The sequence below is a fragment of the Schistocerca cancellata genome, chromosome 8 (assembly GCF_023864275.1).
Source record: "Schistocerca cancellata isolate TAMUIC-IGC-003103 chromosome 8, iqSchCanc2.1, whole genome shotgun sequence".
Taxonomy (NCBI): Eukaryota; Metazoa; Arthropoda; class Insecta; order Orthoptera; family Acrididae; genus Schistocerca; species Schistocerca cancellata.
In genome coordinates, this window is record NC_064633.1 from 271,459,558 (window position 1) to 271,520,505 (window position 60,948).

At 42.2% G+C, this 60,948-nt stretch overlaps 1 protein-coding gene and 1 pseudogene across 1 annotated transcript; one reads left to right on the plus strand and one right to left on the minus strand.

Annotated features, from left to right (window-relative positions):
- Positions 1–32,944: 32,944 nt before the first annotated feature.
- On the minus strand, positions 32,945–60,349 carry LOC126095509 (craniofacial development protein 2-like). The gene is made up of 2 exons (XM_049910295.1): positions 59,171–60,349; positions 32,945–32,956 (listed from the first exon to the last, which is right to left on the minus strand). The coding sequence occupies exons 1-2, from the start codon at positions 60,347–60,349 to the stop codon at positions 32,945–32,947; spliced, it is 1,191 nt and encodes a 396-aa protein (XP_049766252.1).
- Positions 34,028–34,145, plus strand: LOC126095877 (5S ribosomal RNA; annotated as a pseudogene).
- Positions 60,350–60,948: the final 599 nt, after the last annotated feature.

The window sequence follows — 60,948 nt, forward strand, 5'->3', positions numbered from 1 at the left end:
TAAAAGGCTGAATCTGTAAACTGTTGCACAGGTCGATTTTAAGAAACTAATAATTCGATGTTCAAGGGACCTAAAAGAAGTGCGAGTAATTTAGAAATCGATCTAACGCAAGTCTGACTGCTGAAGGTGGAATCTGGAAAAAGTCGAAATATAAATTAAAACAGTGGTACTGTAGTTTCAATAACATCCGTATTTATTTACAAGAGAAAGCAGGGAGCAACGACTAGAGCTCAAAACGAAGCAGATTTTTTACTTATGTAATTATTTTTATTTATTTTAACATTCCAAACCGACGGCACATACAGATTTACGAGAGCTCATAAGAAAACTTCAGTTTCATTTATTTCTCTGTGCTGAACAAACTTTCATCGACATTCGCATTTGCCCCATAAGTCTTCTCAAAAATGATATAACATTTTTTTACAGTTAGTGAGCCACACCTCACTAACGGCGAATTTTTCAGTGTCCAGACTAACAACCAATGACTTTTCGCCATTTTTAAGCATATAAACTCCGAAAAGTCTGCTTTGTCCACAACTTCGACAGAGCAGTTTCATTTATCAGTTCAAAATGGTTCAAATGGCTCTGAGCACTATGGGACTCAACTGCTGAGGTCAGTAGTCCCCTAGAACTTAGAACTAGTTAAACCTAACTAACCTAAGGACGTCACAAACATCCATGCCCGAGGCAGGATTCGAACCTGCGACCGTAGTGGTCTTGCGGTTCCAGACTGCAGCGCCTTTAACCGCACGGCCACTGCGGCCGGCCATTTAACAGTATTCAAGCGGCTGTAGCTCAGCTGCACAGGTGCCCTTCGCCTCCTCTTTACGGCATGTTTTCAGCAATTTTACCAGAAAATCGAACTGCTATGGATAAAAGAGCTCCAATCGTCTGCTTACACTACGAATGAGGTCAAGTCTTAAATGTTTCCCTTTAAGCATGTAAGTGAGAAAAAGTTTAGGAAAAGTTTGAAATTTTACTCAGAGTTTGTTGGAAGTCGCCAAGTGCTCTCATTATGAAACACTAGATGAATATAGCCTGGATAATTTGCACTCCATTTTAAGAAAAGCTAGTTTTACACGCATCTCAGTCCTCATGGCAGCATCTCCCCCGAACTATATGTTATACAATGATAAAATTTTGCAAAACATATAGTGATATGTTTAGATACTGTCTGCAAAGTGTGCTGCGAATAGAGTTAGTACTAAATAAGTAATAAATGAAAACAACATACGTGATGAAATTTTACTGCGCACCATCTTAAGCAAAATCAAGTTTCACACGCATCTAAATGTCAATGACGTCATATTTCCCGAAAAACGTGTTGCACAATGATATAATTTTGCATGTATATTCAGTGGTATATGTGGATACTGTGGATTTTGTAGTAAAGAAGCAGTCAATTAAAACCCCATACCTGATGCTGAAGTATTACTGCATGAACAGCGAAAATATATTAAGCGGTAAACTTTCCTTTACATTATTTTGTGAAGGTGTGCCACCGAGAAAACGTTTCGTAAAAGTTTGCAACTTGTGTAAAGTTCGTTGGAATTCGCTAAATGCTTTTATTCTCAAATACTAGATGAATATATTCCGGATATTTGGGCGCCATTAGTTACGTTGCCTCAGGACAAACACAGTTTCTAACTGTAATACTTGTCTTATTGTGTTAAACTTTTAACATAAGATTATACCTTAATGAGATTACGGCTGCATTTTAAATTGTTGAATTCGGCAAATAGCTACCCGAAATACTGAAAATTTTATGTTGTTCCCGGAAGCCGTTAGGCAGGTAACCTGCAACTGGGACCAAGTTTCGAGATTGCAATCTTACTGTTTCAGGGTTGTCGATCGCGTGGGTGGCGGAATTTCGAAAGTTTTCGCAACATTTCACGGCCGGAGTAACCTGCTTATTTTCTGCGGGAGTCAAACAGTTGTAATCACAATCCTTTGAAGTGATTTCTACAACTTACTTGTGTACTGTAGCAAGTTGCCCATAGTCGAGAACACAAAGCAGGGTCGAAAGATTTAAATGACGAAACAACCGTCTGAACATTTAGCGAAACAGTGCGAATTACCAAGTTTTACACAGCCACGTACTTCAAATTACAGAGATTTCTGCCGGGCGGTCTGGTGTAACAATCGCTTCGATTTATCGACTGTACCAAAAAACGAGTATCGTTCAATGAGTGATGTAATACTTTTTTTTTCTGAAAGCACATTGATTTTATTCAAGATTCCCACTCTTTTGACTACAAGGCCCATATTTTTCATCATAGTGTCCGTTCAATGCTGCGGCCTTACGCCACCTTACTGGGAAGGCCTATATGGCCACATGGTACCACTCGACTGGTTGACGTCGGAGCCAACGTCTTGCTGCATCAATAATCTCCACATCATACGCGTACTGCTTCCCGCAGAGTGCAATCTTCATTGGGCCAAATAGATGGAAGTGGCAAGGTGCAATATCCGGGCAGTAGCGTGGCTAAGGGAGAACAGTCCAGTGACGGTTTTTGAGATCCTCTCCGGTGCTCAGACTTGTGTGAGCGACGTTTTTGATTGTCATCGGTCGATCACCTCGAATGAGAGTGTCTGCACGTTCCAAGACCGCAGGAGTCACAGCTGTGTGCGGCCGACCGACACGTGGGAGACCGGACACGTTTGTGCGACCTTGTTGCGATGATGACTGACGCCTTGCCTAACGACTCACCGTGCTTTTGTTCAGTGCCAGGTCTCCATAAACATTCTGCCAGCCCCTTTGAATATCTGCAATGTTTGGTTTTTCGCCAAAAGAAACTCAGAGACATTTCTCTGTTTGGAACGCACCTTCAAGACAGACGCCATTTTGAAGGCGACTTGTAGCGCCACCCCCAATCGGAACTTCATGAAACTATAGGGGCTGAGACGTGAATATTCCACGATATCCAACAACAGTTCCACATTGTTTTCAACCGAAACTGACCGAGAAAAAAAATCTGTTGCATTGCTTATTGAAAGCTGCTCGTTCGTGTGATGTCTTCGAGTTATCGAGATTTTTTTGCACGGAATTAACGACTAGTACGTTTCATGGATGAATTCGGTTTATTAAGATTACAATTAGCAAGAGTCTACTTTGCCGCTTCTACTGCTAGACCAAACATCCTAAAGCAGAACCACTGTTAATCTGCAGCAGGATATGTTTTAGCAAAATTTACAACATGCGAAACAAATCCACCGTTACTCAAGAGCAAAATATTTTTTTTATTCAGAATTTGAAAATTTCAAGGAGCACTGAAGTAAAAATGTACATACAGGTTTTGTATCGAAAAGAACAACCAAACACACACACATACTAAATATTCGTGCGAGATCTGATTTCCCTTTTGTTATCATGGTGATGTTTTCTCCCTATGTAGGTCGGCGTCAAGAAAATATTTTCACTTTCGGAAGAGAAAGTTGGTGTTTGGAATTTCATGAGAAGATTCCTCCGCAACGAAAAACGCCTTTCTTTTAATGATGTCCAGTTCAAATTCTGTTTCATTCCAGTGCCACTCTCTCCCCTATTTCGCGGAAATACAAAACGCGCTGCCCTTCTTTGAACTTTTTCAATATACTCCTATGTGGTAACGATCCCAGTCCGCGCAGCAGTATTCTAAAAGAGGACGGACAAGCGTAGTGTAGGCAGTCTCCTAGTAGGTCTGCTACATTTTCTATGTGTACTGCCAATAAAATGCAGCCTTTGGTTAGCCTTCCAGACAACATTTTCTATGTGTTCTTTCCCATTTACGTTGTTCGTAATTGTAATTCCTAGGTATTTAGTTGAATTTACAGCCTTTAGACTTGACTGATTCATCGTGTAACCGAAGTTTAACGGATCATTTAGCACTCATGTGGATGACCTCACACTTTTCGCTATTTACGGTCAACTGCCAATTTTTGTACCACACAGATAGCTTTTCTAATTCGTTTTGCAATTTCTTTTGACCTCCTGTTGACTTTATTAGTCGATAAACGACAGCGTCATCTGAAAACAATCTAAGACAGCTGCTCAGATTGTCTCCCAAATCGTTTATATAGAAAAGGAACACTAGAGAGCCTGTAACACTACCTTGGGGAACGCTTCTGTTTTACTCGATGACTTTCCGTCAATTACTACGAATTGTGACCTCTCTGACTGGAAATCACGAATTCACTCACATAACTGAGACGATATTCCAGTGGTACACAACTTCACTATAAACCGCTTGTGTGGTACAGTGTGAAGAGCCTTCTTGAAATCCAGAGATACGGAAGCCTTTTGAAATCCCCTGTCAATAGAAGTCAACACCTCGTGCGAGTAAAGAGCTAGTTGAGTTTCACAAGAACGATGTTTTCCAAATCCACGTTGACTGTGCGTAAATAGACCGTTTTCTTCGAGGTAATACATAATGTTCGAACACAATATATGTTCCAAAATCCTGGTGCATATGGACGTAAATGATATGGTTCTGTAATTTAATGGATTACTCCTAGTACCTTTCTTGAATATTGGTGTGACCTGTGCAACTTTCCAGTGTTTGGGTACGGATCTTTCGTCGAGCGAACGGTTGTATACGATGTTAAGTAAGGAGCTGTTGCATCAGCATACTCTGAAAGGAACCCAATTGGTATACATTCTGGACCAGGAGACTTGCTTTTATTAAACGATTTAAGTTGCTTCACTACTCCGAGGATATTTACTTCTACGTTACTCATGTTGGTAGCTGTTTTTGATTCCAGTTCTGGAATATTTACTTCGTCTTCTTTGGTGAATGAATTTTAGAAGGCTGTGTTTAGTAACTCTGCTTTGGCAGCACTATCTTCGACAGATCTCCATTGCTATCGCACAGAAACGACACTGATTGTCTTGCCGCTAACATACTTCACATACGACCAGAATCTCTGCATTTTCTGCGAGTTTTCTAGACCAAGTTTCGTTGTGGAAACTACTACAAGCACCCTCATTGAAGTCCGCGCTAAATTTTGAGCTTCTGTAGAAGATCACCAACTTGGAGATTTTGTGTCTGTTTAAATTTGGCATGTTTTTTTCGTTGTTTCCGCAACAGTGTTCTGATCCGTCTTGTGTACCAAGGAGGATCAGCTCCGTCGTTTGATAATTTATTTGGTATAAATGTCTCAATTGCTTCCGATACTATTACTCTGAATTCAAGCCACGTCTTGTATACACTTACTTTGTTAATTTGGAAGGAGTGAAGATTGACACTCAGAAAAGCGTCAAGAGAATTATTATATACTTTTTTTCGCTAGGTATATTTTTTTTTGTTTATTTTTGGACAATTTGGGGATTACAATATTCAGTCTCGTTACTACAACTCTGTGTTCACTATTCCCTGTACCCGTTTTGATGCTCGTTATTAACTCAGGATTATTTGTTGCAAAGAAGTCAAGTGTATTTTCACAACCGTTTACTATTAGCGTGGCCTCATGAACTAACTGCTCGAAATAATTTTCAGACTGCGTTAGGCACAATTTCGGATGATTTTTTAAGCTTACCTCCGGAATTAAACATGTATTTTCACATCGAGGGTAAATTAAAGTCACCACCTACTCTAATTGTGTGAGTGGGGTACGTGTTTGAAAGAAAACTCCGTTTTCTTTTAACCTTTCAGCAGCAATTGTATCTTCTGAATTGGGAGGTCGGTTAAAGGATCCAATTATTACTTTATTACGGTTGCCAATAATGACCTCTGCCCATACTAACTCACAGGAATTATCTACTTCAATTCCGCGACAAGATAAACCTCTTCAAACAGCAACAAACACGCCACTGCCAAATGAGTTTAGCCTATCCTTTCGGAACACCGTTAGGTTTTTCGAAAAAATTTCGGCTGAACTTATCTCCGGCTTTAGCCAGCTTTCAGTGCCTTTGACGATTTGAACATCAGTGCTCTCTGTTAACGCTTGGAGGAAAATAGATTTCCTATTTATCGATAATGGAGAAAGAAGACTACGATTTATAGAGTAAATATTTTCGTGTAGACTTAGCAACTTGTGTTGAGTCGTCGGGAATAGATATTTGAGCATAGGGGTGTCACAAGGGGAAAATTTTGGTGGATGATGATGTCTGAGTACAACGTAGCCAAGTGTACAAAGAGATGACTCGTCTCGCAAGAGCCAGAGACAAATATTGTTCGTGGCGCTGCCCCACCTCCGACGGACCCCCAAGCAGCGGCGCATGCTCGCCGTATCACACGGCTTGTTTTGTTTGTTTCTATTGTAGCATCCGATGATTCACTGCTTGCTCGCAGACAACGCACCGTATCGCTTCCAAGGCCGTTTTTGTTCACATCGAAAATCCTCGCTCATCGACCCAAAGCGACATCAACAATTAATACTTCATCGCAGACTGAAGCGTTGCCAAAGCCTCGAAGGTGAACGGAAACGAATCGAAACTAAATTTAGCGTAGAGATAGCCACGAATGAGGCGGTCAACGAATTCGAAAATTAAATTCTATGTTCTATCTGGCAAAAAATCCTAAGAAGTTGTGGTCTTCAATCAGTAACATATCCACTCAGTGACCATAATGAAACTGAAGCGCACACAGACATGGAGAACGCTAAAATGCCATATAACTATTTCTAAAGTTGTTTCATAAAAGGAGATAGATAGATCCTCCCTTTCAATCGTTGCACGAACGTCAAAATTACATAGAAATAAGTGATTGCGTGATAACAAGCCAACTACATTCGCTTAACGTATGAAAGCGACTTGTCCTGGTGGGATTCGTGTACGATTCTATAAAGGGCAGTCAAATGACAACGAGACAGATCCGAAAAGTAAGTAAACTCTTTATTATTTCAAAAGTAATCGCCATAGCTGTTAATACATTTACTCCACTGTGACCCAAGACAGTCAATGCGTTCATGGAAAAATGTTTGCGGGTGCCTACAGATCCATTACTGTACCCAGGCGTGCACTTCTTCCGAAGCAAATCGAAAATCACGAATTAAGGTTCCATGGTTCTTCAAGGCTGCAAAAATATTTGAAATCGCATGGAGAGAGATGGGAATGTATGGAGGACGCGCAGGGACTTAAGCGAAACATTTAAAGTGTACTCGAAACAATCTCGGCAACATGTGTCTCCATATCTCCCCATGAGATTTCCATAACATTCGTGGCCGTTGATTTGCACCGGAAGAAGAGGTGCGCGGCTAGGTACAATTATGGTTCCATAGGCAGCCGCAAACATTTTCCATTAAGGAGCTGAGTGCCATGTCTCACAGTGGGATAAATGTATTAATAGTTACGGCGATTACTTTTGAAATAATAAACAGTTTACTTAATTTTTTTCTCATCTGGCTGGTTTTCATTTGACAGTCCCTTATTCATAGAGTATACGAAAGAGCTTGCTCCTCTTCTAGCAGCAAGACACCGTAGATCACAAGATGAAAGAAACGTGCGATGTGATTCGAAAAATGTGCGTGTTATTCACGATTTAAAGAAAGCTCATCGAACAAACAGAAACAATCACTGGCCTATAATGCTGACCGCAGTTTTTTGCAGAATTTTGAAACACGTCTTATGCTCGCGTATTACGATCTTTCTTGTGGCTGAAAATTTTCTCATACAATGATCGTGAGAAAAAAAAAAAAAAAATCAGCTGACTCTCCGTTCACGAGACCATGAAGGCAGAGTTTACCGGTGTCCAGATTGATACTGTGGTGCTTGACTTACGAAAGCCGTTCGACGCTGTTCTACACTGTCACGTGACCAAAATACGAGCGTTTAGAATATTAGGCCAACTGCCTTGCCGCAGTGGTTAACTCCAGTTTCCGTCGGCTAACCTAGCGCTGTCGGGCTGGGCTAGCACTTGGATGGGTGACCGTTGGCCAGAATGTTGCACTCGGCCCTTGTGCGGCCAATTGAGGAGCTACCTGACTAAGAGGTAGCCTCCATATCCGCATCCAGTGATGATTATCGTTTGAGGATGACACGGTGATCGGTCGGTCCGTTGGGCCTTCCGAGACCTGTTCGGAATGAGTTTAGTTTAGTATGGAATACCAGACTAGCTTTGTGACTGGACTTCAGACTTCCTAGCAAGCAGAGCAACGCATGTGATTTCTCAAACGAGTTTGTGAAAATGGTACAAATAATCTATGTAAATATCTAAATAAATAACACTACAACAAATCGAACGTCCTATCATGTTATCTAGGGGGCAAAAAGATTTTCCTACAACTTTTAGAAAAACTGACAACTTCTCGCGGGTGCAGTCCTTTCGCTAATTTTACATTACCGATCCACAATTTCATACTCCACAAAATTTTCCCTAAAAGTAGAACTATCATCTCTAGAGAAAAATGTAGGATACAGATATGCCTAAAAGTTGCTTCTGGGCTGAAATATTATTCATTGTGTTTGTATACGTGTACAACCGAACTTCGGTGACGATCAAGATTGGTTTACTCCTTTTGTGGATATTCTGGAAGTCTGAGATTGTGGTGTAAATAGATGACAACTTTTAATTTCTAAGTTGTTCGAGTTGGGTAACCAAACATAAATAATCTCCTATTTGCTATGAAGCTGGTGAGGATCGAAATGAGTTACATAGACGCATTCATCTTATTTGGTAGTAAATATCGAGCAGGCGTGTTATGTACTAGTAGAAATACAGGACGAACCTTAGCAATAGAAGTAGGAATAATTTTAAGAAATGATGCATTGTTTGGGTTTCATATGAGGGTTGTTCAGTATTTGATGCCCCACAGTTCTTTTCTCAGAACGTTTTTGTTCTTAAGAATTAGAATTCTTAAGAATCAGTCAACGTATATTTTAGGTACACTATTTTCCTGCAATCGCAGTCTCCGTCACGTTCTGTGGTCTTTTTGTGAGCATTGTGTAAGAGCACGTATTCCCTGTTGCTACAGGCTCTTCTCCTGTGTCCGTAGCCATATTTTCACTGCACGAATTACGCTCTCATAATCTTCAGCTTGGGTTCCACGTAGAGAATCATTAAGTGGCCCAAACATATGGAGGTCCGAAAGAGCCAGGTTTGTGGATAGGTGGACGGGCCAACGATATTCAACCCAATCTGGCGATGTGTTCCGAGACTTGTGTGTGGACGTGTACTGTTGTGTTGCAACAAGATTTATTTTGGATTCTTATAAGACCGAACACGTCATAAACAGTTCTTGACTTTGTTCGGAGTCTTCAAGTCGGTCTCTAAATTAATTGTTGACTCTTGACAACACATCCACAAGATTGCACGTATTATTACCTCCAAAGACTCTCATCAAAACATTGAAAGCAGAGGCAGCTGCTTTGAATTTCTTCTTTTTTGGTGACTGCAAGTGGTGCGACTCCAACGACTACTTTCTAGTTTCCGACTCAAAATAATGTGCCTTAGTTTCGTCACCGCGACAGAAGGGCCTCTCAGTTGACCTCGAACTCTTCCAACAGTTCATATGAAACGGGATTTCTTTGAATCTTATAGTCGATTGTGAGCATCCGTGAGAACCACCTTGAGTACGCATTCAGTATACAGGAGTCTCAATCAATGCTCACACAGTTCCACTGATCACGGATAGCTGCAGAGGCAACTGTCGAGATCTGATGGACTGGTCTTTACGAATAATGGCATCCGCGGCGTTTCACCACGCCGGGTGCAGTGGTTGTGACAGGACGTCCCGTACTTGGCCGATCATGGAGCTCATTTTCTGCACTTACTGACGCTTTAATTCTGCATCATTACTGTATACTGCAAACAAACGTTTATGGATGTTTTTTCCGCAACAAAGAATGCAATTACAGCACGTAGCTTATCACGAGTGCCTTGCGTAGACCCCATTATGGTGGTACGCTATGGTGCTGCCATCTGTCGGAATCGTTCGAAACTTCAATTACGTGTAGAAGAAACACAATTTGCAGCACCAAAAAGAGTGTTTTCCTATGTATGTTAAAATCTATAAAAACTGATGGGAAAGCAAAGGTAGAGTTAGTTGGTGGAGGTAAAACTGTAACAAGATTCGTTACTTGCAGCTTGTGGAACACAATCATCGGTCTACATCTACATCTACATTTATACTCCGCAAGCCACCCAACGGTGTGTGGCGGAGGGCACTTTACGTGCCACTGTCATTATCTCCCTTTCCTGTTCCAGTCGCGTATGGTTCGCGGGAAGAACGACTGTCTGAAAGCCTCTGTGCGCGCTCTAATCTCTCTAATTTTACATTCGTGATCTCCTCGGGAGGTATAAGTAGGGGGAAGCAATATATTCCATACCTCATCCAGAAACGCACCCTCTCGAAACCTGGCGAGCAAGCTACACCGCGATGCAGAGCGCCTCTCTTGCAGAGTCTGCCACTTGAGTTTGTTAAACATCTCCGTAACGCTATCACGGTTACCAAATAACCCTGTGACGAAACGCGCCGCTCTTCTTTGGATCTTCTCTATCTCCTCCGTCAACCCGATCTGGTACGGATCCCACACTGATGAGCAATACTCAAGTATAGGTCGAACGAGTGTTTTGTAAGCCACCTCCTTTGTTGATGGACTACATTTTCTAAGGACTCTCCCAATGAATCTCAACCTGGTACCCGCCTTACCAACAATTAATTTTATATGATCATTCCACTTCAAATCGTTCCGCACGCATACTCCCAGATATTTTACAGAAGTAACTGCTACCAGTGTTTGTTCCGCTATCATATAATCATACAATAAAGGATCCTTCTTTCTATGTATTCGCAATACATTACATTTGTCTATGTTAAGGGTCAGTTGCCACTCCCTGCACCAAGTGCCTATCCGCTGCAGATCTTCCTGCATTTCGCTACAATTTTCTAATGCTGCAACTTCTCTGTATACTACAGCATCATCCGCGAAAAGCCGCATGGAACTTCCGACACTATCTACTAGGTCATTTATATATATTGTGAAAAGCAATGGTCCCATAACACTCCCCTGTGGCACGCCAGAGGTTACTTTAACGTCTGTAGATGTCTCTCCATTGAGAACAACATGCTGTGTTCTGTTTGCTAAAAACTCTTCAATCCAGCCACACAGCTGGTCTGATATTCCGTAGGCTCTTACTTTGTTTATCAGGCGACAGTGCGGAACTGTATCGAACGCCTTCCGGAAGTCAAGGAAAATGGCATCTACCTGGGAGCCTGTATCTAATATTTTCTGGGTCTCATGAACAAATAAAGCGAGTTGGGTTTCACACGATCGCTGTTTCCGGAATCCATGTTGATTCCTACATAGTAGATTCTGAGTTTCCAAAAACGACATGATACTCGAGCAAAAGACATGTTCTAAAATTCTACAACAGATCGACGTCAGAGAGATAGGTCTATAGTTTTGCGCATCTGCTCGACGACCCTTCTTGAAGACTGGGACTACCTGTGCTCTTTTCCAATCATTTGGAACCTTCCGTTCCTCTAGAGACTTGCGGTACACGGCTGTTAGAAGGGGGGCAAGTTCTTTCGCGTACTCTGTGTAGAATCGAATTGGTATCCCGTCAGGTCCAGTGGACTTTCCTCTGTTGAGTGATTCCAGTTGCTTTTCTATTCCTTGGACACTTATTTCAATGTCAGCCATTTTTTCGTTGGTGCGAGGATTTAGAGAAGGAACTGCAGTGCGGTCTTCCTCTGTGAAACAGCTTTGGAAAAAGGTGTTTAGTATTTCAGCTTTACGCTTGTCATCCTCTGTTTCAATGCCATCATCATCCCGGAGTGTCTGGACATGATGTTTCGAGCCACTTACTGATTTAACGTAAGACCAGAACTTCCTAGGATTTTCTGTCAAGTCGGTACCTAGTATTTTACTTTCGAATTCACTGAACGCTTCACGCATAGCCCTCCTTACGCTAACTTTGACATCGTTTAGCTTCTGTTTGTCTGAGAGGTTTTGGCTGCGTTTAAACTTGGAGTGAAGCTCTCTTTGCTTTCGCAGTAGTTTCCTAACTTTGTTGTTGTACCACGGTGGGTTTTTCCCGTCCCTCACAGTTTTGCTCGGCACGTACCTGTCTAAAACGCATTTTACGATTGCCTTGAACTTTTTCCATAAACACTCAACATTGTCAGTGTCTGAACAGAAATTTTCGTTTTGATCTGTTAGGTAGTCTGAAATCTGCCTTCTATTACTCTTGCTAAACAGATAAACCTTCCTCCCTTTTTTTATATTCCTATTAACTTCCATATTCAGGGATGCTGCAACGGCCTTATGATCACTGATTCCCTGTTCTGCTCTTACAGAGTCGAAAAGTTCGGGTCTGTTTGTTATCAGTAGGTCCAAGATGTTATCTCCACGAGTCGGTTCTCTGTTTAATTGCTCGAGGTAATTTTCGGATAGTGCACTCAGTATAATGTCACTCGATGCTCTGTCCCTACCACCCGTCCTAAACATCTGAGTGTCCCAGTCTATATCTGGTAAATTGAAATCTCCACCTAAGACCATAACATGCTGAGAAAATTTATGTGAAATGTATTCCAAATTTTCTCTCAGTTGTTCTGCCACTAATGCTGCTGAGTCGGGGGGTCGGTAAAAGGAGCCAATTATTAACCTAGCTCGGTTGTTGAGTGTAACCTCCACCCATAATAATTCACAGGAACTATCCACTTCTACTTCACTACAGGATAAACTACTACTAACAGCGACGAACACTCCACCACCGGTTGCATGCAATCTATCCTTTCTAAACACCGTCTGTGCCTTTGTAAAAATTTCGGCAGAATTTATCTCTGGCTTCAGCCAGCTTTCTGTACCTATAACGATTTCAGCTTCGGTGCTTTCTATCAGCGCTTGAAGTTCCGGTACTTTACCAACGCAGCTTCGACAGTTTACAATTACAATACCGATTGCTGCTTGGTCCCCGCATGTCCTGACTTTGCCCCGCACCCGTTGAGGCTGTTGCCCTTTCTGCACTTGCCCGAGGCCATCTAACCTAAAAAACCGCCCAGCCCACGCCACACAACCCCTGCTACCCGTGTAGCCGCTTGTTGCGTGTAGTGGACTCCTGACCTATCCAGCGGAACCCGAAACCCCACCACCCTATGGCGCAAGTCGAGGAATCTGCAGCCCACATTGTCGCAGAACCGTCTCAGCCTCTGATTCAGACCCTCCACTCGGCTCTGTACCAAAGGTCCGCAGTCAGTCCTGTCGACGATGCTGCAGATGGTGAGCTCTGCTTTCATCCCGCTAGCGAGACTGGCAGTCTTCACCAAATCAGATAGCCGCCGGAAGCCAGAGAGGATTTCCTCCGATCCATAGCGACACACATCATTGGTGCCGACATGAGCGACCACCTGCAGATGGGTGCACCCTGTACCCTTCATGGCATCCGGAAGGACCCTTTCCACATCTGGAATGACTCCCCCCGGTATGCACACGGAGTGCACTTTGGTTTTCTTCCCCTCCCTTGCTGCCATATCCCTAAGGGGCCCCATTACGCGCCTGAACGACAGTGCACGGTACCAGTATGTTCCAAAATGCCACACTTGAAAACGGGGTCATATAGCGAGTTCTATTGATCACAGAGATAAGTGGTCAAATATTTTGGATAGCTGTTGTCCTAGCGACCATTTGCATACCTATTGGAAGAACAGGTACACTGTAGCTATCCTACAGTACAGGGTCAAAATTTAAACATTACACTCTTCCTCCAGCCCAGACAAATTGAGCAAATCAGTTGGTTCTGTTGCATTAGGTGTGGGTCTAGGACAGACCTTAGGAGGTTTATAAAAGCACCATTTGTTCATGGGCGATTCCTGAGGAAACCTCGAAAGACTATGACTTATGGATACGTAAAGTAACAGTTTTGGGGATGATCACTTCTACAATTTGTATTCATGGCATATGTTTTAAGGTTTTACCATTCGTTCTTAAGATGATGATCTCGAGCAACCCCAAATTTTTTGATATCATTGTCTGTTACAGACATCCAAAAACTAAAATTTACCATAATTATTCTCGTAAAATATGAACATGGCGTAAATGTAGTTTTAACTGATGTATTGAACACATAGCAAAGGTTTTAGGGTCATGACAGGTGTTCTGAGGTCATCAAATTATGTTTTTAATCAACATTTTTTCACCAATAAAAGTTTCTGACTTGCTATCTCTATGCAGTGGGCATTTCTAAGCTGTACAAATGTGCTCGAAGTAGTACTGCAGCGACAGAAAATAAGGAAAACGGGTCTTGCCATGCCTGAAAAGAACTTAAAATGGCTGTCAAAAATTGAGTAAAAGATTGAAAATTCAGTAAAATGTGTCTAATTCTTACTCTTTTAAGATAAAAATCATAAGCCGGGCGTTTTAGATGAATCGCGATCTATGAGAAAGTACCCAGAAAAGACGAAAAGCAGACGATTTTGTAATAACCTTTGATTATTCATTTATTTGCTGTTTATATATGACAAATATATAAATGTGTCGAAGTGTATAAATAAACTGTCAAAATTTTACAGACCTATTGCTAATTCGTTTCATATAAGCAGCATACCCTGCTGTAGCACGTAAAAGAAGGGAACCAGCGGAAAAAGGCGAGTGTGTTCCTCTTCAAAAGACTGACAGAAAAGTGGGGATCCAGCTGCCTCTATCTTCATTCTGCCTTCCTTACCAAAATTTTGGCTGGCGAACATACTTGCCCTTTTTTGTGCTGAATGAGCATAGCAGAGAGAGAGAGAGAGAGAGAGAGAGAGAGAGATTGTGGAAAAGAGAGAAGAGAGTGCGAGTGGGAGAGAAAGTGAGAGGAGACAGTGATGGGGGAGTGAGAAAGTGGCTGTGGAAGAGAAAGATGAAGACAATACCTCTCGGAGCCAAAGAGAGCGGAGGTACTGATGGTCAGTGAGAGACAGTGGCAGTAAAAGAGAAAGAGAGATGGATGGAGATAAAAGCAGTGGGAGCAAAGGAGAGAGGAGGCAATGGAAAAAATACAGATAGGTGGAGACCATACATAGGGTAGGGGGAGGGGTGGGGGTCTGGATCCTCCCAGATCGGCGAACTGTAAGATGTAGACACAGTGGAGAGAGCAGTTTAGGCCAAAATTTTAAATACGTGGGTATAGGTGGAAAATTAAGTTGAACCTGCAGAATTTTGGAGCTGCTGGGCTATGGTGGAGGCGGTGGCAGTGGGAAAGAAAGACAAAAGAAGACAGCGTAAGTGAGACACGAGGCAGTGCCTGAGAGATATACTGTAAATCAATGGAAGGAAAGAAGACAATGGGATAGAGACGTACCAAGAGAGTGGCAGTGAGAGTCAGATGCTGAGTATGAAAGCTTAACTACAAAGAGAGACTAGATAAAAAGATATAGAATGTTTAGTGTTAAAAGAGCTCGAATATATGAACACCAAAAGTTTTGAAACTTCCTGGCAGATTAAAACTGTGTGCCCGACCAAGACTCGAAGTCGAGACCTTTGCCTTTCGCGGGCAAGTGCTCTACCATCTGAGCTACCGAAGCACGACTCACGCCCGGTCCTCGCAGCTTGACTTCTGCCTGTATCTCGTTCTGGAGCCAAAAATTTTGTTGAAGAGGGAGGAATCAGGTAGCTGGTTCCAAACCTTCCCGTCAGAGGCCTTGTTTTGTGGTCCGGGTCCGCTGATCAGGAACATGATTAGGAATCGTACGTTAATGTCATTCTCTAAAAGCAGATCTGTGCGTTGCTCATATAAACGTATAAAATCACTGATGAGTAGTGTGAAGAACAGCTTCTGGAGACGAAATTATGGTGTTTCACTACAAAATAAAATCAGTTTTAGTGAAGTTATGAATAGATTACGTATACCCTCATACATTGAAAAGAGAAAATGCAGCTGTTTTGAGATACCGTTATCAGAAGAGCACGTAAAAATACCACCACAAAGAGTTTAGAACAGAATCCCTGGAAGGAGAAGACAGCAAGAAATATCAAGAAAGAATGGCCGAAAGGCTAAAACACAGTGTAATATGAAGTAGCTTGTTACTGTAGAAGAAGACTGGCAAGTGTGGAAGATAATTGTGGCACTTGAGATACAAATGGCTGACAAAGTTATAATTTCGTTGCCTTGTGATGACGGGAGGATAGTTGACGAAATTGTAGTGTTCCTTTTATATGACGCAACAACATAAATTGGAAGGTAAGCGTATGTTACCTTCTGTAGGCTTGCGTGCATCAGACGAAACAGATTTTAGCAGTACCTGTTTCATGTATATATTCCATTCAGGGTTTCTCAGAATAACGACGTCTAGCAAACCTTTAATTTCATGAAAATCAGGTAGGTTGGTGATACAAAATTATGATTCTGGCACAGCAATTGCAATTAAATTCTACAATTCACGGCTGGCAGTTACTGACGTCCAGAAATGGAGCTGAGGCTGCAATTAAAATCTTATGTTGCGGTTCGATGACAACACGCACCCCACTTGGTAAGAATCTTCATAATTCAGGACATTAACAAGGAGAGGGTTCAATTAACGAAAGTAGCAATCTCTCTGCAACTTAGAATAGTAGTTTATACCGGTAAATATGGTATTTGGGATTCTTGAGAGCCGCTCAGGAGCAGCTCCGTAATATTGTGGGCGTTTATAAAACCCCTGACAAGCCGTGAATGTTTCCTCGTAGTTCTGTGAAATAATGTTTGTTATACAGCCGAATTACCAGGCACGCAACTAGTTCCTATATTTAAGTTACGTAACTCTATCCTGGAGTGAAAAGCTACTGACTTAAAGTACGACAACTGGTTTCAGTATTTTTTTTAATACTGAGCATTAAATGGCATACACCACAACAAACTATCCTGAATAATGAGAGATATACACTATTTACAGGCAAGTCCTAAACGCCGTTAGAACTGGGAACAAATCATCAAATTGCAAGAAAATTAGTCAAGGGTGTGAAATATCTCTCATCTTCTTCAAGATATATATGAAAAATCTTATTCTCTCTGCAAGTTTTCTACACCATGCGGCGTCTATCCTGCTCAAGTATCCATCTCCTTCTATTTTTCCACTCCTCTTGTTGCATAGCTCCGTCCTGCATCTCGCATCTCACTCCATCGATCCCATGTAGCCGGGTTCTTCCTCTTTTTCTGTGTCGTAGAGTTCTCCAGTCCCGTATTTTTACTTCACAATTTTTTCTCCAAATCTCCATTTTCACTGCCTTTAATTTCTTCTCATTGACTCTAAAGACTTCTGACATTTGGGCGCAATACAAAGGAATGCTCTCAACTACACTTTTGTATATCCTCCTTTTCAAATTCTTTGGCGTATTTTTATTCCAAATACTGGAATGTAACTGCTTAATTGTCACCTTTCCTTTTTCTATTCTGCGCTTTATTCCCCCATTGCTTTCACCTTTGTCCGAAATGATTGTCCCTAAATATTTATGTAATCGGCTTCAGTTTACTATAGATCCATCCCCCGCAACAAGATGCCTTCCATTACCTCTGACAACCAAGTATTCAGTCTTTGTAAAGTTAATTTTCGTATCCCCCCCCGCTAACATTCTTCCTTAAGCTTTCTGAACATGTAATACACATCCCCTTCTTCCTTAGCGAAAATGACGTAATCGTCGGCGAAATTTAGGGAAAACATGATCTCATCCATTTCCCATTTTTTTTTACACATCCTTTTCCAATTTTTCAGTTTTTCGTTCACATATGTTTTAAATAAAGTTATCGCTAAGCAGCAACCTTATCTCAGTCCTTTGCTAATCTTTGCTTCCCAACACGACAAGTGTTATCTGAATGCAGGCTTCTGAAGGGTTGTACGTAACATTCATGAATGTTCTGGTTATTCACTGCTTCCCACGTCCTAGGCTGTGGTACATAGTCATATGCCTTCTGCAAGTCTATAAAAACCATCTGTGTATCCAAGCTACACTATGTAATCAAAAGTATCCGGACACCTCCAAAAACATAACGTTTTTCATGTTAGGTGCATTGTGCTGGGAATAGACATCGTGAGAAAGCAGAATGGGGCGCTCCGAAGAACTAACAGACTTCGAACGTGGTCAGGTGATTGGATGTCACTTGTGTCATACGTCTGTGCGCGAGGTTTCCACACTCCTAAACATCCTTAGGTCCCCTGTTTCCGATGCGATAGTGAAGTGAAAACGTGAAGGAACACGTACAGCACAAAAGCGTACAGGCCGACCTCGTCTGATGACTGACAGAGACCGCCGACAGTTGAAGAGATCTATTCAGATCACCACACAGGCATTCCACACTACATCAGGATCCACTGCAAGTACTATGACAGTTAGGCGGGAGGTTAGAAAACTTGGATTTGATGATCGAGTGGCTGCTCATAAGCCACACATCACGCCTGTAAATGCCAAACGACGCCTCGCTTGGTGTAAAGAGCGTGAACATTGGACGATTGAACAGCAGAAAAACTTTGTGTGGAGTGACGAATCACGGTAAACAATGTGGCGATCCGATGGCAGGGTGTGGGTATGGCGAAAGTCTGGTGAACGTCATCTGCCAGCGTGTGTAGTGCCAACAGTAAAATTCGAAGGCGATGGCGTTATGGCGTGGTCGTGTTTTTCATGGAGGGGGCTTGTACCCCTTGTTGTTTTGCGTGGCACTATCACAGCACAGGCCTACATTGATGTTTTAAGCACCTTCTTGCTTCCCACTGTTGAATAGCAATTCGGTGATGGCGACTGCATCTTTCAACACGATCGAGCACCTGTACATAATGCACGGCCTGTGGCGGAGTGGTTACATGACAATAACATCCCTGTAATGGACTGGTCTGCACATAGTCCTGACCTGAATCCTACAGAATACCTTTGGGATGGTTTGGAACCCGACTTCGTGCCAGGCCTCACCGACCGAAGCACTTCGTGAAGAATGGGCTGCCATTCCCCAAGAAACCTTCCAGCAGGAAAAAGAAACACATGGTTCAAATCTGTTCCATTACATCATGGTGACTCAGCAATCTTGCTTCGATGCATATCACTAGGAAATGTAACGCGCTTGAATCGCACATTCGTTAACGATGTTGTTTGTTTTGTGTTTCCCCAAAGCAAACTAAACCAAGGTTTCTGGAGAATCTCTGCATGTCATTTTTCATAACATGTGCCTCTTTTGTGCATGCTTTCCCACTCTTTAAAGTCTCGTTTCTCGGTGATATAGTTAGTTTCAAGTTCTGACAGTTTCACGGTACTTACGAACAGTTGTTTTGGTAGCCGCAGTTAAGGAGACAATGAATCAGTAAGTGCCTAATTGGATGCTAGGTATCGAAATTCTAAAGATGTAATGAGATTGTCGATCCCATTGTATGCCTCCTCCTCCAACATCTTCGACCTTATCTATACAAACATGAGGAGGGGACCTAAAAGTAATTAGAATTCTCTCCTGCTCTACGCTTCTACTAAACACTGTTACCAACCGTCATCAGTGCGGAGACGTCAGTTATTTTCGGTGATGTGGTTTCGTAAACTCTGTTTAGCGGTTTAGTGCCTTTTGTTTCAACTCTTTCAAGCTCAGAACAACAACATACTAGGTGCGCTTTCCTTCTGAAGAACAGAAAAGAATAAGATCCTATATGTAGGCTTGGTGTGAAACTGCTGTTCTTTATCCTTAGGCTGTGTAGTTGGTGGTGCTGCCGCCCAAAACAAACCTTTGATCGCCAAGATGTGGGCCGTTTTTTACGCCATGCCCACTCAGTGACTTCAGTACATCAAAATAGTGATGATGGTTAACTGGGGCCCTTGCGAAAAAAGAATGAAACATTCACGATCGACTATACCCTCCGCGTAGTTCTTTCCTGCACACATCTGTAATATCCCCGAAATAGGAGACAAAGCGTTCACAATGAACATACACTACAGTCGATGTGACGTTTCTACAGAGGTCACGGGTGGTCATCTGATGAAAATAGTGAGTAACAAAGTGATCCAATAGTGAAAAACCTCATCGCTGTGTTCAGCTTGCAGACAAAATGTAATGTTCGGATACAGTATTACTAGTGCCCAGCTTGACACAGTCACGTCGATTAAACATCTGAGCTTGTCGTTGCAAAGCGATACGAGATGGAACGAGCATATGAAAACTGTGGTAGGGAAGGCAAATGGTCGACTTCGGTTTATTGGGAGAATTTTAGGGAAGAGTGGTTCACCCGTAAAGGAGACCGCATATAGGACGCTGGTGCCACCTATTCTTGAGTAGTGCTCGAGTGTTTGGGATTCCTACCAGGTTGGATTGAAGGAAGACATCGAAGCAATTCTTGGAAGGGCCGCTAGATTTGTTACTGGTAGATTCAAACAAAACGTAAGTGTTACGGAGATGCCTCTGGAACTCAAATCGGAAATTCTGGAGAGAAGGCGGCGTTCTTTTCGGGAAACACTGCTACGAAAATTTAGAGAACCGACATTTGAAGCTGACCGCCGAACGTCTCTGCTCCCGCCAACATACATCGCACGTAAGGACCACGAAGATGAGATACGAGAAATTAGGGCTCATACGGAGGCGTACAGACTGTCGTTTCTCCCTCGCTCTATTTCCGAGTGGAACAGGAAAGGAAATTACTAGTAGTAGTACAGGGTACCCTCCGCTACGCGCCTGAAGGGGACTTGCGGAGTATCTATGTTGATGCAGGATAGGAATTCTAGTTACTTTCGGATTCCCCATGTCTTTGCTGGGAATTCTTGAATGGAACGTTTTCCTTGCAGGCTGATAGGAATAGAGTTTCGGGTCAGCATATCCGCCACATGTGAGACTGCTGTCTGGAACATTACTGATCCACATTTGTCATATCGAAAATAACAGAAAACCATTCAGTTTGCATTTCAAAGCAGCTCGGCCTCTGCTTCGTAATATTTCACACCAAGCCTGGGTGTTACTTAACTACAGAAAAAACGTAATGTTGATGCGGATATTGTAGATGATTAAGCATTTTACAGCAGTCAGTACAATCTGCCCTGAAGTCGGGAAAAGCTCTGGTCCCTGAAGGATAGTAATCTGGGCCGGCATGTGGATTTTATCTTTCTAGATGGTTCTTTCTAGACCCCCTGATGCAATGAGGGAGCTTCGTTCTGATGGAGGACAACATGTACGACGATGGGTTTTTCCCATTATATCCCTTCTTTGAATGAACTTTAATAGGATATAGAAAAAAATATCGCCTTACGGTGTATAGAAGTGTTCAGAAACAAAAGATTAGATTCGTGATCCACTTTCGGGTGTACTTTTGGACTCAATTACTTTTAAATTTACGCGAGAGGGGATTAGAAGAACAATCATAACGGAAAAGTGAAGAAGCAATGCACAGAACACACAATTATTGTACTTCATTACATTCGTTATTCCTGGTGTTCAAACACCGATGGAGCACCCAATTTTTTTTGGTAGTGGTTTCCTTAAATTAAATCCGCCAAATATCTTCCTGGCACCTTTGAAAAGGCTGTTGTAGAGATCCTTCTCTCTGTTACAAAAATTTTCATGTTAGTAGTTGCTAACAGCCTTTATGAATTTAATGAAAGATGTTGCGGAAAGGCACCATAGACCGTACACGTAGAAGTCGTTTACTTCATTGAAGCAAAACCGGATTCGACCTTCTTTGCCGTTACCAAATGCCTGAATACAGAAAAATATACACAAATCCAGAAGTTTACTTTAGCTAGAATATAAGAAAAGAAACGAACGAGCATTCTCTGACTCCACAGAGACGTCGTACAGATGCGAAGATACTACTCTCTGTGTATACCATGCAAATAAATATTAGCTGTGGCCACATTCTTAGCGTAAAGTTTCGATTATAAGCCAAGGTATTTATACTGTGAATGTGGATGCACTGTATTCCAATTTACAGTGCTAAATATCTTACTATATGAAAACAGCCTACCATATAAAAACAGCTGTAAACACTGTAATCACACGACCCAAGAAAGGATATATATCGTTAAAATGCGTGTAGTAACTGAAACTCATACAGTTCTCTCGTTTGTTTTTGTATACTTAGATGTTCTGACGCTGTACATAGGTGTATAGCTCGCTCTCATTCACAGTACAAAGATTTATGGCTTGTAATTGAAATATTGCAATAGGTTATGGCCACAGCTGAAATTTCTATACACACGGACTCCTGCTTTTGATATTGATGTAGTTCGCGACTGAGGCTTTGACTTTGGGGTAATGCCCGTTTCACAACACTTTCCGCAAACGTGATACCATTTTGACGTCACGCGCAGTGACGACGACAGCATTCATGATCCGCTATCGACTTTGTGACAAGGAAGAATATGAATATTATTGCTCCAGCGGTTTAAGCTGTCCTCTTAGGTTCCTGCCTAACCATACCCTCGGTAAACGGCACACATCCGTTAATAAACAGCGAAATATTTGTGACATGGAAAAATATGAATGTTAATTCTCCTCGTTTCTCTGGCGCAAGTTTAAACTGTCCTCTTACGTTCCGGCCTAACCACACACTCCAAAGACACCACATACTCGGAAATAAAGAGACAAATATTTGTGAGAAGGAATAATATGAATTTTCTTCTTGCTTGTTTCAGCCGCAGCAATTTAAGTTGCCCTCTTAGGTTCCTGCCTAACCACCTACTCAGAAATCGCTGAACATTTATTTCATCCTTCATTCTCAGATCAGACTGAATGTGAATAACATCCATTATTGCAGAACATACTTGTATTATATACATAAGAAACAAACAGAACGTGTTAACAACGCTAACGCAACGAAAAATGCATGTAACGGGGTGGGAACCGACAACTTTGGACTCCAGAAACCACGACATCATTCTTTAAGCTCTCACTTAACCATACGATGTTCAACTTCGGTCGTGGTTTTCATATTCTATCTTGAAGGCTTGTACCGTTGATGAGTTATTAAGTGACATTTAATGATAATGGTGATGTGTTTGAGATAAATTTTCAGTGCTCCGTTACATTAAAACGGCATACTTCAAATAATAAAACAAGTTTGTTGGAAATTGGAAATCTGTGGTAAGGACTATGGGACCAAACTGCTGAGGTCGTCGGTCCCTAGGCGTACGCACTACTTAATCTAACTTAAACTAACTTACGCTAGGGACAACACACACCCATGCCCGAGGGAGGACTCGAACCTCCAACGGGGTGAGCCGCGCGAACCCTGACAAGACGCCTCAGACAGCACGGCTACCCCGCGCGGCAAGTGTGTTAAATTCTTAATTTGTATAATATTGAAGATAGTAAATCGTTCCTAAGAGAGCACTCTTACATGAAGGCATTAATCGTCAATAAGTCATTAAGTGACATTTTACTATAGAAATAATTATAATAAGTGATTTTGTAAATCTCTGGTACGCTTGCATGAAATCTTGTGAGAGGCCCGTACCGAATGCTAATTAAAGTAGATAGCTGATCTCGTGGTCGTCGATATTGTGTGTGACGTCAAAATGACGTCCAGTTTGTGGGAATTATTGTGAAACGAGCGTTACGCATTCAAATACGACGGAGAGACTTAATATCTTTAATGCACCTGCTATTCAATACTGCCGTGAGACACTGTGAATAATTTCGCAAGTATTTCATTTATTCTTCTAATAGACAAGACTTTATCTGTTTTCACATCAAGTCACAAGCACCCCATTACGAATTTCATGTACTTCCATATAGCTTCATATTTTTTAAAAATATTTTAGATTTGAGTTTTTTGACAATGATACGCTGTCCTGTCGTATTAACGTGACCAGCTATCAAAAGCCTGAATAACGAACTTTTGCAGCGCGGACGACTGCGAGACGTCCACGAAGACAGACAATAAAGTTCTTGAAGGTAGCGACAAGGATGTGGAGCCATGCCGACTCCACTCCTGTGGTCATCTGCGATAGGTTTCACGGCTGAAGATCCATGGTGTGTACAAGCCGATCAACGTGGTCCGACAGATTGTCGATTGGGTTTGAATCAGGGTAGTTTGTTGGCCAAGGGAACACGGTAAACTCATCCTGCTAGCCTTGAAACTACGCACGTACACTGTGAGCCGTGTGATACGTTGCGTTGTCCTATTGGTAGATACCATCGTGCAGGAGACAAACGAACTACATGTATGGGTGGACATGGTCCTCAAGGATAGCTGCATACTTGTGTTGCTCCATTGTGCCTTCATAATGGCGAGGTCACCAGGGAATGCCACTATAACGCTCTCTTCCTCACGATTGCTGCAGGGTGTTTGCTTTCGGACGGCCATCTGTCCGATAGACCATAAAAAGTGAATCATCTGAAAAGGCCACCTGTCACCACTCAGTCGACATCCAGTTGTTGTATTGGCGTGCAAAGTCCAGCCTTCGTCAGCGATAAACAGCAGTCAGCATGGTTGCATGAACCAGGTGCCTTCTGCGGCCATACTCAGAAACATTTGCCGAACATTCGTTGGCGAGACATAGTTACATAGTTGGTAGTCCCTTGGTCCATCTGGGCAGGCAGTTGCTCAGCAGATGCACGTCTTTTCGCCCAAACACATCTCCGCAGCTGTCGTTCCCTCGTGTCATCTACGGCCTGTGGTGCACTACAGTTGCCTCGGTGCCGGTTTTTGATAGCTCCATTTTGCCAAGCACTGTACACTTCATGGTCCCGGCGGAGGTTCGAGTCCGCCCTCGGGCAAGGGTGTGTGTGTTGTCCTTAGCGTAAGTTAGTCTAAGTTAGATTAAGTAGTGTGTAAGCTTCGAGACTGATGACCTCAGCAGTTTGGTCCCATAAGACCTTATCACAAATTTCCATAAGTGGTGGTCACATTAACGTTATTTGTTCATATACGTGACTACAGTGAAGGCACCTGGTTGTTTGTAATGTAACTAGCCCTCACTCAGTGAATAACCTGATATATTTGTTACTTTCCTCATACAGTAGCTCAAATGAACTTTTGAATTCATGTATATTTTTATGTATTAGGGCAGTTGGTAGAAATCAAGAATGTCGAAACCGTTTGGGGGTCCAGTGAAATAAAGGAGTTTCATGTGCACAGCTTAAGGTGTTCCTCCGGAATGTCTTACATGTAATGACACTGTCGTCTTCAGGACCTTAAACCCTAACCGTTCTTCTAATTCTATCTTTGAAGTTAAAAAATGCGATTTCTCAAAAAGAAAACTAGAATAGACGTCGAAAACATTTTTGTTAAGATGTTAGAAAGAACAAAACGCAAGTTCTTTAACAGATTGTGCCAGGTACGTACTACATCACTTCAGCGATGCCACTAAGGCTGCCAGCTGCCCATCTTTTTAAACTCCGACGAACAACTGATGACTCCCATTGTCAGCTGTTCTCAGACTGACTGGCGTCAGGGCAGAGCACAGCGTCAGAGTCGTTAAAGCCGTTTATTCCGTGTGCGTAAGCTGCTGTGCAAGTGGAGTGACGCATTTAGTGGCACACTGGCATTGACGGGCACTTGGCACGTCATGTTGAGACCTCTGCCTCGGTTGCCTCATTTACAAGCAGTCAACCAAACAACTAATTTTAATCAGACTATGATCGAAGTTTGTACTAATGAAAGCCGTTGTACTAAGGTGAATATTTATTCACCTACTTATGAGATTCAGTATTTCTAAATCACTAATAATAGCACTTCCCATTGTAAAGTATCCAAAGACTTTGATCGACCCACAGCATTCCCTTTCGAAGCAATCTCTTTATTTCCCCATTGATATGGTCCCCTGCATTGTAACAGAAGTTGTATCAAATACCTGAAATAACGTTGTGGTAAAATCAGATTTTCCAACTTTGATAAACAGTCTTATTCGTAATTTAGAGTAATTGCTGCTCTGATAACAGAGATTTAAATGTTAAACACGAGCAGAAATCAGTCGCTTGCCGGTATATGTTTCTAAGCACTTAATTGGACGAATTGGATTTCCTAAATAAAAACTAACTTAGTTGCTTTTCTTTCAAGAAGGGTACTCGTTGAAATCTGAAAGATCTAAATCGCCAAGTTATTACAATTTTGCAGATTTTCTTTCGCTGTTCGTTCATGGTGCACTGCTTCAGTGACACTCATTAGTAAATCGAAGTATAGCGTAAAACGTGTACGTATGCTCCTTTCTCTAACGTCGCTACCAATCTATTTAAGAAATTATGGGTGCTGGCAACAAATTCAGTGTATATTTATAACTAAGAAATAGCCACAACTTTGATAACAACGGTGAAATTCATAAAGACAATATCATAAGAAAATAAATGTAGTGTAGACTCAGGTGAGAAAAAATTGCACACATCTATAACGGTGTATAAGCACCTGTGCAGTGTATAATGTCTAGCAAAAAAGGTAATTGTAAACTCGTATTGTTTTTCTTGATAGTTACCACATGTTTTATATTCCATAGAAGTAATCGATTGTGTATGTGAGAAAGAGAACGTGCATAGTACATGCATGAGCGAACTTCTGTGCTTCGTTTTGCCTTTCTTCCTATATTGTTCACAGGAAATTCACCTATAATATTTCTGCAAGTACCCGTCTGCCAGTCTTTGACATCAGTTCGAGATTGATGTCTATTCTGTTAAGAACTGTCCAACATTAATTTTATTGTTACTCTTTCATCATTAGATTCGCTAACAAACCTGGCCACATCAAAGTAAAATTTTTCTCTCTTCTTTTCAGTGCTTTCATCTCCTGAGATAAATTATTCCAGGTCAGAATTCGAATGCCGTTTTCACCAGTAGATAAATAAATGCCAATTGTTGGGAAAATTTTATGTGAGATTCTATCTGATTCTCTAGAACACACACCGTTTGCTGATTGTACTTGCCTTGTAGTGCTATAAAAGCGCGTTATCTCCATGCGGAGATATTGGAAACGAGAAGGGTTTGGAAGACTAACTCGTTGAACATCGTGTGGATGTTTGCAAAGAAGGAAATAGTGCTTAGAAGTAGTTATGATGTACCAAAACTGAAATTACGCGACATTTTTAAGAATAAACAGCAAACAATTTGCTTTTTCCCCATCTGTATTTGTTTATTAATAACGTGTATCCGATTTATTAGGCCATCTTCGAGTAATAACTATTATTTGCCACTTGATGGCGCAATAGGAGGAAAGCAAGTAGTAATAAACGAATATTAATGGAATAAAATGCAATTTGTTTGCGTTTCAATCTGAAGTAGTTAATTGTTATACCAATAAGTGACGAAGTAATCCATTATAATAATAAAACATTGTAAAGAGTTAAAACTTGTTGTTATCAAATGGATGTGAGATACTGGAAGCTTGGTATCATTGTGACGTATTTTCAGCAAAACGAGCGAAAGAACGAAAACTGCTACATTCTACTTAAACAAAAAATTACGAAAAATAATCAGTGTCACCAGTAAATAGCGTTCAACAAAACGAAGTGAAAACTGAGCGCGCCGCCTGTTACTGGCTGATGTCACTACTGTCATGTGGTCCCAGTCCAGTGTAGGTGCAGCGGAACACTATGACATCGCTCAAACAACTTCTTTTCGTTTATGTAGCGCCCACAGAATAGCATGATATCATTCCTTCGTTGTCTTTCGTTGTGTTTGGACCATGTTGTTTTTTGCGTTAGTTTTGTGGTAGAAGGAAATAAATATCCTGTGACTGGTTCCGGAATGAATCTTTCACTCCGACTGGTGGGTAGCGCAATCGGTAACAGAACAGCTCGCAATACTTGAAGTTCCGAGTTCGTATCCCGGTCTGGCAGACAATTTCAGTTTCTCATGAAGTCTCATATCTGAATTCTTATTGTCACTATAAAGCGCCCATATACACTGAAGCGCCAAAGAAACTGGTATAGGCATGCGTATTCCGATACACGGATATGTAAACAGGCAGAATACTGTGCTACGGTCGGGAACGCCTATGTAAGACAACAAGTGTCTGGCGCAGTTGTTAGATCGGTTTCTGATACTACAATGGCAGTTATCAAGATTTAAGTGAGTTTGAAAGTAGTGTTACAGCCGGCGCAGGAGCGATGGGACACAGCATCTCCGAGGCAGCGATGAAATAGGGATTTTCTCGTAGACCATTTCACGAGTGTACCGTGAATATCAGGAATCCGGTAAAACGTCAAATCTCGGACATTGCTAAGGCCGAAATAAAATCCTGCAAGAACGGGACCAACGACGACTGAAGAGAATCATTCAACGTGACAGAACTATAACCCTTTCTCAAATTGCTGCAGATTTCAATGCTGGGCCATCAACAAGTGTCAGCGTGTGGACCATTCAACGAAACATCATCGATATGGGCTTTCGGAGCCGAAGGCCCACTCGTGTACCCATGATGACGGCACAAACAAAGCTTTAGGCCTCGCCTGGGCCCTTGAACACCTACATTGGACTGTTGGTGACTAGAAACATGTTCCCTGGTCGGACGAGCCTCGTTTCACATTGTATCGAGCGGATGGACGTGTACGGGTATGGAAACAACCTTATAACCTTCATGTCAGCTGGAGACTGTCCAAGCAGGTGGAGGCTCTGTAATGGTGTGGGGCGTGTGCAGTTGGAGTGTTGTGGGAACCCTGAAACGTCTAGGTACGACTCTGACAGGTGTCACGTACGTACGCATTCTGTCTGATCGCCTGCATCCATTCACGTCCATTGTGCATTCCGACGGACTTGGTCAATTCCAGCAGGACAATGCGACACCCCACACGTCCTGAATTGTTACAGAATGGCTCTAGGAACACCCTTATGAGTTTATACACTTCTGCTGGCCATCAAACTCTCCAGGCATCGACATTATTGAGCATATCTGGGATGCCTTGCAACGTGCTATTCAGAAGAGATCTCCACCCCGTCGTACTCTTACAGATTTATGGGCAGCCCTGCAGGAGCCATGGTGTCAGTTCCCTCCAGCACTACTTCAGACGTTAGTCGAATCCTTTCCACGTCGTGTTGCGGCGCGTCTGCTTGTTTGCGGGGGCCCTACACGATATTAGGCAAGTGTACCAGTTATCTTGGCTCTTCAGTGCATAAATCTGTTGAAAGAGGCGTTATATACAGTCCAGTCACGTTGATGCGATCACCTGTAACAAGTCTGAATAACCACCTTTTGCAGCGGAGACTTGCAGGATGAGAGTCAACGAGGTTCTGGAAGGTACCGACAGGAATGTGCAGCCATGCCAACTTCAGAGTCACGGCCAGCTGAGCTAGGTTTATGTGCTGAGGATCCATGGCCAACAGCCTATCGAGGTGGGTGACCCAATAGAATCTCGATTAGGTTTAAATCCGACGGGGGACTGGTGGCCAGGAGAGTACGGCAATCTCATCCAAGTGCTCTTCGAACCACGCATGTTCACTGTCGGCTGTATGACATGTTGCATTGTCTTGACAGTAGATGCCTTCGCGCCTGGGAATAACAAACTCCACGTAGGAGTGGATGGTCCCCGAGCACAGATGCATAGTTGTATTGATTCATTGTGTCTTCCATAATGACGAAATCACCCAGGGAATGCCATGAAAACATTCCCCAGACCATAATCCTACGTCCTCTGGCCTGGAACCTTCGGAAGATTGTTGCAAGCTGTTTGATTTCAGGCGGTTCACGCCGCACACGCCAACCACCAACTGTGGCGCAAATAACGCGATTCGTTTTGAAAGGCCATCTGTTGCCATTCAGTGGACGTCCAGCTGCGGTACTGGCACTCAAATTCCAGCCTTCGGCGCCGATGAAAAGCAGTCAGCATGGGTGCACAAACCAGGCGACTGCTGCAGAGGCTTACATGTAGCATTCGCTGAACAATCGTTGGGGAGCCAATGTTAATAGCCCCTTGGTTCACTTTGGCGGTCAGTTGCTCAACAGTGGCACATGTATTCGCCTCTACACGTCTCCGCAGTCGTGGTTCACCCCCGTTTCCTATTGCTAATGGTGCACAACAGCATCGTCGGCGCCGGTTTTGGGTAGCCGCACTTCACCATATTCGGTATATTTTAACCACGGCGGCACGCGAACAGTTTACAAACTTAGCCGTTTCTGAAATTCTTCCACCTTTGGCCCTCTTAGACGTTAGATAAATCATTCCGTTTTCGTACTACACCAACTTTTCCGCGTCACCCCGATACGCTTTTTGTACGCACCGCTGGTAGTGCTGCCATCTGCCGTCTGTTTGTGGTTATTGCACGATGACGTCGAAGATGGTGGGCAGGCATATTAATGTGACTGGATCGTGTATGATGAACAGTATTTGGACAATCAGTTCAGACTGTTGTCTGATATTTTTCAAGGATGTACATCATCATATTATTCTTGTTCTACTCCTCTTCTCAAGGATTACGTTATCCTGTTCCTGTTCCCATTTCTTCCATACATTTTTATGTTACATTTGTTACTCTGTGTAAAGTGTCAACAAATTATTTATCAACCACAAATCGTGATGAAACACGCAAAGAAAAATGTGTGTGTGAAATCTTATGGGACTTAATTGCTAAGGTCATCAGTCCCTAAGCTTACACACTACTTAACCTAAATTATCCTAAGGACAAACACACACACACACACACACACCCAAGCCCGAGGGAGGACTCGAACCTCCGCCGGTATCAGCCGCACAGTCTAAGACTGCAGCGCCTAAGACCGCTCGGCTAATCCCGCGCGGCCGCAAAGAAAAGAATGGTTATATGTGAGAGAATGCTGATTGAGAAAATTCGGTGACACACTACGTTATGCATTAGTTAAGGTTACGAATAATTTACAACAAAGAAATGAAATGCACTAATAAATTGCTCCTGTCTTGGTCGACACTATTTCTTTTTTTCTTTTTTTTTTTTACTCCTCGTTATGTTTTCCGCTCTCGGCGTCGCCAGATCTATGGTACAAAATATAACACGAGGAAAGATAGAAAACAATTTAGGTACGATGATGCAATATACCAAATATAACATAAGGCTAGATGGCGAAACTGTTGTTTGTACTTGACACAATGAGTTCAGTTACATATCGTGATCGATAAACAGTATCTAGTCAATTGCAAACATTCATCCTTAACATCAGTGGCCAAAGTGGCACAAGCCATCTGGCGTATTACAAAGCAAGTATCTTCCGCCGCGAAGTAACGTTAGAGGCGGCATGTGCACCAGGTCACAAAATATCTGTCGCATGTGAATGATTAATTAATTCGTAAGCCGTTATTGGGTATCCATAGTGTTTAAATAATGGAGCACATTTTTTTAAGATGTGCGTAGATATGTACAAACGAATGCACTCAAACTGTGTAGCTAACATTGACACAGTTATTTAAAAATACACTGTTTTGTCAAGACCTCAAGATATACAGCGAGGCCGGCCGGTGTGGCCGTGCGGTTCTAAGCGCTTCAGTTTGGAACCACGTGACCGCTACGGTGACCTCAGAAGTTAAGTCCCATAGTACTCAGAGCCATTTGAACCATTTTTATACAGCGAGTCCCAGCAGTATTCGTCTAGTATCTCTTTTTTACAAAAATAAAAATAAGTTTTTGGCAGGTGAAAAGAGGTGAATGCATATGCCAAAGAGCCAATCCTGTAAAAAGCACCTCAGTAAATAATTTTTATCGAAAAACAAGGGACAAAATACATTCACACGACAACAAGGTTAACAAAATAGACTATTTCATACAAAAGCTACTTCACAAAGTATTCGTCCACCATCTGAATATGTCTAAAATTCGCATCCAGAACGAAACTGTAATGCTGACACGTGACCCTCTCCAGCGTCGAACGTCCGCAACCACAACCTACTACCTGTTGTAGTTTTGAGCGACGCGGTGACTGTGGAGTTTGCAACATGGGCCGTAAAGGTAGTAAGACGACACTAACTAAAAAAAACTTACTCTACGCTTGCATAATCAGTTAAAGATCTCTTAAGAGATTGCTAAAGTAGTTGGTAGACCTAGATCGACGGATAAGCAGATAACATAGCTTTTGCGTAACCTAACCCGAACTTTGAGAAACCAGCCATGCATCGGAAGCCCTCGCTCACTGATCGATACAGAAGCGAGGTTTATCGTGAGGGAGATCAAGAGAATTCTCAGATATTAATCGCAGTTACAATCTTTCTATAGTGCTGGAAGAGAACATCAGAAAAAGGCAAATTTCTAACGAGAAAGACTTAAAACAAGCTCTTCAGAAAGAATGGGAGAAAATTGCATCCTCTCTGACAGCAGACTTAGTTAGCTCTATACCCAGACGACTGCAAGTAGTAATAACTGCAAAGAGGAACCCCAATAAATATTAATTTTTAAATTTAAACTATGTTTTCTGTCTGTAGATGTCAAAAAATGGTGAATGGACGAGTTCTCTATGAAGTAGCTTTTGTATGAAATTTTCTTTTCTGTTAATCTTGTTACCACTATAACTGCGTCTTGCTCCTTGCTTTTCAATAAAAATGGTTTACAGAGGTACTATTCAAGAGACTAGCATTTTAACATTTTGTCTTCGCTTCTTTTCACTTGCCGCAGATCTACCTTATTAAATACTGCACTTTCAGACGAATACTTCTTGGACGCACTGTAGATGGATAGCAATCGTTAATAAAAAAAAGGAAGAAGGAACCGTTATTACAACAATCTCTATTGTTAGCAAAACAGTAAGTGAACAGGAACCTTTATTACGACAACCCATAGGGAAAATCGTGCGTTTCAGTATCAGTGATATGAAACTACTGCAATGCTGTTCACGGATGAAATGAAATGGAACGCAGATATATCCCATGTTGATTGTCGTTGTGACAAAATGATTTTCACAGATTAGGTACTGTTGAGTCAGTAACAGATATGTGATTGGTAGCTGACTGATGTCTGATGTCTGTAACTACAGCGCTTTAACATAATTACAATTAACGAGCACATGTAAAGAATACGCGCACTACAAAGGAACCATGGTAACCAACAATCACATAAAAAGTTGATTAGATTAATGCTTAGCGCACTGTTTGACGCCACTTTGGCGACTTGTGTGTCGATGAAGATTGGGTGAAATGATGAGGATAACACAGACACCCAGTCCCCGAGCGAAGAAAACCTCTGGTCCAACCATGAATTTGGAACAGGATCCCAAATTCTAGAGACAACGACGCTAACCACTAGGTCACGATCTGTGGACAATTTACAAAGAATAACTATATTTATTCTTAGTGATGAGTAATCCCTTCGTCTGGCGAATAATTTATAAGCAAATGAAATTTTTGAACTAGTTTTTATTCGAATAATTACTTACGTAGAGATTTATTCGAATAACGATCATCTCTGAGTACCCGGAGGTGAAGCCCAGGTGATCAGCTCCACGTGTAGAGATACATTGGTTTATGTTCCTGAAATTAATGGATGTAATAATATGCACGTAAATTGAACAAATATTCGATATAGTTTGACTAAGCTGTCGGCGATTAGTCACTGGAATCAGAGAGAATCGTCAAGTACCTAGAACTGTCAGTCCCAGAGAGATTTAACATAATTCTAACATTGGGGAAGGCAGGTGCAAGACTCGGAGTTATGGAAGAATCATGAGTACCCCAGTTCAGTCAGTTCTTGGGTATTGTTCGTCGGTGTAGTAGCTTTCCATGTAACATATCGAAAATAGTCAAAGAAGCGCTGCGCGGTTCGTAAGATCTTTGTTTAATCATCGTGAGTGTGTCTGAGAGGTGACCGATAAACAGCAGTGCGAAATGGAGAAAGACGTTGAGTGTGCAGAGAGCCATACTCACACAATTTCGAAATCTAGCGTTCCAAACAGAGTAAAGAAACAGACTAATTTCTCCAAAAAAACACCTCATTTAGTGACCACAACGTGTAATATCTTACTGGAAAATATTACTAATTTTTTATTTAGTTATTGTCTTTTGGAAGGAGAAATTGTTATTGTTATGGACACAAAATGTTTTTTGCCAGTGGTGTACGTTATAAATGTTCAAAAGCTGCACACTCTTAAAGTTCAGAAAGTTTAATACTTCGTGAAAATAATTGCGTGGGTTTTTGATACTACACTTTTGGATTACATATAGGCCACAGAAATAATAATTATCTACTTTTGTACTCAGTGCTTGATATATTGAAAGTAACCGGAGCTTAAGTATTTAAAAATATTCCAGTACAAGGGAAAATAATTTAGTCTCTCTATGCAAGAAAAACAATCTCGCGACATTAAGTGTCTGTACCTACGTGCGCGTTGCAACGGCTTTGCCGCAGTGGATACACCGGTTCCCGTCAGATCACCGAAGTTAAGCGCTGTCGGGCGTAGCCGGCACTTAGATGGGTGACCATCCGGGCCGCCATGCGCTGTTGCAATTTTTCGGGGTGCACTCAGCCTCGTGATGCCAACTGAGGAGCTACTCACCGAATAGTAGCGGCTCCGGTCAAAGAAAACCATCATAACGACCGGGAGAGCGGTGTGCTGACCACACGCCCCTCCTTTCCGCATCTTCATCTGAGGATGACACGGCGGTTGGATGGTCCCGATGGGCCACTTGTGGCCTGAAGACGCGGAGTGCAAAAAAGGAAACCTACGTGCGCGTAAGGTATTAATTAGACACCACAAAAACACAGTTTCAGTACTGCAAAATATCCCGCTTGAATCAGTAATGTTGTTAAGGTTTAATCTTTTTCACTTTCACATCAGCATAAACTGAGAATTAGTTATTTTACCTTAAGCCTTAAGCAAACCGTTATCGATTCTGGACTTTTTACTTACATCAGTTCTATACCTTTTGTAGAAAAACATTTGTGATAGGTCTCAGAACTCCTGTGGAATGATAATATAACTGTCTGTGCGGTTTAGGTTGCCCTTTTAGATAAATAATTACAGAAAATTAAAATTTCCGCGTAATGGCGGACAACACGGAGACCAGCGATGTCACGTTCGTCTCCGCAAAGCGTGAGCTAAAAAAAAAAAAACCTTAAGAATGCGGCTAATGGGAGTTACATTTGTATAAATGAGAACATGTAACCACATTTACTACTAAGTCTCTATTTCAGAATAAATCAAATTTAACAGAATTACATAACTGAGTACAGCAATTCGCTATTACATCGAGTACACCAGATCAATAGCAAACGAACAAACCGACAAGACAATAGGAAGAGAGAAAAAACGAACAGAATCCAAAGCCATCATCTTATCGCACGATTATATACACTGAATAGCCAAAGAAACTGTTACACCTAGCTAATATAGTGTAGGATTCCCCCGAGTAGGCAGAACTGCCGCAACACGACGTGGCACAGACTCGACTAACTTCTGAAGTAGTGCTGGAGGGAACTGACACCATGAATCCTGCAGGGCTGTCCATAAACCTGTAAGAGTAAGGCGGGGTGGAGATCTCTTCTGCTCAACAGTGTTCGTGTCTGGGGACTATGGTGGGCAGCGGAAGTGTTTAAACTCAAAAGAATGTTCCTGGCGCCACTCCGTAACAATTCCGGACGTGTGGGGTGTCGCATTGTCCTGTTGGAATTGCCAGAGTCCGTCGGAATGCACAATGGATATGAATGGATGCAGGTGATCAGACAGGATTCTTTCGTACGTGTCAACTGTCAGAGTAGTATCTAGACCTATCAGGGGTCCCATATCACTCAAACTGCGCACCCCCCAACCATCGCCGGCACGGTAGCTCAGCGTGTTCGGTCAGAGGGTTAGCTGCCCTCTGTAATAAAAAAACTGAGTTAATGGATCAACGACGAACTGAAACGGATGTCTTGTGACGTCCTCCCCGAGCAGATGAAACGAACGGAAACGATATAAAGGGGATTAAAAAAAAACCATTGCAGAGCCTCCACCAGCTTGAACAGTCCCCTGCTGACAAGAAGGGGCCATGGATCATGAGGTTGTCTCCATACTCGTACACGTCCATTCGCTCGATACAATTTGAAACGAGACTCGTCCGACCAGGCAACATGTTTCCAGTCTTCAACAGTCCAGTGTCGGTGTTGACAGGCCCAAGCGAGGCGTAAAACTTTGTGTCGTGCACTCATCTGTCATCAATGGTACAGGAATGCGCCTTCGGCTGCGAAAGACCGTATCGATGATGTTTCGTTGAATCGTTCGCACGCTGACACTTGTTGATGGCGCAGCATTAGAATCGGCAGCAATGTACGGAAGGGCTGCACTTTTGTCACGATGAACGATGCTTTTCAGTCGTCGTTGGCCCCGTTCTTGTAGGATCTTTTTCCGGCCGCAGCGATGTCGGAGATTTGATGTTTCACCGGATTCCTGACGTTCATGATACACTAGTGGAATGGTCGTACGGGAAAATCCCAAGTTCATTGCTACCTCGGAGATGCTGTGTCCCATCGTTCGTGCGCCGACTATAACACCTCGTTCAAACTCACTTAAATCTTGATAAACTGCCATTGTAGGAGCAGTAACCGATCTAACAACTGCGCCAGACACTTGAAGTCTTATGTACACGTTGTCGATCGCAGCGCCGTGTTCTACCTGTTTACTACACCACTTTCTTTGGCGCTTCAATGTATCTGTGTTTGGTACACATGCCTATACTAGTTTCCTTGGCGCTGCAGTGTCTATTAAATCATAGCAGCCAGAGATTAAATGTTGGCTTCTTCTATATACATACTTCTCATACTCTTTAGCAATCGTAAAAGAATTATTTACTAAATGTGCATATCTACAGATTTCATCGCTTTTCTAGTATCAGATTAATATTTGCCTTTTAACAAAAGTCCATTGTTGTTGTTGTGGTCTTCAGTCCTGAGACTGGTTTGATGCAGCTCTCCATGCTACTCTACCCTGTGCAAGCTTCTCATCTCCCAGTACTTACTGCAACCTACATCCTTCTGAATCTGCTTAATGTATTCATCTCTCGGTCTCCCTCTACGATTTTTACCCTCCACGCTGCCCTCCAATGCTAAATTTGTGATCTCTTGATGCTTCAGAACATGTCCTACCAACCGGTCCCTTCTTCTTGTCAAGTTGTGCGACAAACTCCTCTTCTCCCCAATTCTATTCAGTACCTCCTCATTAGTTATGTGATCTACCCATCTAATCTTCAGCATTCTTCTGTAGCACCACATTTCGAAAGCTTTTATTCGACCATGTTTCACTTCCATACGTGGCTACACTCCATACAAATACTTTCAGAAACGACTTCCTGACACTTAAATCTAGACTCAATGTTAACAAATTTCTCTTCTTCAGAAACGCAAATTTCTCTTCTTCAGAAACGCTTTCCTTGCCAATGTCAGTCGACATTTTGTATCCTCTCTACTTCGACCATCATCAGTTATTTTGCTCCCCACATAGCAAAACTCCTTTACTACTTTAAGTGTCTCATTTCCTCATCTAATTCCCTCAGCACGACCCGACTGAATTGGAGTACATTCCATTATCCCCGTTTTGCTTTTGTTGATGTTCATCTTATATCCTCCTTTCAAGACACTGTTCATTCCGTTCAACTGCTCTTCCAAGTCCTTTGCTGTCTCTGACAGAATTACAAAGTAATCGGCGAACCTCAAAGTTTTTATTTCTTCTCCATGGATTTTAATACCTACTCCGAATTTTTCTTTTGTTTCCTTTACTGCTTGCTCAATATACAGATTGAATAACATCGGGGAGAGGCTACAACCCTGTCTCACTCCCTTCCCAACCGCTGCTTCCCTTTCATGTCCCTCGACTCTTATAACTGCCATCTGGTTTCTGTACAAATTGTAAATAGCCTTTCGCTCCCTGTATTTTACCCCTGCCACTTTTAGAATTTGAAAGAGAGTATTCCAGTCAACATTGTCAAAAGCTTTCTCTAAGTCTACAAATGCTAGAAACGTATGTTTGCCTTTCCTTAATCTTTCTTCTAAGATAAATCGTAGGGTCAGTATTGCCTCACGTGTTCCAATATTTCTACGGAATCCAAACTGATCTTCCCCTAGGTTGGCTTCTACTAGTTTTTCTATTCGTCAGTAAAGAATTCGCCTTAGTATTTTGCAGCTGTGGCTTATTAAACTGATTGTTCGGTAATTTTCACATCTGTCAACACCTGCTTCCTACTATGTTTCCTTCTCTCCCTTTTCCTACTCTCGAATTCCAGTCACCCATGGCTATTAATTTTCGTCTCCCTTCACTACCCTTCTTGAAGTCTGAGGGTATTTCGCCTGTCTCATACATCTTGCTCACCATACGGTAGAGTTTTGTCGGGACTGGTTCTCCCAAGGCCGTCAGTAGTTCTAAAGGAATGTTGTCTACTCCCGGGGCCTTGATCTTTCAGTGCTCTGTCAAACTCTTCACGCAGTATTATATCTTCCATTTCGTCTTCATCTACATTCTCTTCCGTTTCCAGAATATTGTCCTCAAGTACGTCGCCCTTGTATAGACGCTCCATATACTCCTTCCACCTTTCTGCTTTCCCTTCTTTGCTTAGAACTGGGTTTCCATCTGAGCTCTTGATATTCATACAAGTGGTTCTCTTTTCTCCAAAGGTCTCTTTAATTTTCCTGTAGGCAGTATCTATCTTACCCCTAGTGAAATAAGCCTCTACATCCTTACACTTGTCCTCTAGCCATCCCTGCTTAGCCATTTTGCACTACCTGTCGATCTCATTTTTGAGACGTTTGTATTCGTTTTTGCCTGCTTCATTTATTGCATTTTTATATTTTCTCCTTTCATCAATTAAATTCAATATTTCTTCTGTTACCCAAGGATTTCTACTAGAAGTTGTCTTTTTACCTACTTGATCCTCTGCTGCCTTCACTACTTCATCCCTCAGAGCTACCCATTCTTCTTCTACTGTATCCCCCCCCCCCCCATTTCTGTCAATTGTTTCCTTATGTACAACCTCTGGTTTTATCAGTTTGTCCAGGTCCCATCTCCTTAAATTTCCACCTTTTTGCAGTTTCTTCAGTTTTAATCTGCAGCTCATAACCAATAGATTGTGGTCAGAGTCCACATCTGCCCCTGGAAATGTCTTAAAATTTAATACCTGGTTCCTAAATCTCTGTCTTATCATTATATAATCTATCTGATACCTTCTAGTATTTCCAGGATTCTTCCATGTGTACAACCTTCTTTTATGATTCTTGAACCAAGTGTTAGCTATGATTAAGTTATGTTCTGTGCAAAATTCTACCAGACGGCTTCCTCTTTCATTTCTTTCCCCCAATCCATATTCACCTACTATGTTTCCTTCTCTCCCTTTTCCTACTCTCGAATTCCAGTCACCCATGGCTATTAATTTTCGTCTCCCTTCACTACCTGAATAATCTCTTTTATCTCACCGTACATTTCATCAATTTCTTCATCATCTGCAGAGCTAGTTGGCATATAAACTTCTACTACTGTAGTAGGTGTGGGCTTCGTGTCTATCTTAGCCACAATAATGCTTCACTATGGTGTTTGTAGTAGCTTACCCGCACTCCTACTTTTTTATTCATTATTAAACCTACTCCTGCATTACCCCTATTTGATTTTGTATTTATAACCCTGTATTCACCTGACCAAAAGTCTTGTTCCTCCTGCCACCGAACTTCACTAATTCCCACTATATCTAACTTTAACCTATCCATTTCCCTTTTTAAGTTTTCTAACCTACCTGCCCGATTAAGGGATCTGACATTCCACACTCCGATCCGTAGAACGCCAGTTTTCTTTCTCCTGATAACGACGTCCTCTTGAGTAATCCCCGCCCGGAGATCCGAATGGGGGACTATTTTACTTCCGGAATATTTTACCCAAGAGGACGCCATCATCATTTAACCATACAGTAAAGCTGCATGCCCTCGGGAAAAATTACGGCTGTAGTTTCCCCGTGCTTTCAGCCGTTCGCAGTACCAGCACAGCAAGGCCGTTTTGGTTAGTGTTACGAGGCCAGATCAGTCAATCATCCAGACTGTTGCCCCTGCAACTACTGAAAAGGCTGCTGCCCCTCTTCAGGAACCACACGTTTGTCTGGCCTCTCAACAGATACCCCTCCGTTGTGGTTGCACCTACGGTACGGCCATCTGTATCGCTTAGGCACGCAAGCCTCCCCACCAACGGCAACGTCCATGGGTCATGGGGGGCAAAAGTCCATATAGTTTGTATATTTTATATTTAGTTGTCAAAATTAGGAAACTTCGGACCCGTACAGAGGCAGTGACAGTCTTTCTTCCTCTCTACCATTGGTGAACAGAAGAGAAAGAGAGTAACGTGATACTGGTTCACTTTGTACTCTCCGACGCACATTGTGGCGTGGCTTGCGGAGTGCAGATGTGACGTACATGTAGATGCAGATGTAGACCTACTTACAACGAACCTAGCAGGCCGTACCAGAATATATAGATTCGCCCACGTTCTGAGATTGTACAAGGTGCTCCACAGCTGTGAATCACCCCTCTTAACCAAAAACAATAACTGATGGATAAAGTTAAAGTCAAATACACTGTCTGACTAGAAACTGACGAACCGAGTATCGTCAGAACGGTCACCAGAGTGAATTAGTATTCTTCTTTACTGATGTTACCTGGCCCGGTAAGGTATATAAGGGACGCGTAAAGCGTCACACGTTGAGTGATCATTGTGTAGCACGCGGAATATCATGTAAGACAGCGTTATCAACACCTGACAGAGTTTGAATGAGGCCTCATTCTGTGTCTCCATTAAGCCAGCTGGTCGAATCGTGAGATATCGAGATATGTGGAGCGTTCGGATGTGACAGTGCCCAACGCCGGACTAAATGTGATCGTGATGTAAGGGATACTCGTCGCCAATGTTCCGGTCGGTCTCGGCTGACCACCACAAGGCATGATGGCCGTACTCTGCATCGAGCACATCGTAACCCCTTCACATCTGCGTCTGTCATCATCCCGCCCCATTGGTCGAGACTTCGAGCAGACGGGTTAAGGAATTACCGTCCCATGCGTAGGGTATCGTTGAAACCACAACAGAAACGGATGCGTTTGGAGTCGTGACGTCACTAGAAAGCGTGGTCTGCTAATTAGCGTCGCACTGTATTCAGGGGTACTGCACGACCCCAGATGAACAACTTCGACCGTACGGAGCTGACCTGGGGAAGGTCTCATTCTTACACTGCTTTGGTGCGACACAGAATTTTTACTCCTGACTTCAAGGTGTAGGCAGCCGTGGAATATATTTCAGCTCAGCTTGTAATGATTGAGGTAACCCTGAGAGCACAACCATAGTCATGTACATTCTGGATTATCATGTGTTACCTCCCATGCGACAATATCGTCGTCCTGTTTTCCAAGAGAACAATGCTCCTTTACTCATGGAACGTGTCTTTACGAACTTTCTGCGTGCCGTTGAGGTCTCCTGTGACCAGCAAGATACTCAGATCTGTCCGTAGTAGAACATGTGTGGAACTACCTTGGACATAAGTTCTTCCTAGCGTTAGTATCGAGGATATCAAGGACCAGTTACAAGAACACCTTTCCTCATGTGATGATGATGTTGATGACGATGTCGGTTTGTGGGGCTCTCAATATCATGGTTATCAGCGCCTGAACAAATTCCCGCTCTTTCTGTTGCCAGTCTCGACACTTTCAGAATGATGATAAGATGATGAGGACAACACAAACACCCTGTCCCCAGGTAGAGGGAATCTCCGACCCGGCCGGGAATCGAACCTGGGACCCTCCGATCCAGAGGCAGCAACGCTAACCACTAGACCACGAGCTGCAGACTTGCCTCGGGATGGGATACAGAGACAATACGGCACCCTTCCCAGCCGAATCAGTGCATGTGCATGCATCCAGGCTACTGGGGATGCGTTGTCGTACAGATAAGTGGGCTTATACTACTACGTTCTTTGCAAACGTGACACGACTTTTTGGGCACTGAAGTAACACCACATATCCTCTCAACACACGACGTTTCGCTACGTTTCCTCCTCACCTTCTAGCTGCTTCACACTTTTTGTCAAGCGGTGCAGTTGACATGGGAGAAGGCAAACATCTGTGAGATTATATTACCAACATGGCGGCCATTAGGTGGCAGCCACCTTCAGTGCAATCTGAAACGGAAAGATTATAGTGTGAGTTGTCGAACAGATAAAAGGTGATACGAGAATAGCAATTCCGTCATTCATTTCAGCATAGCTTTATTCATTCTCGAGTTACGCCTGATGTCTCTTCCTTACCAGTGGCATGAAAGCTGATGGCGTTAACACAAGCCGAACGCATTTAGATCGTCCTGATGTCAGTAGACACAAGCAGTCGTGTAATCGCAGAGAATTTCAGCCAATGTCATTCAGACATACCACTCATTACCCACACTGCAGTGGCGAAACTTCAAACCAAATTCTTTGACACTGACTCTGTCGCAGACAAACCGACAGCTTGACGATCTAAAATGGTTGCGCATGAAGCAACACAAGCTTTTATTCCGACCTCGTTCATAAGCGACCGAAAGTTAATAATTGTTAACTACTGATTTGAAAATGAAATTACGTAAATAAGCACAAGTGTGCAGATAGGCAGAAGAGGAACTAAAATGTGTGCGAGCTTGAATGGGAAAGCCACGTACGCTTATTTGTATTTATGTTAATTTATAGTGCTTTGGATACGGATTACCTACTAGTAGTGCGTAAAACAAACTAAACATCATCATTCACTATAATGCTACCTGTCCTTAGATTTAGTGAAGCAAATACCCACGACTCATCTCTATTTTATAGTAGATATTACTTCAGAGAAGCTCCCGATGACTTCGTTACTAGCAAAAAACACTTTGTCAATTCTAGTGCTGCGAAAATCAAAACACGTGAAATATTTGCAAACACAAAACGAAATTATAAATGTCACTTAGCCAAAATAGAATATTTATTTTACTTGCAATTTGAAGTTAGTTTTCCTTTTCACAGTTTAGGTCGGTTACTGAAAGTTTTCAGTATGAGTGTTACAATGTAAAGTGAACTCTAGTTAATTATTACTGCATCTAGTTTGTGAACCGATTGATTTTAAGTTAACTGGCAAATACAATTAAATGTCTCTCAGTTGAAATAATATCGTCTCTTTCATTTATGATTCACTCGGCAATGGTTAGTGACGTAGGATAATGAGTCACACTCAAGAGAATTATAATTTTACTAAAAACATTATACTGCTTAAGATATGGCTGGCCGCATACACAACTAATCAGTTAAATGGCTCGATCTTACTTTGTGGCGAGTTGCAGATGAGGGGGGGACGTAACGCATTCCGAGGCAATTTATGGCTACAGGCTCTTCTTCAGCAACGATCAACTGTTAATAATTCTTCCTCAATTACCAATTGTTCTTGCATACGTTGTACTGTTACCAGATACGACCTCGTTCAACCATTTACAATGCCTTGCCACGGTTAAAACATCATTTCGACAAGGCACTTCGTTACGCCATTAGCGGCACCACACTGGGTCCATGCTTCACCACCGATAACTTGCAACTCCTACTGCCTCTCTGCGCAAGCCCGCGCCCAACTATATTATTGCCATACTTGAAAGATATTCTTTGACTTCGCCAGCGTTTCTGCTACGAAATTTTACAATGTTGTTTTTCAATAGTTTTTTCATAATTACATTACAGTTTTTAAGTAATGAACATTGGTAAAATAAATAAATACACATCCAAGAAATAACATTAAAATTACAGAGTTAATTGACTGAAAAATTTTGAGGCACTCTGGTGAGGTGTTAAGAGGCTGTACACAATAATGAGAATTTTGGCCGTACATAAATGGGGCAGTTACAAAATGTAAATGTGACAGCATCTCATCGAGGACAATCCAGATTGTTGGGTTCAGTGACATAAAAGTTGGACGAAAACTGTCGTGTTCCCTGCGACGTACTGTTTATGGATGAATCTAATTTCTGTTTGCACGATGATGTAATAAACAGAATCACAGCTACTGATCAGACTCACTTGACGAATCAGTCGAAGGTAGTTGGTGTATCGAAACTAATAATTTGATGTGGACTATGGGGTTCTCGTGGTGTTGGGTCCTTCATTCAGGGTTCGCTAACACAGGTCTGTTATCGTTCTGTCCATTAAAACTGCCGGTGACGCCGCAGTCATCGCCGACTCAATTTATGTATGTAGAAGCCATTTTACAAGTTGTATGATACATTAAAATATATATTTGTTGCAGAAACTTTATTTTTATCTTCCCGTGTAACGACTGATCACGGGGAGAATGTGTGACGCCTTTGGAGACGGATGGCACTGTCAAATGTGAGTATCTGGTCACATTCCGCAACGCGCCGAGGGCCACAGTCCCTCATAGCAACAATCACATAAGGCCCTATTCTTTTTTTTATTTTTTTTCGCGAGACATTCATCGGAATTGGTAACGTTATGTTAATGAAATTGGCTTGAGTTGAGTTCAGTTTGTCAGATAGGCTCGTTCCTTTTAAGGTATAATGCTTGTAACACCAATAAATGAATGTCTAATATTGATTATTAAAGGAAGATTTGCTCTGGATTTGAATATATTGACTTTCATGGACGACACAACCATTAATTTTATCGGATAAAATTATTTTAATTATTATTATACTCTGGAGCCTGCAGAGGAACTTGTGGGATGTACGACAAAAGGCGGGTGGGTTATTTAGCCATAATTATGAAGACAGTTTTAAGAGAGACGAATTCGATTTAATATATTTGAACCGCATATGGAAGTTATAGGCCGCTTAGTCGGGATTTAATGAATGTTGTTCGTGACACATATATTAGAAATTTATCACAGTCGTCACCCCTGCTCTACGTATCCTGTTATCTTTCCCCTCTCACGCTGTGCAAAGCCTAACCTGCAACCTAGAGATGGGAATTAATGTTCTCAGTTAATTTGGTACATAGCAGAGAACATACAACTTTGATTGAGAGGCTTTGATGTCTTAATTGTTCTCTAGTGTTGAAAAAACTTAGAGGAGATGAAATATAATAGGTAGAAATAACGACACGACGAAGCCACACACTGCAATTGTTACAAGAAGACACGCTGCCGTCACCGCTATCCGAGGACTGGACATTTGAAAGCCTACTCAGTACCAATCAGCAGCAGTTAGGCTTACATAAAGTTGAGTAACTTCAACAGATTCTACACTTTGTATATTTCGATGCTGTGGCTTCACTACCACTGGTGCCAACACTATGCGCTTGAAACTTCCTGGCAGATTAAAACTGTGTGCCGGACCGAGACTCGAATTAAGGACCTTTTCCTTTCGCCGGCAAGTGCCCTAGCAACTGAGCTACCGAAGCACGACTCACAATCCCTTCTCGTAGCTTTCCTTTCGCCAGTACCTCATCTCCTACCTTCCAGACATGAAAGAAGTCCTCCTGCGAAACTTGCGGGACTAGCTCTCCTGGAAGGAACGATCCTGCGGTGACATGGCTTAGCCACACCCTGGGGGCTGTTTCTAGATGAATTCATTCTAGAAACCATGCACCTGCTTCGTAGTGCCACACACAACGGGTTCACCGAATTGTCTGATTGCTTCTATGTTTACTTTTATGATGAGCTGATCCACTGTAGCTTGGCGATTGGCCTTCACGCTACTCTGCAGTTTTCGTTCACCTCGGCCATCAATGGTACTCAGTGCTTCCCAGTTTTCACAACTGCTTTTCACGATGATGCCATTAGTCGGCACTTTTACCGCAGACGCACGTAAATATCCTTTTTCCTTATAGACGCCCTTTGTTCTTGCTTATCACATGATGTGAATGATAATATATAGCATTATAACGTCTCTTCAGAGCCGACTATAGAGGAAGTGGTGAAATTTTGGGCTACAAGTCACTTTTGAAGGCATAACTCACGTTCTGTGGAAAATAAATTAGAGAATATTAAGTAAACATCACGTTGAAGTGCACTGCTTCAAACAATTCCGGTGAAATGTAATACACTTCAATATTTTTTCATATTTTGAATTTAAAAAAATATTGGCAAGTTAACACAACTTAGATGTATGGTCTAAATTTGGGTTAGTCCTAAAAATATTAGTTATCATTGGACAAACTAACTACAATGGATTAAAAGTAATTTATTCATGGAATCCGACATCAGAAACATTTCATAAACTAGTTGAACAATAGTGAGGCATATTTTTACTTTTAACTCACTGTGGTTTATAAAATATGTGGTCACATAATGTAAAACATTCCATTGTCTTGACGAAAGTCACAAATCTAAATGATTTTATTAGCCCTGCACGTTCATTGTGTGCTCACGTGTTATACTTGGTGCACATAATACACAACGCTTTATGCACACCATCAGAAACGTTTTCTCCACAGAAAATGCATTCTACATCATTAGTGTCGGGCTTGTTTTTCCCAGATGGAAAGTCTAAATCACTCAACTCATCATCTGAGCTATCTTCGCGCTTTTTTCGTCCCTTTCCATTTTTATTTTTTATTTTTCTCAACCTTCACTTTTTTATGATATTTCACACTATTTTTTAAACTACAGTTTATTTTTTACAGCGTTTCGTTTGTGAGGAATTACTAGAAATTTTGTCTCCGGCAGCAGCGTTTGTGACATTGTTTTGTAAGAAGCACCAATTGTCAGGGCAGATCCTCCAGGCTTTTCGTCTTTGTTGCGTTTTACGTCGTTTGCCATAGGAACAGCAGCAACGTCGTAAGGACCAACAGCCGATGAGGTAGACCCATTTTGCTAAGGATAATGAATTAAAGAGGACGACACACCAGATGTTTTTAGCATAGGGCACAGCCGAGGTGAATGGGAGGTTTTGAGACGGTTGTCCACATATTTCTTTCTGTCTCTTGACTGCACGAATTGCCTTGGTCATACCAGTTTCGTTTCATTTCTTCCTATTTCCCTGTGTAATATATTTCTGCTTTATTCTCGACGTTCTAGAAAGAAAGCAGCACACGATAGTAATATTGACAAAATGGTCCAAAATCTGGCTAACGCTCAAATTTGGAACATACGTAATAGCCCGAATTTAGACCATTACTACCACATGATTTTTAAGTTGCTTGGAAAACAACGAAAAATAGTAGCTATTCAAACAAACGATATTCTAAAAGCTAAGATATCTCTTAACACAGAGTACTATGGAGAAGATTATTCGTAAACCAGTATGAAAAAATAACGAATTTATAGTGAAATTAAAGAAGATAAAAAATGGTTCTGAGCACTATGGGACTTAACTTCTAAGGTCATCAGTCCCCTAGAACTTAGAACTAATTAAACTGAAATAACCTAAAGACATCACACACATCCATGCCCGAGGCAGGATTCGAGCCTGCGACCGTAGCGGTCGCGCGGTTCCAGACTGTAGCGCCTAGAATCACTCGGCCACCCCGGCCGGCAAAGAATATAGTTCCTGTGAGTTAGGTTTAGTAGATGCTGTACTTGCCAACCGAAATAAATTAATAATTGGTTCCTTTTACCGAGTCCTCGACTCAGTTGACACAGTTGCTCAACAGTTCAAAGAAAACTTGAATCTCATTTCAAATGGGTACTCCCTCAAACAATTATAGTTGGTGGTGACTTTAATCCACCCTCGATATATTGGCGAAGACACATATTTAAACTCGGTGGTAAGTATAAAACGACGTCCGATATTGAAGTGTTGCGAATACATACCTGACCTCTTTGCAACAAATAATTCTGAGCAAATAGGGAGCATCATGATGGATACTGGGATTAGTGACCAAAAGATTGTTGTAACGAGACTGAATAGCGTAACATCCAACCTCGTCAAAAATAAACACAAAATACGTCAATTTAAAAAAAATTCGCTTGGCGCCATCCTAAGAGACAGTGTCCACTCTTTCCAAACTGACTATGTAAGCGTAGTCCAGATGTGATTTAAATTCAAAGAAATAGTATCCACGGTGATTGAGTAAACTATACCAAATAAATTAATAAGAGATAGTACTGATCCCGCGTGGTACATAAAACAGGTCAGAACACTGTTGCAGAAGCAATGAAAAAAGCACGCCGTTTTGAAAGAACTCAAAACCCCGAATATTGGCGAAATTTCACAGAAACTCGAAATTTAGCACGAACTACAATGACAGATGCTTTTAATATTTTTCACAACGAAACTTTGTCTCGAAATATAGCAGAAAATCCAAAGACATTCTGGTTGTATGTAAAGAACACCAGCGGAAAAACGCAATCAAGATCTTCTCTGCGCGATAACAATGGTGATGTCACTGATAACAGTTCCACTAAACACAGTTTTCCAAAATTCCTTCACAAAAGAAGACGAAGTAGATATTCCAGAATTCGAATCAAGAACACCTGCCAACATAGTTACTTCGAAGTAGATATCCTCGGGGTAGCGAAGCAGCTTATAGCACTGAACAAAGGCAAGGCCTCCAGTCCATATTGTACACCAGTCAGGTTCCTTTCAGAGTACACTGATACAATAGCACCATACTTAGCAGCCGGCTATTGTGGCCGAGCGGTTCTAGGCGCTTCAGTCTGGAACCGCGCGATCGCTACGGTCGCAGGTTCGAATCCTGCCTTGGGCTTGGATGTGTGTGATGTCCTTAGGTTTAGTTAGGTTTAAGTAGTTCTAAGTTCTAGGTGACTGATGACCTCAGATGTTAAGTCCCTAGTGCTCAGAGCTATACTTAGCAATTATAGACAACCGCTCGCTCGTCGAAAGATCCATACCCTACAGACTGGAAAGTTGCACAACTCATACCAATACCCAAGAGAGGAAATAGGGGTAATACGCATAATTATGACCAATATCGCGAACGTCGATTTTCTGTAGCATTTTGGAACATTTACGGATTGGAACATTATGAGTTACATCGAAGGAAACGATTTATTGACGAACAGCCAACATGGATTCCAAAAATATTGTTTTCGTGAAACACATCTAGCTTTTTTGTTCTAATTAAGTAATAAGTGCTATCGACAGGGGATGTCAAATTGGTTTCATATTTTTAGATTTCCAGAAGGCTTTTGACAACGCTCCTACGAAGCGACTTCTAATCAAACTGCGTGTCTATGGAATATCGTCTGAGTTGTGTTGCTGGATTCGTTATTTCCTGTCAGGAACGTCACAGGTTATAGAAACTGACGGCAAGTCATCGAGTAAAACACAAGTAATATCTGGCGTTCCCAGATTTACATAAACGATTTAGGAGACAATCTGAGCAGCCCTCTTAGATTGTTAGCACATGATTCTATCATTTACCGTCTTATAAAATCATCAGACGATCAAAACAAATAGCGAAATTATTTAGACTAGGCATCTGTATGGTGCGAGAAGCGACATAAGGAAGAGTGCGAAATCGACCATATGAGTACTAAGAGTATTTCGCTAAGTATAAGTTACACGATAAATCACACAAATCTAAAGACTGTAACCTAAAGTAAACACTTAGGGATTACAATAATTACGAATAACTTAAGTTGGGACGATCACATAGATAATGTTGTGGCGAAAAAACAATCGAAGACTGCGATTTATTGTCAGAACACTCAGAAAATGGAACAGGGGTACTAAAGAGACTGGGTAAACTACGTTTGTCCATTTTCTTCTGCAGTGTACACTACGTTCGTCAATTTTCTTCTGCAGTGTTACTGTGCGGTGTGGAATTCGCATCAGGCAAGATCGACGGAGGACATCCAAAAAATTCAAAGAAAGGAAGCTGGTTTTGTTTTGTCACGAAATAGGGGAGAGAATGCCACGGGTATGAGACACGAATTGGGGTGGAAATCATTAAAACAAAGGCGTTTTACCGGCCGCGGTGGTCTAGCGGTTCTAGGCGCTCAGTCCGGAACCGCGCGACTGCTACGGTCGCAGGTTCGAATCCTGCCTCGGGCATGGATGTGTGTGATGTCCTTAGGTTAGTTAGGTTTAAGTAGTTCTAAGTTCTAGGGGACTGATGACCACAGATGTTAAGTCCCATAGTGCTCAGAGCCATTTGAACCATTTTTTGAAAGGCGTTTTTCGTTGCGGCAGCAATTTCACATGAAATTTCAGTCAGAAACTCTCTCCTCATAGTGGGAAAATATTTTGTTGGCGCCCACCGACGAGGGGGAAACGAGCATCATGATGAAATAAGAGAGACCAGAGCTTGCACGGAAAGATCCAAGAGTTCGTTTTCCCCACGCGCTGTTAGAGAGTGGAAAGGTAGAGAAATAGCGTGAAGGCGGTTGGATCAACCCTCTGCCAGGCACTTCATTGTAAATTACAGAGTTATCACTGACATGTAACTGTAGATTTGCACCCGTAAAAGTATTAAGATGGTCGAAATTGAGTTCATGTTGATTACAATCGCATGCGAAAATGAAATGCAGTGGAGGTTTTACAGAACAACTGACGTGGCCTGTAACACTATTTTACATCGTTTCCGCTAGGCTGCAGAACGTCCCAGTACCAAATATCATGCTAGCCCATTTTAGACCCTCGCCGAAATCTCGATTGCTTCCTCTATCTCTGTTAGTAATGCTCTGTGTGGATAAAAAGAAACATTTAATTAGTAAATGCATAGACATGTACGAAATTGTTAAGGGTTCGGGGCCACTTGTTCAGTGCGTAGATATGCTTATTGAGATTATTGTCAATTTATCGCAATGTTCTTCTGCGCACCTACGTAAAGGCACGCGTCACCGTGTTTATTTTCAGTGACGTTATCGAGTTACGAGCTTTTGTCGTCCGTTGATAATTAAGACGCTTTGTGACCATCATCCCTGTTGCGACAGCCACGCTGGAACTGACCAGCGCTTATAGGCCGCCCACTGGGTGTGTGAGGATCACGCCCCTTCGGATCGTACGATGTCTGTGTATTTAGTCAGAGCGTCTTGGGTACACATTTCTGTTTGTAGATTATCGGGACCCGTGTCACGAGACTTGGCCCAGGCTTGTTTGGAGGTACGGAGCTAGAGATAACTGGTGTCTGTTTAGGCAATTAGCCAGCAGGAGAATCGAGGGAACAGTGTTGTCTCGTGCAGCGGATGCCGTCGTGCGGACCGACGAATTGTCCGATACGCATCTTACTTGGGCACCTCCAGCCGACCGAAGCAGAGCTTTCGAAGACGGAAACTACGTAACTACGTTTACTTCTGCTACTGACGTGGACGATTACGGACATGTCCCACCTCTCCTGTACCCTGTAGTTTCTTTTTCCTATTTTTCGCTCTAATTGAGGTGTACAAATATTTGGGAGATATTAGAAGTGGTTATGAGCTAAGAGATCTGGTATGGATTTTGATTATTAACGTAGTGGTAGACGAGAAATTTGCTGTTTCCGCTGATTATAAAAAATGGTTCAAATGGCTCTGAGCACTATGGGACTTAACATCTGTGGTCATCAGTCCCCTAGAACTTAGAACAACTTAAACCTAACTAACCTAAGGACATCACACACATCCGTGCCCGAGGCAGGATTCGAACCTACGACCGTAGCAGTCGCGCGGTTCCGGACTGAGCGCCTAGAACCGCGAGACCACCGCGGCCGGCTATTATAATAAATACTGCATGGCGCTATCCACTTCTACATCTACATCTACATCTACATGGATACTCTGCAAATCACAATTAAGTGCATGGCAGAGGGTTCGTTGAACCACCTTCACAATTCTCTATTATTCCAATCTCGTATAGCGCGCGAAAAGAATGAACACCTATATCTTTCCGTACGAGCTCTGATTTTTCTTATTTTATCTTGGTGATCGTTCCTCCCTATAAGTCGGTGTCAACAAAATACTTTCTCATTCGGAGGAGAAAGTTGGTAATTGGAATTTCGTGAGAAGATTCCGTCGCAACGAGAAACGCCTTTCTTTTAATGATGTCCATTCCAAATCCTGTATCATTTCTGTGACACTCTCTCCCATATTTCGCGATAATACAAAACGTGCTGCCTTTCTTTGAACTTTTTCGATGTCCTCCGTCAGTTCTATCTGGTAAGGACCCCACACCGCGCAGCAGTATTCTAAAAGAGGACGGACAAGCGTAGTGTAGGCAGTCTCCTTAGTAGGTCTGTTACATTTTCTGTGTCCTGCCAATAAAACGCAGTCTTTGGTTAGCCTTCCCCACAACATTTTCTATGTGGTCCTTCCAATTTAAGTTGTTCGTAATTGTAATATATAGGTACTTAGTAGAATTTACGGCTTTTAGATTAGACTGATTTATCGTGTAACCGAAGTTTAACGAGTTCCTTTTAGCACTCATGTGGATGACCTCACATTTTTCGTTATTTAAGGTCAATTGCCACTTTTCGCACCATTCCGATACTTCTTCTAAATCGTTTTGCAGTTTGTTTTGATCTTCTGTTGACTTTATTAGTCGATAAATGACAGCGTCATCTGCAAACAACCGAAGACGGCTGGTCAGATTGTCTCCCAAATCGTTTATATAGATAAGGAGCAGCAAAGGGCCTTTACCACTGCCTTGGGGATTGCCACAAATCACTTCTGTTTTACTCGATGACTTTCCGTCAATTACTACTAACTGTCACCTCTCTGACAGGAAATCACAGATCCAGTCACATAACTGAATCGAGATTCCATAAGCACGCAATTTCACTACGAGCCGCTTGTGTGGTACAGTGTCAAAAGCCTTCCGGAAATCCTGAAATACGGAATCGCTCTGAAATCCCTTATCAATAGCACTCAACACTTCATGTGAATAAAGAGCTAGCTGTGTTTCACAAGAACAATGTTTTCTAAACACATGTTGCCTGTGTGTTCGAACACAATATATGTTCTAAAATCCTGCTGCATATCGACGTTAACGATATGGGCCGGTAATTCAGTGGATTACTCCTACTACCTTTCTTGAATATTGGTGTGACCTGTGCAACTTTCCAGTCTTTGGGTACGGATCTTTCGTCGAGCGAACGATTATATATGATTGTTAATTATGGAGCTAATGCATCACCATACTCCGAAAGGAACCTAATTGGTATGCAGTCTGGACCAGAAGACTTGCTTTTATTAAGTAATTTAAATTGCTTCACTACTCTGAGGATATTTACTTCTACGTTACTCATGTTGGCAGCTGTTCTCGATTCGAATTCTGGAATATTTACTTCGTCTTCTTTTGTGAAGGCATTTCGGAAGGCTATGTTTAGTAACTCTGCTTTGGTAGCACTGCCTTGGATAGTATCTCCATTGCTATCGTGCAGAGAAGGCATTGATTGTTTCTTGCCGCACACATACTTCACATACGACCCGAATCTCTTTGGATTTTCTGCCAGGTTTCGAGACAAAGTTTCGTTGTGGAAACTGTTATAGGCATCTCGCATTGAAGTCCGCGCTAAATTTCGAGCTTCTGTAAAAGATCGCCAATCTTGGGGATTTTGCGTCTGTTTAAATTTAGCATGTTTGTTTCGTTGTTTCTGCAACAGTATTTTACCCCTTTTTGTGTTTTCCGTACTCAAGGTTCATAACGCCCGCTTGTAAGATCCGGATGTAGGCTGTTCGATTCCTGACAACGGACGAAATTACCAGCATTTGGCCACATCAGACGAAGGATGATTTGTACGATACAGTTCCTGATAGTCATATTGAGTGTCAGTGTCCTGGATAAAATCCTCAACCACTCCACAATTACGTAACCACAGCATCTGCTGATAATCATGTCCGTCAGACGGGGATAGCGAGTTACAAGGCGAACTTTGCTGCTGTTCGGGAATGTGTGTGCCCGGGCATTGTATTTTGTCCTCTCCCTTCTCTCTCATATTCATCTACAGGAAGCAACAAAAACACAAATACAATATCACACTCTATTTGCACACTAAAAATTAGTACATAAAAGCTCTTTTGGTGTGCTACTGTGTTATGTTATAGATTCTGTAGCAACAGATATCTGTTTTGTCCATTGCAATTTTTTTTGTAAAAAACGCAGATTACAGTGGGCCAGCCACTACAATGCTTCAGTGGTGAGGTCACGGATGTCTTGTAACGCATCCCTGATGGACGTATCGGGGCAAACCAGGGCCAAGCGAGCGATTTTTTGCTCTTCAGCTCTGTATCAGTAGCATCGGGTGCATTCTCTAGCTCACCATTGCTCCCTGTCAGACACTTGTTGCAGATAGCATGGTTTCTGCATCTTCATCTACATCTGCATCTACATGGATACTCTGTAAATCACACTTAAGTACCTGGCAGAGGGTTCATCGAACCACCTTCGCAATAATTCTCTATTATTCCTCTTTCGAACAGCGCGCGGAGGAAACGAGCACTTATTTCTTTCCGTGCGAGCTCTGATTTCCATTATTTTATTATGATTGTAGTTTCTCCGTATGTAGGTCAGTGTCAACAAAATACTTTTCGCATTCGCAGGAGAAAGTTGGTCACTGAATTTTCATGAGAAGATTCCGCCGCAATGAGCAACGCCTTTGTTTTAATTATGTCCATCCCAAATCCTGTATCATGGCCGTGACACACTCTGCCCCAGTTCTCGCTAATACAAAACGGGTTGCCCTTCTCTGGACTTTCTCGATGTACTCAATGTACTCTGTTAATCCTATTTGATAAGGATCACACACTGCGCAGCAGTGCTCCTAAAGAGTACGGACAAGCGTAGGGTTGGCAGTCTCTTTACTAGATCTGTTGCATCTTTTAAGTGTACCGCCAATAAAACGCAGTCTTTGGTTCGCCTTCCCGACAACATTTACTTTGTGTTCTTTCCAATTTAAGTTGCTCGTAATTGTAATTCCTAGGTAGTTAGTTGAATTTACGGCGTTGAGGTTTTATTGATTTATCGCGTAACCGAAGTTCAACGGAATCCTTTTAGAACTCATGTGGATGACCTCATACTTCTCATTATTTAGGGTTGATTGCCAATTTTAACACCATATAGATATCTTTTCTAAATCGTTTTGCAGTTTGTTTTGGCTTCTGATAACTTTACCAGACGATAAAAGACAGCATCATCTGTGAACAACATAAGACGTCCCCTCAGATTGTCTTCTAAATCGTTTATATAGATAAGGAACAACAGAGGTGCTGTAACACTACCTTCACTTCTGTTTTACTCGATGACTTTCCGTCGATTACCATGAACTGTGACCTCTGTGACAAGAAATCACGAATCCTGAGACGGCATTCCATAAGTACGCAATTTGATTATAAGCCGCTCGTGAGGTACACTGTCAAGAGCCTTTTGGAAATCTTAAAATACGGAGTCAATTTGAAATCCCTTGTCGATAGCACTCAACACTTTGTGAGGGTAAAGAGTTACTTGTGTTTCACAAAAACGATGTTTTCTAAATCCGTGTTGACTGTGCGTCAATTGACAGCTCTTTTTGAGGTAATTCACAATGTTCGAACACAATAAATGTTGCAAAATCCTGCTGCATATCAACGTTCATGATATGGGTCTGTAATTTAGTGGATTACTCCTATTGTCTTTCTTGAACATTTGTACCAACGCTATCGATGTTGCACCACTCTGGTACCTTCAAGGTTGGATCTGCTACAAGATGGGAGTTCGTGACATTCTGATCTTGCCAAAGTTATGTCGAGTGATCATTAATATTGAAGCCGTTTAGTTAGTTGGCTACTGTGCAGATGTTTAAGAGTATCTGCATCGACATGAATAGGAAGGGGTGGGTTGGCATTACATTTTTCCACCTTTAATTTGAGGGCTGCCAACCGTCTAGTTTGGGGAGGTGCGATATTAATCAGTAGCTGTTGCCACTGGTGTAGAGCTGTTCTGACAGTTCCAGTTATGGTTCGCATTCCTTGGTTTACCTGTGTGTCGAAAAGGTTGGTATGGCAGTTATTAATCCAGGCGGGAGTACAGTATTCTGCGGTAGATTGTATGTGGGCAATTATTGTACTAATTCTTAAAGTTTCGGCGACAGTGCCCGACGACGTAGCCAGCGCGTAGCTCACCTATGGTTAGGGCATTGGCCACCCTCTGTAATGAAAAAACTGAATGAAGTCATGTCAGCACCACTGACATGAAAACGAAGAAGAAACGGATCGAAAGATGGAAGAAAAACCAGTGCCCAGTGTGTCTGTCTTTCATGCGGAGGACTCGTGTTCAAATCCGGGCACTGATAGGGATTTTTTCTTGGTGTTTGGTTGGAATGGGGTACACTCAGGCTCGTGATGCCAACTGAGGAGCTAGCGGGTGGTTATCATTAAAGTGCAGCTATTCACGGAAGTCGAATGTCGGCTGTAATTATCGTCTGGCAGCGAAACTTGGTAGATGTGATAATGCGTTAATGCGGAACTGATTTATACTGGAAAAAAATTAATTCCAACCAGGTGCAAATCTGACGCTGTGGAATGTTTGTACGATGGTGTGACGTCCACGGTGTCATTTGACAAGTCATAAAGTGAGTGAACAATACGGCTATCGAGAAGAGAAACAGTCCATTGTAAGTGAAACGGTTTTATGTGAACGGCAGCGATTACAGTGCCGCATTGAAAGCGTAACGCCGACTGAAAGGTCTGAGGAGAGGGACGATGTCTTTAAATGGTTTAAAGGAGATGATAGTGAAATTCAAAAACACGTATGAACTGGTGGTAGTTGAAAGAGGAAGCCGTCCTAGCCCAGTGGAAGTTATTGACGAGGTTGCTGTTGCTGTAACTGACCTTGCAACACGTTCTCTGGGTAGTGCTGGTGCTCGTGCTGTGTCCCGAGAATTGTCCACCCCAGGGTGAACAGTGCGGACAGTTTTGTCGTCTATTTCGGACTGGTATCCGTACAAGACCGAGACGGTGTAGCAACTGAAACCTCGTGATCCGCAGCAACGTTCTGAATTTGCTCTTTGGTTTCTGGCACGTATCGATATTGATGACATGTGACCAGACAATATTCTGTGGGGTGACGAGGCACATTTTACACTACAGGGTGCAGTGAATACACAGAACTGCCGGATTTAGTGTACTATTAAACCGCATGTGGTGCAAGAAGAGCCATTGCATTTGTTGTATGTGACTGTGCGGTGTGTATTCCCAGGCACCTTTATTCTCAGTCCGTTCTTCTTCGAAGATAATACACCCAAGGGCTCGTCAGGCGCATCGTAACGTCTGCACATTATCGACACCTCCTTGTACGGCAAGTGGTTCCTGCCTTGGAAGAGCGCAACTGTGTGAAAACTACTGATCTAATTGGTCTCCTGTAGTGGAAGAGTGAGGAACTTTATTAAACAGGTTTCCAGTGATGGAGAACGGGAATCTGCTGTTGTATGTTGCCCCGTAAACTGTGGCACCCATCGGCAAAAGGGTTGTAGGTCCCAGGTTTTTTCGTGCCGGGCTCGTGTCTCTCAACGGCAGTTACTTGCAAGTAAAGCAGTCGGCACACGGACCGTACTGTCGAACGTCAACGTTGAGCGTGCCGAGTTCAACGTGCTGGTGAACGCTCAGGAACAGTGCAACTTGTGCATACGGTACGTGGGCCCCAACGTGGTATACGCGATCACAACGCACTCCATCGGCAGTTGCGGGATGTTTCTAGTTTGTAAATCACACTGCTTACTAAACGGGCGCGCGTAAAATTCCCACGTTAGCTCTATTAAAACCGCACATTTCCTCCATTGTCCATATGCTAGTCATGTAGTTCTATACGTAATATATACAAATAAAAACTACAATATCCATGTACATATTTTAAGACGAAAAGGAAAGTACCATGTCCAAGCGATAAGGACACAGGCTTATAAACGCTCCATTACAAACAGTGCGGTACAAATCTGCAATAGTTCTGCACATAAGATAAACATTATTTCATGATTTCCACATTATAGTAAAACCCCAAGTTCATACTTGATCACTTTTCCTATCTAGCAGCAGAATTTTCGCAACATGTGAATTACGAAGCGTAAAAGAAAAACCAGCAAAATATCTTTATACAAGTACCGCAATCTGTCCTGTAGATTAAACCAATCGAACAAACTCACTCCTCAAAAAAAGATTTATATTTACATTACATCAAATATTATAGTGTATAGTCATATTTAACTAATAATAAAGCATCAGAACGTATTAAAAATGCTAATGTAAGGAAAAAAAATGTTAGATGCTAACCACTGCCATATCACACATCTCCTTCAGGACAGGATTCAGTAACGCTACTCACTACGCTGAACCGACAACACATACATTGCAGCCAATCTTCCCATTTTCTCTCTCTCTCTCTCTTCGTTTAGTCGGTTCCGACTCTTTGTGACCCCATGAACCAAATCACGCCACTTTTTCCTGTCTTGCATTTTCTCCCGTAGACCTTCCAGACTGGAACACATTGCTTCTGCGATGCCATCTCATCCTCTGACGTCCTCTTCTTCTAGTTCCTTCAATCTTACCCAGCATTAATGTTTTTTTTTTTTTCAGCGAGGCATGCCTTCGCATTGTGTCCAAAGTAGGTCAGCTTTTGTTTTAACATTAGACCTTCCAGGGAGAAATCTGGTTTTATTTGCTCCAATGTTGATCTGTTGGTTCTCTTTGCAGTCCATGCAACTCTAAGAAGTTTCCTCCAACACCACAATTCGAAGGAGTCAATTCTTCGCCGTTCAGCCATTCTAATGGTCCTGGTCTCACGTCCATACATCACAACTGGAAAGACCATAGCCCTCACAATACGGATCTTTGTTGTTAGTGTTATATCTCTGGACCTTATAACCTTGTCAAGGTTTGACATCGCCTGTCTACCGAGCAACAGGCGTCTCCGGATTTCATGGCTGCAGTCGCCATCAGCAGAGATCTGGGAACCGAGGTAACTGAATGTGGCCACTACCTCCATGGCTTCTCCTGCTATATCCCACGAATTGGTAGGTGTAGTTCCCATAATTTTCGTTTTCTTCACATTCAGCCTAAGACCGGGCTTTTCACTTTCGTCTTTCACCGTCAGCAAGAGTGTTCTCAATTCACTTCGGCCTGCTCGCATTCCTCACAACATGTTCTGCATACAGACTGAATAAGTACGGTGACAGTATGCAGCCTTGCCGGACCCCTTTCTGAATCTTTATCCATTTCGTTGTTCCATACATAGTTCTCACCATGGCTTCTTGGTCAAGGTATAAACTCCGTATCAGATGAATGAGGTGATCTGGTACATCCATGTTTTTCAGTACGTTCCATAATTTGTTGTGATCGACGCAGTCAGAGGCTTTGGCGTAGTCAATGAAACAGAGGTACACATCTCTCTGGATTTCTCTTGCTTTTTCCATAATCCACCGAATGTTAGCAATTTGATCTCTAGTTCCTCTTCCTTTCCTAAATCCAGGTTGTTCTTCTGGTAGCTCTCGATCTAGATATTGGCGAAGTCTATTTTGTAAGATTTTCAACATGACTTTGCTAGCATGTGAGATAAGTGCGATTGTTCGGTAATCTGAGTATTCTTTAGAACTTCTCTTCTTTGGAATGGGGATGAATACTGATCTTTTCCAGTCTTCTGGCCACTGCTGCGTGATCCATATTTTTTGACATATTGAGTGCAGCAATTTCACTGCATCCTTTCCAGTGACTTTAAACAATTCTGCTGGTATTTCATTATGTCCACTAGTTTTGTTATCAGCCATATTTTCAAGGGCCCACTTGATTTCGCTCTCCAAAATATCTGGCTCTAGTTCTAAATTAACATTAACATCAGCAGTAGGAGCCCTGTCATTATGCATTTCTTTCTTGTATAGGTCTTCTACATATTCTGCCCATCTTTCCTTAACATCCTCTGCTTCACTCAAATCTTTCCCGTTTCTATCTTTAATCATTCCAATTTTTGCCTGGAATTTTCTTTTAATTTCTCTAATTTTCTTATAAAGACCTCTTGTCTTCCCCATTCCGTTACTATCTTCAACTTCCTTGCACTGTTCATTAAAGAACATATTTTTATCTCTGCTAGCTAATTTCTGAACATCTTTAGTTAATTCAAACATAGTTGATCTATCTCCCTTGATTTTTGCTTTCCTTCGTTCTTCTGCAACTTGCAGTGCCTCAACTGATAGCCATCTAGCATTCTTGCTGTTCCTTTTCTTGGGAATGTGTTTCTCTGCGGCCTCCTTGATAGTATTAACTACTTCTGTCCACATCTCTTGTGAGCTTTTGTTCTCCAGCTCTAAAACATTAAATCTGTTTTGCACCTCTACAGTGTAGTCGTAGGGTATAGAGTTAAGGTCGTATCTGCAAGTTGGGATACTTTTTGCTACATTCTGAAGTTTCAGCCGAAATTTTGCAATCAGGAGCTTATGATATGACCCGCAGTCAGCCCCAGGTCTTGTTGTAGCTGACTGAACCGCGCTCTTCCACCTCTGATTACAAAGTATGTAATCAATTTGGTTCCGGTGTCGGCCATCTGGCGAAGTCCAGGCATATAGGCGTCGTTTTGGTAGTTGAAACAGTGTATTAGTAATTATCAATGATTTTTCTTGGCAGAATTCTAGGAGTCTCTGTCCTGCTTCATCTGTTGTACCAAGACAATATTTCCCTGTTATACCTTCTACAGCTTGATTTTCCACTTTCGCATTCCAATCTCCAACTATGAAGACGATATCCTTTTTTGGTGTTGACAGTAGTAATTCTTGTAAATCTCCATAGAACTGGTCAATAATTTCCTTTTCAGCATCGGTTGTTGGCGCATAAACTTGAATTACTGTGAAGTTGAGGGGCTGACATTGAAGTCTGATGGACATCATTCTATCATTTTTATGTTTGCATCCTATTACAGCTTTTCTCACTTTATCACTAACTATGAAGGCTACTCCATTACTTCTGTTGTTATTGTGCCCAGAATAATACACCATATGGCCATCCGAAGCAAATTCTCCCATGCCAGTCCACCTCATTTCACTTAGTCCCCCCCATGTTAATTTTCTCCATTTCTGTTTTCACTATGTCCAGTTTTCCTTGATACATGGATCTTACATTCCATGTTCCTATGCAGTTCTTCTCTTTGCACCATCTTACTCTTCGTGAAGCTCCTCTCAACCTGGTTCCCCCCAGAGATCCGATCGGGGAACATTTTGAGCTGAACGAAGACATGGGGTTTTCTTGGGATAGTTCAGTGGTGGTTTCCCGTTGCCTTCCACTGTCCTCCAACTCCTATCTGCTCACCGACTCAGTTTCCCGCTGGGGTTGGTACCCAACCTTCCGCTGAGCTGCTCAGCTTAACAGGGGCACCACGTGTAGGTAGGAAGTTGGAGAATTGAGGTGACAGAGGCTGTGAGAACTCTCTTGCTGAGTTCTTGTAATCGCGTATCACCCCCATTTTATGCCAGAGTCATGGTGTCTC

Coding starts and splice junctions, on each gene's coding strand:
- LOC126095509 (XM_049910295.1), bottom strand. CDS start 60,349: ATGTCCATCAGACTTCAATGTCAGCCCCTCAACTTCACAGTAATTCAA.